Source organism: Hyaena hyaena, unplaced genomic scaffold, assembly GCF_003009895.1.
Source record: "Hyaena hyaena isolate Hyena2069 unplaced genomic scaffold, ASM300989v1 scaffold_526, whole genome shotgun sequence".
Classification (NCBI taxonomy): Eukaryota; Metazoa; Chordata; class Mammalia; order Carnivora; family Hyaenidae; genus Hyaena; species Hyaena hyaena.
In genome coordinates, this window is record NW_024081160.1 from 344,043 (window position 1) to 416,131 (window position 72,089).

Genomic DNA, 72,089 nt, shown 5'->3' on the forward strand with positions numbered 1-72,089 from the left:
TCTTCACAGGGGACTCTCAGGTTTGATAGGTCACAGGACACATAGCCTGTCATCTGTTAATCTTCCCTAACTGTATACAGAACCAGGATCACCAGTACTTTTAAGAAGGCAAATACCAATCAGGTTCGGATTAGTTTGAGCCGGGGCTGAAAACAATGGATATTTGGTGGGAGATGGAGAAGAAGTCTCCGTTTGTTAGTATAGGATCCTGGGAGGACTTCAAATGTCATTGCATCTTCTTGCCTTCTAGAACTTTCTTTCTTCCATTTCATCCCAGACTTTAAGGAAGCATCTGTTAGGTACCAGTGATTCCCCTTGTGTTTATATCAGTCTTTCTGGAGTCTTCCCTCTTGTGAGGCTGATTCACTGTTCTTCCAAAGACTGGGAAGCAACCTGTGTCCTGGAGAATTTTGTCTCTTTAGCAACAATACTTCCTACTTCTTTTTCACCTACACTTTCCCTCGGAGACCTGTTCACAGAGCTGCCCCTTTGTTTAGTAAAGTTTGTTCTTCCTGAAGGCATAGATTTGTCACCCCTGTCATGGTGCGACAGGCCAGAGAGAACTGTGACTTAGCACAGAGACACAGGCTGGCTGGGGCCAGAGCGTAGGCAGGGGTCCTCAGGGGCAGGCAGTGGAGGGACCCTGTTCAGCAGCGGGAGAAAGATGCCTCAGGCAAAGGAGAGAATGTGTCTCCATGTGCATTGTTTTCTGCATATAAGAAAGTGTTATTTTATGAGACCTTGACTCAGGAAGAAGGCAGGAGACTCCTCAATTTGGGCAAAAGGTGACATAAGTGACATCGAGCACCATGTTCTTTCTCCTCCTCAAAACACCTATATCATCAGATCTCCCCATCCCTATCCTGCTAATACAAGTCTTCCTTCTGGAATATTCTCTCCTACTTTACCAACTACTAACCTCTCTGAGATCTATCAGTGTCATCGAAGAGGGCACAATGATTTTCATATTCAGGGCTAAGCGATCACCTGTCATAAATCGCGCAGAGGAGACAGTGGTTCCGAGTTAAGACGACTGTAGCAAAAATGGCCCCAAGTTCTGTGTGAATTAAAACTTAGTTCTTTCAGTGGGAGCAGCAAAGATACAACACTGGCATTTGGTTACACGTGAAGTGTCAAAACCCAGCAGTTCGGGACGTGTTCCGTGACAAGCAGCGTGGCCAAGTACAGTCGATAAGATGGGGCCTCACAAGCGGTCAGCATGAGAGCTGCTGCCAGCGTCACTTCACCAGGGAATGTGCCCACCCTCCCTTTTGCCAGCCAAACGAGGGTATTGCAATACAAGCAGGTGACCTTCTCCCGCCTTCAAAGCTCTCCTGCTGTTGCGGACACCACCGCTCCCAGAAATGCCCGCACCAAGTAGAAAACGGTGAATTCCTATGAAAAGTACAGACGAGGTTGAAGTCAGGACGCATCAGCGCGCGGGGCGCACAGCCAGCGAAAGCTGCACTGTGTGCAATCAGGTTTAATTTAGAAACCTTTCTTCCGGTGTCCAAGGCACCTTCCTCCCTCAAGCCCCCTGGCTTTCACTCTCATCCGGGCATCTCTCCCCCAGCCGGCTCATCGTTCCTCTCCAAATGCGCCGGAAGAAACAAACAAGCAAAAACAAACAACGAAACATCTCGCTCCCATTCATTTTCGTGGTGTAAGCGGCTGAGAAGGTAGCGCACCCGAGGTCCTGCTTTCTGGAGAGTTCCTTCACGGCAGCCACGACAGATATATAAGTAAGAAAGAGCAGATGTTCTAGCATGCACTGCAGAGTCAGTTAAAATAACAAACATCAATGTATTTAACATTTCAAAACGTTAACGTTTCAAAGCCTTGGAGGCAAGGCCTTTGAACTTCCTGGAAAAAGAAACTATACTAACTTCCCAGGAACATGCATGTTGCACTTCGTCTTAGAAGGGATTGCACCCTTTCTTGTAAATTTGAAAAAAAAAACAAAAAACAAAAAAACCCAGAAATCATGTGCATTTATTTAGATGAGGGTGTATGATACTCTCCCACCACACACACAGACTGACATTCTTTAAAATGATCCATAAATGAGGTGAGATAAAGCCAAGGGTTAACTTCAGATTCAAATCTGAAGTTAGCTGAATTTTTCTCAAGCTGACTTTAGTGTTGATTTACTTAACAGTCCTATAATAATTTATTTCTGAAAGCGCGTTACTCACCAAGAGTTGCCGTACGTTACATGTAAAAAAAAAAAATAGGTCTGTATGATTTTGATCAAAAACAAATCTATAGAGCATTCTAAACAAAGTGTATGTTTTGTAGTACAAAACCCATATCTATTCAGTTTCTAACCGCTGAACTTGAAAAGAATAATGACGCATGTAATTTAAAAATTTCCCCTACGAGACTACAGCTCTTTCTGTAGATATAAAAGCTCCTTCTACTTTCTGTAGATTTTATAAAAAAAATATTACAGGTCACCTTCTTTTCTCCAGAATTCAGACATTTTACAATATTTTTGACAGAATTCTTTTCACAGATAAGGAGAAAAGAAAACAGGCATTGGGGAAATGATTACAGGAACTTTTATTTTGACAGAGGGAACTGAAGAAGAATATTGAACTGTATGCTTCTGCAAATCTTCAAGGTTTTTCAAAGGTGATGGCACCCTGAAAATACAGGGCATAGATTTGTCACCTGCTGCTGCTCAGAAGGTAAACATTATGTACAGTCATGCGGCAATGACTCTTCTTCTTTACTCTTTGTCTGTATTTAACGTAATCTTGTTGTGAAATCCGTAACGAAAGTGGTATTCAAATGGTTTAATGCACCCCACATTTTAAAAATCAGTCGTAAGATCCATTTCTTTAATGGGGTCTCCAAAATCCTCTCCTTCGTGTAAGCAGCAAAGGGACTGACGATAATTGCCAAAACCAACATTTTCAAATCCCTAAAAATGAAGCCAACTCTTTTAACATGGAAGGAGATTTATTCTAGAAAATAGCTGAATATTGGCATCAACAGTGATATTTGTAATGATCTAATTTACTGCATTCTCATCATCTTCTTCTTAGCTTCATGAAACTTCATGATAGCCTTGAAACTGGCGGTCTGGCAAGCACAGGAGCAATGAAAAGCAGCATTCTGGAAGCCACTCAAAGGGGCAGATCGAGTTTGGAGTTCCCCTTAAAACCCTATCCCATTGAATTGTTACTATTTGACCTGTGATTTCCCTGGACCCTTCCAACTTACAGACCTCCCCCTGACTGAGAGTTCCATTAGTATAAAGTTTTTCCTCAGAGATTTTCTGACAATAGTTGTTAAACATTGCAGCTGCCTACATTGGAGCAAACAAGAAATTGGCCAAAAATTTCAAAGGAACACTTGTGGAAGGAGACACCCGTAGAGACCGTGTAAAGGTCTCACATATTTCTAGGGAACTAGAAGTCCACATAGCTGGGAACAGCTGTCTACATGCGTACGGAAGACCCGAGAAGGCTCAGATCTCTTAACCTGTGGCCACTCTTGAGACCCTGCACAAGTCGGAATTAAAGGGCCAGACAGAGCTGGGAACTGCCTGTTGGAGCCATTGATGCAGCATGCCCGAGCAGGTGCATGGAGCTTTCCAGAAAAGGTGGGGGACTCATTGTTTCTAAGTACGTACGGAAATTTCTACTGGATAATTAGGTGACCACAAAGCTTACTAAGTAGAGACTTACATTGTTACACACAATAAAGAAGGGACCTTCTTGAATTAGTTCCGGGAAGTCAGTACACAAACAAAAATAGCAATAACGACAGTACCCCCAAACCCTTGGGAAGGGGAAGGATCTGATTTTCAGAGTTGCCACGTTGTATTATTCAAAACATCCAATTCTCAACAAAAATTATGCGATATGAAAAGAAACCAGAAATTGTCCCTGAGGAAGCCCAGATGTTGGACTTTCTAGGCCAAGACTTTTGATTTGCTATTTCGTGTTCAGAGAACAAGATGAAGCTATGTCTAAAGAACTTAAGGACGGTAAGAACTATGTCTTCCCAGATAGAGAATATAAATGAAAATAATAGAAATTGGGGTGAAGGATGGTAATTGAAAGATCAAATAGAATTCTGGAGTGGGAAGTATGTAAACTTAAGCTCAAAAAAAGTAGATTGAAGTAAATATAAAGAATGCAATAATAAGGCTCAAAATAGAAAGGAATGAACTAGAGAATGGAAAACAGGAAAAAAATTAATGTAAGCAAAAGTTCATTTTTTGCAAATATCAACAAAATGGACAAACCTTTTGCTAGCTTGATAAAGAAAAAAAGAGACCCAAATTTCTAAATTCAAGAGTAAACAAAGAGACTTTGCTTATGGTCATTCAATACTTTAAAAAGAGATTATCAGGAATTGCTCTGAATAACTGGATTCCAACAAATTGGATACCCGGGCTCAAATGGACAAATATCTTGACAGATACTATAGGATGCTAACTGCACCCAAAGATGGGTCTATATTCTAATCCCCACAATCCATGACTGACTGACTGCAAATGGGATGTCTTTAAGGGGAGATCAAGATGTTTAAGAAGTACTGAATCATTAGACTTTATTGAAATACTGTAAAATGGCGTTTCCCTGCCCCAAAACTTAAACTGGGGTGTGTACAACAGATGTTCTGGGAAGGGCTGGAAAGGTCTCCGGCACACGGAGACTGTTACCCCCCACCAACATCTGTTGAACTCCTACTCAAGAAAAACTACAAAACAAAAACAAGAATAAAACTCAAACTTCCTAATGGTGTTTTAAAAACTCCCAGGTGAGCATAAACAAATGTCTAGTAGAGTCTCTAAATAATGTTGTAGAGCACCGAAATGTGTGTGTGGGCAGGTGTGTGTCAGAGAGACGGAGAGAGAGAGGGAGAGGTACACGTGGGAAAGAGGAATTTTCCCCTGAAGTCTCAGAGTTGGAGATGGGGAACCCCCAAGCTGCCTGTGAAAGCTTTCTCGAGTTCTCCTTCATGATTCCTTCTTGCTGGCCAAGAGGAAAAAGAGAGCTAAGCAGCCAGAATAGACAGAGGAAACGGGGGCGGGGGGGGGGGGGGACACACTTAGAAGGGGGAGGAGGGTGGTGAGCTCCTGGCCTTGGGGCAGTTATAGATGGATGAGTCCCCTTCCCCTGCTTCCTACCTGCACACAGCCTAGGTGGGCATGGCCTGAGCTGGGACTCTTTTCTTTTCTTTTATCTTTTCTCCCCTCCCCTCCCCTCCCCTCCCCTTCCCTTCCCTCCCCTCCCCTTCCCTTCCCCTTTTCCTTCTCTTCACTTTCTCTTTCTCTTTCCCTTTCCCTTCCCTTTCCTTCTCTTCTTTCATTTCATTTCTTTTCATGTTTTCTTTCCTTTTAAAGTTTATTTATTTATTTTGAGAGAGAGAGAGAGAGTGTATGTGACTGGGGGAGGGGCAAGGGAAGAGAGGACAAATTGAGAATCCCAAGCAGGCTCCCCAATGGCTCAAACGCACTAACCATTGAGATATAACATGAGCCGAAGTGGCTTAACCAACTGAGCCACCCAGGCGTCCCCAGGACACTTTGCATTACTATTGCAATACAAATACTTGTATTTGTGCCCTCCAAGTTGGAGGCCTGGCTTCAGGAGTCCCACTCAGGCGGCCAGGAAGCACCCTCGACCCCCACGATGGTCCCTTGGAGATGTGCCAGTGCAGGACAGGCTCCAGGCCCCTGGCCCAGAACTAACGATCCCTGAGCGGCTGCTACCCCTGCTCTGGGTGGCCCCGGTCTGGGCACTGCTGGTCCAGAGACTGTGCACACAAGCCCGGCCCAGGCCGTCCCACCCCTGCAGGGTCCAGGACCTGGAGCCCCAGGCCTGGAGGGAGCCTGGGGCTCCTTCTGACTATGGACACCCTCACCAGAGCTGCCACCTTGCAGGAAGAGGGGGACACTGGGTACCAGAGTCCCAGGACACCTGAGCTCCATCCGAGGCCAGGGGGAGGGGAGGGCTGCGTGTGGGGGACTGTTCATTCTGCTGCGCCCCGGTCCCTCCTGTGGAGCCACCTGCCCCTCCCCCCTTCCCTGGCTCCCATCTCTGCTCCCGGCTCCAATAGGACCTCTCCCCTCATCAGCCTGCACCCCGAAGCCCCTGACTCCCATTTCTGCACGCAGCCCCCCACTAAGGGCTTGCTCCTGCGGACGCTTGGTCTTCCCTGGAGTGGCCCCGGCAGAGCTGAGGCTCAGGGACAGGTGTGCTGGCTGCGCTGTGGGAGCTGGAGGGACCCCCAGGAAGGCAGAGGCGCTCCGACCTCAGACCCCAAGTCCTCCAGGTCCTGGGCTCGCGAGTGCCGGACAACATCACGGGGGGGGTGGGGGGGCTGCAAGCACACCGTCCCGGACGCCTTTTTTGGGTCCTGCAGTCCCGAGCAATTCTGTGCACACAGAGCCTGCGACGCTCTTACAAAATCAGTAATTCAAATACAAAATAGACAAACAAAACAACCTAAGAAGGAGCTCCCTCTCTCCCCTAGCCTCCTGTGTCACTGATTTCAACTCCGTGGGTTCCCGGGGGGCGGGGCTAAAACGACAAAGTCTTTTATTCAGTGGGAGGAAGACACGGTTCAGATCCAAGATGACTGCTTACCTCCAAATCCCCTGTGTGTGTATGTGTGGCTCACTGCGGCCGGGAGCACTTATTTATTTTTTCCTGATTGATAACAACACCTCCAGGTTCTACAGTATTAAACTGCAGAACCTCCTGACGCTCATCTTCGCCACTCGGTGGAGGTTTAGCTGCCCAGATGCCCCATGTCACTCCAGGCGGCATCATGCGGGCGCGCGGATCTCCAGACGACCTTGAACCTAATTACACCGCCTTTAATACTGTTAACAGATAGCTAAATATTTACCATAAATAAGCCATAAGGTGACTGCCGTGTTTTCCCTATTTCTTTTTATGATAAGCACAGATAAGTTCCTGGCTGTTTTTCTGGCCAGAGAATTGTAGGTGACTTGGAAATGGGTGCCGAAACTCAATGTCTAATTCATGAAATGGACAGAGAAGGAGCAAAGCCCCTAGTAATTAAGTCCCCTATGAAGGCCATGAATGGAGGCCGTACACAGTATCCTCCCCTTTTTTTTTTTATTTTTTTTATTTTTTTTTTTTTTTTTTTATTTTTTTTATTTTTTTTTAATGTTTTATTTATTTCTAGGAGAGAGAGAGAGACAGCGTGAGCAGGGGAGGGTCAGAGAGAGAGGGAGACACAGACTCTGAAACAGGCTCCAGGCTCTGAGCTAGCTGTCAGCACAGAGCCCGACGCGGGGCTCGAACCCACGAACCGCGAGATCATGACCTAAGCGAAAGTCGGACGCTTAACCGACTAAGCCACCCAGGCGCCCCCATAGTATCCTCCCCTTATGGGCATCCCAGCTGCCTGCTGCGGCCGACACATCTGTCACTCCTCTGTGACACAGCGCTTCTGCTGCCCCTGGGTCTTTAATTGAAGAAACCCGGCACTCTGAATACCTAGTGCTCATTAGAGGCTGGGAGCCGTCAGTCACGCTTTCAGATTGTTTGGGTTTCTTCTAACCTTGTGCATGTAGGTGATTAGCTCACTTTTTATGTGTGTCAGTGCTTCTTTTTAAATTTTCCCTTTGGCGTTTGGAATCTGATTTCCTTAAAGGCAGAAAACAGGAAAATCCACTCAGACATAACTCAGGACAGCAGACTAGTTTAGTGCAGCCGCTGAGCGGATGGGCTCCATGTGGGGCTGACTGGCTTCAAAATAGGACCCTGGGCTTCCTAGCTGTGCAACCTTGAGAGAGTTACTTAATGTCTCTGTGACTGATGATTAATTTTAGGCATCACCTTGGCCAGGCTATGATGCCAAGTTGTATGGTTAGACATCATTCTAGACTTTGTAGTGAAGGTAATTTTTAGATGTGATTGACATTTAAGTCACTACATTGGATAGTGCAGATGACCCTCCCAATGTGGGTGGGCCTCATCTAATCAGTTGAAGTCCTTAAAAGCAAAGGCTGAGGTTTCCTGAGGACTAGGAGATTCTACCTCAATATTGCAACATAGAAGCCCTACCTTGATTTTCCTCCTTATTGCTCTGCAGCCTGCTGGCCTCAGATTTCAGACTCATTTGCCCCAAAATCACAGGAGCAATTCCTGAAAATCTCTCCCTCCTCCTCCTCCTCCTCCTCCTTCTTGTTTTTTTTCTCCCCCCCCCCACCCCTCTGGCAAAGGCATACAAAGGAGTTGAAATAATTTCTTTCCATTTTCAATTAAGAAATAAATTGGGAAGACCAATTTCCGGATGCTATGCTTGTGGACACCTGGACACAGACCCTGCTTTCTCTTCCAAATGGAGCTATTTGGTGACTCCAGAACGTCCCCATGTTTGCAGATCTCTTAAATGATGTACTTGGGTATTTTGCATAAGTTCCCCAGTGGGGATGGAAGCCCTGAATAAAGGCACCTGTGCTGCGGCAACAATGGGACTTCTCAGATGTTACCAGACCACCCCTGCTCCTACAGTACAGTGTCCCTCCTGAGCCCACCTCCATCTGGACCTCCATGACCAAGGAAAGATGCCCTGAAATGTAGGGTCTGTTCCTCCTCTACGCGGCCACCTCACTCCTGATGACATTCCTTATTCTTTGCTAAGTGAAAAGCAGACGTGAATTCCCTGGGAATATGGGAGGGAATGTCTCCTTCCCTCACTCTCCCCTCACCTCAAACCCCATCATTCCATCACAGAAGCAGTGTAATGATATGCTGCCCTCATTTTAAAAACTGTTCTTCTCATATTCTTTTATTTTTTTACATTGATTTATTTATATTGAAAGAGAGAGAGTGAGCTGGGCAGGGGCAGAGAGAGAGAGGGAGAGAGAGAACCCCAAACAGGCTCCACACTGCCAGCGTGGAGCCCAATGGGGAGCTTGAACTCACCAATCACAAGATCATGACCTTAGCTGAAATCTGGAATCAGTCACTTAATCGACTGAGCTGTCCAAGTGTTCGAAAAAACTGTCTTTGTTTATGTATGAAAACAAACATTTATAGGAACTCAGGATACAGATATTCAAGATCTAATGGAACAGGAATGATCATAATCCTATGTGTGAAACTTTGACATAGGGCTTAAGGATTTAATTCAGGCTATTGTGGTAGAAGAGCTGTATCCCCATTTCCTCTCCCACTGCCTGCAGATAAGTTGCGCTTTCTTGAGAACCGAATTGAAGAACACAGAAAATATAAATATGGAGTCTTCGGCGTGCCAGTGGGACCAGAAGACAGAGTGAGAGGGGGTAAGAAATGGAGTCTAGAACCTGAAGAGCTCCCAAGTGAAAAAGAGTCAGCCGAGGAAGCAGAAGGCAAGGAGATATGGCAAAGATACTGATCAGATCAAGGAAAAGGTTGTCACATGTCACCAGAATTAAAAACTGAAATGCACTTTTCGTTCTCATAATAAGCTGACACAACACAAATGAAGGAACATACTCAAGGGGGAAGAAATCGTATTAAATGTTCTGTTGCCACCGTTATAACAAAGATACTAGGTGAACAGGCGATGTCATCACCATGACCCTTCAGAGAATCCAAGGATGAAACAAACAAAGGATGAAATGATGTAGAAATCCCACAACTCAACTGTCTCTTCATTTTGTTGGTTTTAGTATAACTGTTTTGTGCAGGCAGATGTAAGCGGCCGGCATTGCTTTTATAAAAACTCCACACAGATACAGTAGCAGAACAGACTCTGATGGGTTTCATTATTTTTATATGTGTTTTGGCAAAAGTAAAGACTGTTTTCTGTAGGAAATGGTCAGAAAGGTAGTTCACACTAAAGCTGTAAAAATTAAAATGTGTTCAAGCCATCTTTAAAAAAGTGACAGCATTACCTTACAAGCCACAACTTTATTAAAGCATGACATTTACTTCAAGATACTTCAGCGGTATTAGTAATAATATGGTCATATGTTCAAAAATATACCATTTTATATCAAGTTCCCCCAGCTTTTTTGAGGCTAGGTATGAGCACACATATTATAAACTTTCTCAGGGAAACCCAGTACACAACTTTCTATCAAATATAACATTAGTGGAGTTCTTGTTGATATTTTCAAAAAGTGAATGTGATTAACACGGCAAATTCAAGATCTCTATGGTACTATGTTTAAATCTGAGAATAAATAGTAATAAAATTCAAACAAGAAATTTCTACGTAAGGATTAAAACAGGAAAAAATAGAATATTTTAAAACTTGGGCTATTTTAAAATATTGAGTAGTAAGAACCAAATATTTTAAAAATAATTTTATTAAGTTACTAGGAAGTCTAAAAATCTCTAACGTTGGGGATAACTTGCTGTCATATATTCTATACTTGACAGCTATTGTAAATTTGGTAGAAAGAAATTTGAATATATTTCGAATAAATTTTGACTATAATCTATAAAGTTGAAATTTTCATACCCAATGGCCCAATTATTACATCCATATTAAAATTTAGCTCATCTTACCAGGAGTTAAGAATATTCAAGAGGTTGTTCATAAGAGCAAACCAAACACATGGCAATGGGCTAATGGATTTACAGCAAGGAACATTAAACAGTCCTAAAAAGGAATTTATTGTAGCCACAAGCCATAGTGTGCATTAACTTTTGTCACAAGAGCGAGGAAAGAAAAAAAAACAAGTATAGAAAGACCACATATAGTACGTTAGCCTGGTAATGATATTGCACTAAATGATGACAAAACTAAGTGATATTCCTTTATGCAGATACACACGTGTGACCATAAAATGGAGTTTGTGAACTTTACTCTTGGAAGAAGAGAAGCATCTTTGGTACCCCAATTGGACCCCTCAGTCCAGCCTTGGTTGTAGCCAGATCTGTGTGAACTCAGCCAGTTGTCTTTCAGGAGGACAATAAAAGAAGCCTTCTGTATGCTCCTCCATAGATTCTCGTGTCATCAAGTCCCTGTGACCTATAGCTGTGAGCCTCAAAATCCACCCACTAACACTCAATTTGGGTGGGTCGGCATGGGTGAGGCATGGAAAGGAAAGCATTCTCTTGTAAAGGAATAGCCATTTAGATAGTGTAAGAAGAAGAAAACAGATCTGCAAGCAACAACCACCGAAAAAGTTTACAAAATTTCTAAAAGGAATCCCAGCAGAGAATGTTGAGACTTTTTTTTTTAAATATATATTAATCTATATAAAAGCCATCTATGCCATGACTATATGGAGAGGTGTGTACTCCTCCCGTTTGGGCAGACTTGAGAGTAAAAAAGTGATCCTGTGCTAATTATAATATAAAAATCGGCAAATTTGAGAAAAACTTTCTCAGGAGCACTTTAATTTATCTTGATAATCTGATTATAAATCCATCAAGAAAACATCCCCAAGAATAATCAAAGTTATGTAAAACAATAAGGACATTGGCCTTACCGAGTATCAAGACACATTATAAATCCAGAGTAATTAAAACATTTTAATAATGATGTAGAAATATATAGGGGCAACTGCGTGACTCAATTGGTTAAGCATCTGACTTTGGCTCAGGTCATGATCGCACTGTTCCCGAGTTCGAGCCCATCTGGTTCTGTGCTGACAGCTCAGAGCCTGTAGCCTGCTTCAGATTCTGTGTCTCCTCTCTCTCTGTCCCTCCCCCGATCATGCTCTGTCCTTCTCTCTCAAAATAAATAAATAAATAAATAAATAAATAAATAAATAAATAAATAAATTCTAAAAAAATTAAAAAGAAAGAAATATATAAGCCAATCATTGAGACACATAGATAATATTTAGAGATCATATAAATCGGAAACAATTTATCAGAAAGATGATATTTCAAATCACTGATGAATGAAGAAATCACAAAAATATATTTCAGAAACATCCAAATGATAAACACAAAATTATGTTGTAAGTGTATTATAGGAAAACTCTGTAAAAATATTGTTTTTAACATTGGGATAGGAAATAACCTTGCCAACAAATCACAAAATGAGAGTTTTTCCCTTCATGGCAAAAACCATCATGGAAACAAAGGTAAATATGACATCATGAAAATATGTTTGAGTGTGACAAAGTCATCGTAGAATTAAAATATAAGCCAAACACTTAAGAAGCATTTGCTGCATGCATAGCAATAAAAGATTTATATTAGGATTATATTTAAAAATCTATAAATACTTAAAAAACATAAAAAAGCAATAGATCAGGGTACCAAGGTTAGAGATAGGGAATTCAGGGAAGAGAAAATCTTAAGGATGTGTGAAAATCACACCGGGCTATAATTTTTCTCCCACAAGAATTTCAAGAGTGAAAAAATAAAAGAAGGGCACCACCCTGCATTTGTTGACAATGTAGGGCAGTAGCTACTGTCTTTTCCCTGGAGGATGGGTAGGTCCAGTCGTTAAAGGACAGCTTGTCAGTATTTACTGCCCTCAATGTGCTTCACTTAACACATTGTTACTTCCCAGGATCAAATCCTGAGATGTTTTTAAGTTTATTAATTTATTTTGAGAGAGAGCAGGGGAGGGGCAGAGAGAAAGGGAAAGAGAGAATCCCAAGCAGGCTCCACGCTGTCAGTGCAGAGCTCGACATGGGGCTCAAACTCACAATCTGTGACATCATGACCTGAGCCGACACCAAGAGTCAGATGCTTAACTGACTGAGCCACCCTCAGGATCAAATCTTAAAACATACTGCATGGGAATGAGGAACACAGTCACAGGGGTTTTCTTATGTACCTTTTTACTTATTAAAACAGAGGATGGGGTAGGAGAGGGAACACCCCGACATTCGTCTCTGGGGAATGTTTGCTCTGCATCCACACGGTGAAGCTACACTTAGCACATCCTCCCCATGGGCCAGCCTCTCTCCAGGGCCAGACTCCTCAAAGGTTACCCTGCTCAAGTGTGGTTTCTGTCTTTGAACTTTTCCAGTTTTTTCTTTGACAATGATATATGCATATATACAAATTTAAATGAGTCTACATAAGTGTTTACATGTAATCCCTTATATATATGTGTATATATATGTATACAAATGATTATATATACATAATACATTTGCTTTGTATATATTTTTCTAAACACAAGACATCTGCTAACTATATTGCTTAATAATTTGTATTTTTTACTTATTAATAGGTTGTGGAGGTATTCCCTTAATAACCCATACCATTTTTTAAATTATTTGTATTAATCTTGGTTTTAAAACTACTAATTGGCCTTAAGGAGACTAAATGACTACAGGAGATTGACGTTGTGTGTACATGTGTATGAGTGTGGGTGTGCCGATTCACACTGGTACATGCGCATGCATCTGTGTGTGTATGTGTGTGTGTTCGTGTGTGTATAGACAGACTATTTTTCAAATAATAAACCGAACTTGAATTCCCAAGGTGAAATCAAATTGGTCATGTTGTTATGCCGAGAGACACAGAGACCAACTGAGATTGCCGAAGCCGAATTAAGGAAGTCTTTATTACCGGCCAGACCACACAGAGTTAACACAGAACTCTAAATGTGCGGCCCCAAGTCCAAGGACTTAGGGCTTTTCATAATGAGCAAGCAGGCAAGCAGGCAGTACAGAAGCAGAGAGCGGTTATTGTAAAAAGATTACAAAGTGATAAAGAGAACAACCCTTATCCTGGTATGTAGGACAACATTTGTTATTTTGAAGGTAAGGTTTAGGGTTTGGGGGAGTTTTAACAGAATGCCATTATCTCAAGGACAAAGTATGCAAACTGTGTTATAAGTAAGTAACCATTAGCAGGGGATATTAACCTGTGTCTTCTTATTTGTTTTCTTCCTTGCACTTGAGGATAGTCACGTAGCCCCCGAGTGCAGGCCCGGAAGGTAAACTCTGGGTCAAGAAGGAAGGACTGAGGCGAAATTCATGTGCAACAATGTGCATTTTCCTTTTTGTTCCTTTTAACTCACTGACTCAGTTTGTTGATATTTTGTGTAAATTTTTGTAATCACCTTTAAGACAGAGAGGGACCTGTGACTGTCTTTTCTAGCACTGTTCTTCCCAGGATTAGCAGCAATATTGTAAAAGCCACCTTTTTGCATTTTCTTCACCATATAACAGCTTATGCTCATCTACTATTCAATATATTTGCTCCTGTTGCTTATTTGTGGCATCGTACTATTATTATTCATCATCGTTAGATTTCACCAATACTAATATTAGTATTAATACTGATATTGGTCCTGGAATCCTTAGTGTGTGGAGGTACGGTTATTCATGCAGCTTTAACCCTGAGCGCAAAATCTTTGCTCTTGTGAGCTCATTCCTTCTGTGCGGCTTTAATGAGCTCTGTGTTAATGTCACAGTCAAAACATCACACACTGCTTTGAACAATGGGGGCAAAGGTGGAAAATAATTACTATCTATTTTAGGCCGAGAGGTCTTTGGGTGATAATAGAAAGAGGAGAAGGCAAAACAGAGTAATGAGGGAAGGACTTCGCTCAGCAGGACTCTGGTTTAATTAATTTATCCCAGATTAACCTGGAAAGAGTTGAAATTGATTCAAGATGCTGATATTCACATGTATGTATAATTGGTAAGCTCCTCATTGGAAATTTGCTTTACCCCTGTAAATAACAAATATAGTTATTTTATAATGATATTTTAATGATTTTTTTATTTTTAAGAGAGAGAGATTGTGCACCCCATTGGGGAGGGGCAGAGAGGAAGACGGAGGATCCAAAGTGGGCTCTGTGCTGACAGCAGAGAGCCAATGTGGGGCTTCAGCTCAAGAATTTTGAGATCATGACCTGAGCTGAAGTCAGAAGTTTAACCAACTGAGCCACCTAGGTGTCCCTCAAATAAAAGTTATTTTACTTTATTTTATTTATTTTATTTTTTAAATGTTTTTAATGTTTATTCATTTTTGAAAGAGGGAAAGAGAGAGACAAAGTATTCATTAGTGGGGAAAAGCCAGAGAGAGAGGGAGACGCAGAATCTGAAGCAGGCTCCAGGCTCCCAGCTCTCAACACAGAGTTAAATGTGGGGCTCGAACTCATGAACCATGAGATCATGACCTGAACCAAAGTCGAATGTTCAACCCACTGAGCCACCCAGGTACCCCTCAAATATAGTTATTTTCATGAAGATGTCCTATAAACTTGCAGGCGAAGAAGAGAACAAAATTATTTACTCATTTTAATCCATTTACCCTTTTATTTAACCAAATGATAAATATTGATAATCAAGGCATAAACTAAGAGATAAAATGGAGGTGAAATAATTCTAAATTGGCATTGTTCCAGCAAAGACAATGTCACTTTCTTCTCCCTGCTTTGCCAAGATGCCTCCTATGTGGTTTTCAGTTATGCTTATTTTTTAAGTAGTATTTTTGTGACCCTTTCAGTGAGGACCCTGGAGAAGTAGTCCCTTTCAAAGGCCCATGTATGTTTCCAATACCCATGAGTGATCAGGAGAAATGTGAACAGTGCTTTACTAATTCCAAGGAAGGGAAAAATATTGAAACAATACATGAGCCCTGCAGAGAGATTTGTCATTGGGTTTGCAGATTTTTCTAGGAAACAATGTCCTGAATAGTTTACCACCCAAGACTGCATCAGAGTGAAGAGGTAAAGTAATTATCACAATGTCCCAATGGCAGAGGCTTTAGGAAATCAAAGTGTGCCTCCAGGTCTCTTTCCATCTGTGTTCCTGACCTGGACAACTTCTCTGCAGCACCTTCTTGGGTGCAGACCTCTTTATTGAAAATGCATGCACAGCACACACTTCAAGTAACACTTACAGGGCTGTATGATGGTAGAAGGAGAAGGGAAACAAGAGATGAGAGTCGCAGGTAATCCTGGAGTGGCTTTTCCCACAGCGTCCCTTCAGGAAGCCCTGGGACGTTCCTAGCATTGTTCTCCCGACAATGAGTAGGAATGATTCGTCTCACTGAATAGGATTTTTAGTCAAAAACACCTTATCTTAGAAAAGTTGGCACACTATGATAATATTCTTTCTTTTAAGTTTATTTGTTTATATTGAGAGAAAGAGAACACAAGTCGGGGAGGTGCAGGAAGAGAGAGGGAGAGAGAGAGAGAGAGAGAGAGAGAGAGAGAGAGAGAGATTGCCAAGCAGGCTCCACATTATTAGCACAGAGCCTGACGTGTGGCTTGAACCCACGAACCTCGAGATCATGACCTGAGCCGATGTTGGACACTTAGCTGACTGAGCCACCCAGGCGCACAACAATATGAATTTCAATGACAATACATCAAATACACCTAACTTAACATCTCACGTTGATGCTCCGATATGGTGGTTCCCAATCATGTCTTCTGAAGAACGGGTAATGGAACTTAAACTGCATAAATCTAGGGATCTGCAAATGTGCCTGGGGCTTCCTGTGGGTTGGGGTGTATTTGGGAAGGGGAGTGTACTGATCCTAACCCAGAAAAAAAACATCTCTACTTTCCTTCAACTACCGAGATGATTGTGGGCTCACGTGCTACTGTCACAAATGAGCATGGACTGGGGGCTTAAACAATAAATTATTTCTCACAGTTCTTGACTCTGAGAAGTCCAATAGCAAGGTGCCAGCAGATCCGGAATCTGGTCAAGTGTCTCTTCCTGGTTCAGAGACAGACATCTTCTTGCCGCGACCTCGCATGGCAGACAGAAGGAGAAAGAGCATGAGAACCATCTTGGTTTATGGCAGATAAACTTGGCCTATCTTCTTTATTTTCTTTTCACCTCCTGGACAGTGATAGCTACTGTGTAACTCTTTTGACATCTGAGTCCCAGATTTTGTAATGACTACTCTATGCATAGCATCACTTTTGGGCCAGGATGTGGCCATCTGCCTTCCTAAATGCCCTTACACGACATCTAAGCTGCCGATAACTGTCAGTCCTCACGGTCCCTGCCCCTGCAGAGAAGCACCTGTTTCCACATTATATGTGATGCCCAATCCTCAATGCCCACTGGGCTGACTTAGGAGAGACTTTTGTGTCAACTCATCCAGTCCTCCTTTGACTGTGCGAAAAGCTGCCTTCGGATGACAATTATTCTCGGCTGCAGCCATGGCCCCATTAAAGACAGGACTCTAGAGATGAAAAGTCCCAGATCCCATTATCAGCCCCTACTTCAAACATGAACTCTGGGTCTCAGAGGCTCTTCATGTGGCTTCCACAGCTTAATGACGCCATTAGCATCTCCTACCTGAAGGCAGCGCTAATTAAGGCACTAAGACTCACGGCCATATATTAGTTAATTGAGCTCATTTGCTGGCTTGCAAAGAAACACAATTAATAAAATAAGTTGTGTGTGTCACGTTTTTTTTTTTTTGTTTTTTTTTTTGGCAGGTCAGCTTTGAAGCAAGATCTGTTTGACTGATTTACTCTGAATAAAATGAGAAAAAAAATAGTTTGTGCTGAACTATTCATAGGCAGAGGTGATGAACATATGTTTCAAATTCTGAGCTAAGAGAAAAGCAAAAAATACACAAATTTAGTAAATCTTAGTTCTTGACAACCCCTCACAGGGTATTTCAGCTAAGAAATGAGCATATGGTTCAGGGAATAAAGAAACTGGCTGACGCGGTGTGGAAACGAGGCTTCTAGGCTCAGTTTCATGACCACCATGAGCTCATTCTTTCTGAGATGGGGGGAAGGTCTTAAATATTTTCTGTGGATTCTCCCGTCAGTAAACGAATGCTTCTTATCCATGCAGGTGAGTTGTGTGGGGGTAGAGTGAGCATCTCATTACCTTACATCACATGTCAGGGCAGATTATTTTCACAAGGAGACAATTAGGTCTCTTCGGACCTGCAGAATCTGGAAGTGATCAGGTGGTTAGAGTCGCTTCAGGTAAGTGTGATGGCAGAAGGGTGTGGATGACCGTCTGCCCTGTATGGAAGTTTCCGCTCAAAGCAGAAGAAGAGTTTGGCCACTATGCCGCTTTTTCAGTCAAAATTGTTTTACTCTAACAGTTAGACAATGGCCAGTTCGTTCCGTTTTTGGCACATCTGTGAATGTTTTTATACGTAAGCCTAAGCGCACACTAGTGGCTTTGCATTGTAATTTACAGAAAGAACATTGTTTTGAGAGTTTCGCTGATGACGGCATCAGACTCTGAGTTGCATGAGATCCTCAGGTGCCCTCTGTTCACAATAAAGTTTGGGCATCGCTGGCAACGAGGAGGGGTCACAGTAACAGCCCTGATGGTTCCAGTATCATCTGTTAAAGGGAAGCTGAGAGGGAGGGCTGGAGTGGAGGTCGTGCAGAGGAGTCGGGAGCCCATGTGGGTCATGACTCTTTGGCCTCAGCTAGCCCCTTGCTGGGTGACTCATTCTGTTAGGTGCTGTCTTACGTATCACCCTAGCGCTTACCAGCCTCCATAGGCCACAGTTCATCCAACTACACACACTTTCTTTCCAAGTAGCATCCTTTAAATGCCACCTCTCCTCCCAGCGGTGAGGGGCAGGTACTTTCTTTTTATTCTCTTCTAACATGCTAGCCCTTCTGAGACCCTGGGGACTTTTATGAAGCTGTCTAATGCTCCTCTGTAGCTTCAAGGGAACTCTTGCCTGAGGGTTGGCTTCTTCCCTGGACCACTCATTGGAACGTATCCCATGAGTTGGACACCACGTTGATGCAGGTTCTGCAGTGTCTTTGCAGGTGGCTGGAGCTAGACAAAGATCCCTGAAGGTCATATAGACCTGACGCTTGTCTTCTCCAAAGTTCTCTGTTTCTCTGCAGTTTTTCAGTCAAAATTGTTTTACTGGAATCTACAATTGCATCCAAGCAAGAGGAGTCCCATTTTGTCTGCCTGGATGCCCTCTCAGATCCTTCCGTCCCAGCCTGTGCAGACACTAACTTTGGCTGATTTCACTCCTGTTCTGGAGGTCAACTGCTATCTCCATCTCTCACCTGCGATGGGATGGTCATAGGGAAGAAGAAACAAATATGTGGGCTCTTTTCTTCTTTGTGGGGGGTGTTATTTTTTTCAAATTTGTTTCACCCATGAAGATTGGACTAGCTGATATGAGTGATTCTACCATCTACATGGTCAACTGTGCCAACCATGTTGTGTAGACTCTTGCCTAATAGCTCGGCATGTTTTGAGTTTTAAAGTAGCATTCCAAGATGCAGGATGAGTAACAGGTGAAAGGAAAGACAGACCAGACCAGAAGGCCAGTGGCTTTCTCCAAGGTCTGGATCTGCCCCATGTCCAACATAAGTGCCCTGCCTACATGAGAGGTGGCTGGTTAACATATGTGAGGCTAAGATGACTTCGTTTGAGATGACCTTCGGGCAGGGGGTTACTTGGTGGAGAGATTGCAATGTACAAGATACTTGACTTTGTATTGTTTGCCATCCTTGAAGTGAGGAGTGGTCTCCTCTCAGGCTTGTAGACAGGCTTCTTCTTGATGTTGTTCAGTGCACTTGCTGACTGGGAGTTCAGGCTGATTGTGCCCATGAGGGAGTGCCTAGCTCCGTAGGGGAGGCTGGTGTGCTCTGGTCCTGATGCAGACATGCAGATCCCTACTCATGGTTTACACAAGAGTTGAGACCTCACTCGTAAGCAACACTAGCCTCCTATTTCCCCAGAGCAGTGAGGAGAACTTTCTAGTTCTGTCTCCCAGCTCCCCACAAGGCAGTGAGAAAGATCCACTTCTCCTCATGCCTCCAATGGAAAAAAAAACACTGTAAGATGTGTTCATCTTCATCCTAACTAATACTCCGACTGAGCTTCCAAATAGATAAGGTGTGGAGGTTGACCTAGATAGCTTTTCATGAACACATTCTCTTGACTAAAACAGCCTGAAACCTGACTCCTGATCAGTGACGTGTGGGGCTTCATCTCACAAGTAGAACTGGAGTCGTTTGTGCCCTGCAACGGACCCCAGGCTGTGCTAGAGGATGCTCTCTCCGAAGACCCCGTCACCCCACAGCCACCCCTTGTTTTCTGTAGGTAATTTCTCATCTGCCCAGGGCACGCTTCACCTCTTCCCGCCTGGGCTATAAATCTCCTTTGTGTGAGACAGCCGAACTGCTGGCACAGTTTGCTGAGGAAAGTCCCCAGAAACCAAATTTTCTAGAATGACCTTCCCATCCATCAACCTGGTCCTACAGATCATCCACACTAAATGGCCTCGACAAACTTCTTTGGAATCTCTTACCATCCTCAAGGCATGCACCTTGAAACGAGAGAGACAGAGAACTTCTACAGGCTATTGGTATTTCAAGGGAATTAGATGCATGACTGTGTTTTTCATCCCTGTCCCCACCAATAAAACTGACTCGTGATCTGTCACCTCTGTTTCATAGACAAGAGACTGGTGTCTGTAGTGGTAAAATTAAGTGCTCAGCAGTTCATAAGAGTATAAAACAGTCTTGTGGGCTACTGCCGGAAAGAACCGGCACTCTTGAACTTGGTAAGAGTTGATGGCTGCCTAGCAGTCTTGAAGTACTTATCCTTATCCCTGGGAAACCAATCATGGCATAACTGAGCCACAAAGGTTGCTTTTAGGTCATTAAAAAAGCTGTCACCTCTTACCACACAATAAGACCAAAGCTTGTAGGAAAACACCTCTGCTTACAAAAATTCCTGGAGAGTCTAGATGTAAAAAATGAACTTCTACTTTGCATTTTGTATGGCAAAACTATATGCCTGGAAACAAATCATCCTTATGTAAGATAGGTACCTTGCCGCATAAGCTATCTGAAGTAGAAAAGTGACTTTTAATGTCTGCTTCCATATCTCTTCTACGGAAGATAGGTGAAGTTCTGAAGAATAATTCTGGATAAAGGCATAATTAGAAGGTCTCTGTGTGTCAGGAAATCTGGGGAAGAGCTAAATGCTCTTCCTTTAAGGTTGTCTTGATTTCAGCCAGTAAATCTGGGGAAGGGCTAAATGCTATTTAGGATTACACCTGTAAGTTACCTTTATTTCAAAACTTGTTCCCTTTTCTTTTGTTAGAATGATTGTATGAATAGCTTCATAGTGTGATAGTTTCAATAGAGCGCAATAATTGAGAGGTAGAAATAAACCTCAATGAAATACATCTGATGAAGAAGTTTATGTGAAGGATGATAACAGCAGGTCTGTAAAGGAAGTAAAAGGATCGGGGGGAAAAAGAGGTTTATTAGCAGCATTAAATCAGTTGATTTAGCACTTTACTCAGTGAAATGTAGTTGGGTTTCCACCATGTTGTGCTCACTGCTGGGTATAAAAATATGGACGCCACAATCTGTGCCCAGAAGGAGTGCTTAATTCAGTACTTCATTATTCAAACTCACCACTGGGGATATTTGGAGCCAGGTAATTCTCTGTTGTGGGGTATGTGCCCTATGCACTATAGGATGTTCCACATCATCCCTACCCTCCACCTTCTAGATGCCAGGAGAATCCTTTCTCACAGTTATGACAGCCAAACCTGTCTTCAGGTTTGCCAAATGTCCCCTGGGAGGTCAAATCGTGGTTGAGAAGCACTGTCTGGTAGGAGAGAGAACTTGTTAAGGTCCATGAGCTATGATAAATGCTGGGTGAGCATAGGGAGTCCAGTAGTCTCTGTGGACCGACCCCACACAAGTTCAAGGAGGCCAGAGTGGACTTGATGGCTTGTTTTGGCATTAATTCATTCAGTAAGAATAGGCTCATTTTTTTCTATATCTGGTAGAATATACTATACCTTTAAATCCTTATTCTCAGTGAAATGACAAGATAAATAACATTTTTACTATCAGCCAATTTCTCTATGTTTTGAGATTTGCAACTTGTTTATGATTTTCAGATGGGGAAGGATTTTTAAAAATATCGTACTATATTTTTTCACAAGTGTTCCACAGCTTTGCCATTTGTATTCATACAACATATTCTATCTGAAGGGTTTTCTAACAGCTTTAGATTGAGGGACTAATCTAATTTTATTTTCTTCATACGATGAGCAAGTTTTCTGAGCCTGGTGATCTTGATTCATGGTGTGTAGGCTCTAAACAACTGTGGTTCACAAGTGACACTTCTCCTCTCCTTTCATGTTGGCCTGTTTATCTATATCTTTGGGAGCACCCAACTCTGGCTTTATAATGTCTTCCATATAGAAGGATATGTCATCTTTGTCTTTTTCAGAATTGGTCTATAAATACAGAGAGATCTGTACTGTCATAAGTTTTGAAAATTGCTCATTCCCCCCCTCCTCTAAATTTTCTTATTTAGTTTGGGAAGGATGGGTATCTCAATGTTCGCCACTGCCCCTTGTATTTACTCTTTCATTTCACTAGTTGACTTAAAATATATTCTCTGAGGAGCCAATATACCACGGGTAATTTCTGGCCATGTGATAATCTAATGGTTGTGCAAATAGTATCTTTTTGCATTTTCTAATTATATTTTCTTCATCTTCATAGATTTTTGATCTTTACAGTCACCTTGTATTCATATATTATCATGAACCTTTTCATTGATTCTTCTGAGATTTATTTGTGTATTTAAGTATCCGGTGCAGATAATGACCACAGTGTTTGCCTTTTCTGGTCTCATCTTTACGTTATATGTTACTCCCTAATGGTATTAAGTAGAAATATCTAAAATGGAAATCTTTATAGATTCAGGTACATTATAACTGAAAAGCAATAGTATAATTAAAGATGAAAAAGAGGCAAATGATAAACCAGGAATTTATATGTGTTATACAACTGACCAATAACTGTTATATAAAATGTCTTAGAAGTTCCTAAAATCAACGGGATGGAGCAACATGATCCGGTAAATAAACTCTCAGTGAATCTGAAAGGATAACACACCACATGTTTTTAAAAATCTGATTTACTTGATAAATATGCTTATATGCTCATTAATGAGAAGATAAAAATAGCCCTTTATGTCTCCCAGTTGCTGACGTTGTAAAAAGTTAGATACATGGGACGCCTGGGTGGCTCAGTCAGTTAAGCGTCCGACTTCAGTTCAGGTCATGATCACATGGTCCGTGGGTTCGAGCCCCGCATCAAGCTCTGTGCTGACAGCTCAGAGCCTGGAGCCTGCTTCAGATTCTGTATCTCCTTCTCTCTCTGACCCTCCCCAGCTCACGTTGTCTCTCTCTCTCAGAAATAAATAAAACATTTAAAAAAATTTTTTTAAAAAGTTAGATACAAGCTTTACTGACAGTACAGAAAGCACAGTTTTAGGAGGAGCCTAGAGTCATGCAGCAATCTTCAAGCACGTGATCATCGGGGGTAAATGTTTAACTCAGAACCCAGTGGTTCTACCACCAAGGTGTGTATTCAAGAGGGGCTCTTGGTGAATAATTCATGTGCAGAGTGCAACGAAAAGAAGTGATAAGGAATATCTGGTCTAAGAGCGCCTGGGTGGCTCAGTCGGTTAAGCGTCTGACTTCGGCTCAGGTCATGATTTTGCGGTTTATGAGTTCTAGTCTCGTGTTGGACTCTGAGCTGACAGCTCATAGCCTGAAGGCTCCTTCAGATTCTGTGTCTTCCCCTCTCTCTGCCCCTCCCCTGCTCTGGTCTACAGCAGTATGACTCCCCCAGTCAAAGCTGGGCACCTCCCTGGTGACCTTCCCTGTGGAAATCTTACACAAGTTCAAAAATACTTCTAAAGAATGCTAATTTCATCATTGTATATAATGATGAAAAACAAAAAAAGTCTACATCTATCAATGTCATGAACAAATAAATTGTGGCATGTAAATTATCTTGAGATATCCTGGAACAGTCCAAAGCAGTATGTTATCTACGTATCAATATATATTTATCTCAGAAGCAAACTTAGAATGAAAAATTCTATGAGATTATATATTTATATAATATACATAAACAACAACACATTTTGCTCACTAGTTACATATACATTAGTATCTTAGTCTGCTTGGGTTGATCTAACAAAATACCATAGACGGGGGAATCTAAACCAACAGATACCTGTTTTCTCGCCATTCTGGAGGCTGCACATCTGAGATCAGGGTGCCTGCAAGGTGACATTCTGATGAGAGCTCTCTTCCTGGCTTGTGGACGGTTGCCGCCTTGCTGTGCGCTCCAATGGCCTTTCTCCAATGGACAAGTGTGAAGAAGGAAAGATCTTTCTTCTTCTTCTTACAAGGCCAAACCACTTGGGTTAGGATCCCACCATTACGACCTCATTTCACCCTGATTGCTTCATGAAAACCAATGATCACATTGAGAGTTGAGGCTAAACAGGAATTTGGGTGGGTGGGTGGACAAAAGTCAGTCCACAGTATGTAGTAAGTTAGATTTCAATTCACTTGTTTTTCTTGTATGAAGAGTTCTTATATAAACCTTTTATAGAAACACTAGTTGTTTATATATAAGTATATAGTAAATGGGAAGTAGATTAGGATTAAACATACTCAAGTTGCTATCCCTGTAGAAAGGATAATAAAATTAAAATGCAGGGGCGCCTGGGTGGCTCAGTCAGTTGAGTGTCTGACTCTTGATTCTGTCTCAGGTCATGATCCCAGGATCGTGAGATTGAGTCCCTGCTGTCAGTGATGACAGCATAGAGTCTGCTTAGGATTCTCTCCTTCTCTCTCTGCCCCTCCCCTGCATGCATACATTCTCTCTCTCTCTGAAGATAAATAAGCTTAAAAATTAAGTTGCAGATGAAGGGTGTAAAATAAGACTGTCCATGGATGGACTGACTGATAGGCGACAATGTGTCTTATCTTGAGGTTTATAATCGATAGTGTAAATTCAATTCTATACCAATGAAGACAAGCAGGTTGTGATATATGAAAATCTAACAGTATGTGAACCAGATCAAGTGCAAGACTATATGCAGAGGGGAGTATAAATGAGGGTAAGGATAACAGAAGCTATTTTGATTTAGCACGTTGGATTTATGAGCATGCAAACAAAATTGTACTCTAAATCGAAACAAGGTCATTTTAGACGTTAAGTGGCAGATGTAATGCCACTTGAAGGCTAGCACACATGCAAGATTTGGGTCCATTGAGATGAGGACAAATCCAGTAATACTTGTGACATTTGTGGCAATTAATGACTTGAAGATAAAATGTAGATGAAATGAGAACGGCAATTCAGACAGTGAGTGCCACGTGTAATCTTCCAGAGGCACACGCTTTCTTCCATGCAGGACAATCCTTATCAGCATTTCAAATGACCTCTGTATTTTCACAGTCCATGGTTGCTTTCCTATCTTCATCCTAAGATGTTTTTAACATAGAAGACTTCCTTCCTGAAATATTTTCTTCTCTTTCATTTCCACCACATAACACCTTCCTGGTGTGTGTGTGTGTGTGTGTGTGTGTGTGTGTGTGTGGTCCAACCCCACTTCCTTATCTGTGTCTTCCTGGTCTCACTTGCCGGGCTGTTTCCCTTCTTCCAAACCTGCCTGGAGCCTCCGTTCTCTCTTCTGTCTTCCCTTCTCTATCTGTTTGCTTTCTCAGTGCCGTGGTTTAAATCCATCAAATGCCATGGCTCACGAATCAGTGTCTACATCCCTAACTTTCTCTGGAGCCCTAGGGTTTCACAGACAACTGTCTGCCTGATATCTCTCCTGGGATGTCAGATAAGCACATCACATTTAACATTTCCCATATAGCACTCTTGCTATATCCATCTAAACCATTCAACTCAGTGGAAGTGCTCAGGCTCCAAGCTTGATTCCTCTTTCCTAACTCCTCCACTTCCAATCCATGGGTAGCCGGTCCCACCCATTGTGCCCCGAGTCATCCATCTCTCTGCCTTCCCCCTGCTCCCGCTCTCTCGTCAGTTCTCTCTAACTCAGACTCCTGACTGCGAGTCAGGCTTCCATACCTGCCTTCTCTGTTGTCTCTCCTTCATGCAGTGCCCAGAATGACCTTTAAAAATGATAATCACATTATATCATTCTCCAGTTTTGAAGCCCCCCAGGGCCTCCAGTCATACATAGAATGATCTACCAAGTCTCTACCATGAAAATTATGGACCTGCTTCTGTTGGCCACTGTCTGATGTCCTGACCTGTGTTCACTTGGGTTTCCGCCGACGTTAGGTTCCGGGCACACATAGCCCGTCAGTGCACGATTGGGTGGTGTCTGCTGCTCTATTCCTGCTGCCAGATAGCATCCTCCCTTCCAGCTCTGCACAGGGGACTCTGGCCCATCGTTCAGTCCCCCGGCTGATTATTGCCTTGAAGAGATGTCTTCTAAATAATCCAGTTGAGAGCAGGACTCTTACAACCACATCTCCACATCCAAGTTGCTGTTGCATTGCCTGAATATTTTATGTTTTCTTTTACTCTTCCTTCCTTCCTTCCTTCCTTCCTTCCTTCCTTCCTTCCTTCCTTCCTTCCTTCCTTCCTTCCTTCTTTCCTTCCTTTCACAATCAGAGTTATGTTGTTTGCTTTTAAAAAAGTATTTGTAGTCTTTCTAATCCACTAGAATTACATTTCACAGAGACAAGGACTGTCTTTTTGTTAATTAAACCCCATTGCTCAGAATGGGTCCTGTCACATGGGGACACAGAAAAGTGGATATATTTGAATGTTATTATGAACCAGACATGGATCAGAATGTTACATGCAATCACCCGCAGAGAAAGGAGCTAAGAGCAGACATGTCCCCTGGCTTGCTGTGGATATAGTATTGCTAATAACAAGCAGGGCTGGAATTTGAACCCAGTACATCTATATCCATGGTCCACAGTCTTCATAGTACATTCTTACTGTCCTTACATGTAAGGACCTATATTGAGTGAAGGAACAAATAGAAAATGTATTCATATTGTGGTATTATGTTACTTTAAGACTCAGCTCAGATTACCGAGTACCCTCAGTGTTAAATGTTGGAGATTCCCCAACAACTGGAGTTGGGAATGGTCAATATTATATACTCAGCTCAAACCACAAAATCCATTGATAAAGTACTATGTACACTAATTTTCCAATGAAAAATTAGAAACATTGGGTACAGTGTGTTTATGACCAAGATCCCAGAGCCCTGAGGTCCCTCTGCCTAGGTGTTTTAGGAATATTGTCCAGAGCCCAGATTTTCCTTGAACATAATTATGTTGTCTCTTGAGGAGTAGTCTTCAAAGCTTCAGTGGGTGACGGTGTCTTGGTTGGGTGATGAGCCAAGGTGTAACTTATTCCTCTTCCTTGCAGAAAATCAGCTCAGAACCCAAAATGGGGCACATGTTTATGTTTATCATGGTCACAAGTAATGTACCTTTCATAGTTACCAGTCATTATGAACAATCCCGACAGGTGGATCAGTGAATGTAAACTTGTGCCTTGTAGTTCATGGTTTATGCCTTGCACATGAAGATGCATACTGTGTGGATTGCCTGTGCAGATTCTGCTCTGCTTCGTGAGTTTCCTTCCCTATGTGCATCATGGTGCGGGAGTCAGACAAAATGGCATTCCTGCTGACCATTGAACTGTAACAAACCCCCTATATGGCTGCTTATATAGGCAAAAGTTTCCATTCTTTTTAGCCGCCAGTGAATAACACGTATCAGCACATTAAGACAATCGAGGTTTACAGAACCTATTTGAGACTGAGGCATAAGACTTCACCTTTACTGAAATAGCAATTTTCATCTTAAAGAATATTGGGAATATTGAAGTTTGAACACTCTCTTCAATGAGCTTTCATGATTGTACAAAAAGGGGATTCTATTAGGCATAAATCTATCTCTGCAGACTCGTTTGCTTTTACTGAGCCTTGTGTTATTTCAGAGTATGTATTATTAATCCTTAAGATGAGGTTTATGGTTCCTTCTCTGGGTTGGGCTGTTTATGCAGGATGTCCCTGAAATGAGATAAGGTTAATGAGAAAAAAAATATCACCTACAGCAGCTGAACCAGAGAAGGGACATAACCTCATGTCGATGATAATAACTTTTTTTTAAGTACGGCTAAGGAAAGAAAAACACTCTGGAGAAGAGCAGATAATACAGCACGGGTGTCTCTCATTTGTATCACGGATCTGTACTGTGAGTTTATTAATCCCTGCAGGGCCCACTAATAACTCAGACTTGGAAATAATCAAATTGAAGGCTTGTGATTAGCCTTTTCCTGTTCTGGGGAGAAAATGGGTGAAATTGAGGAAAGTGGACAAAGCTGCACTCCTCTGTCTGATTTCAGACTCCATAGCTCCACGGTGAATTGGGAAATGATCTGAAATATGAGGGTATGACTCATGAGCACACACACATCCACTCACAAGCACAGTACCATGTATGGCGATGATCCGAATCTAGGATATTTAACAAACTCAAGACCAAGGCCAGGTGATCTAAGTGATGAGGAGAGCACCACAGTGGGCTCCCTTATCTCCAGCACCCCAATCTCTCCCCAAGCTACATACATGTGCGCCGTAGATTGGGAAGAGTCATGAAGTCAGCATACTACCTTAAAAGAACCAGTAGGATCTAGTCCGCCCAGTTTCAATCATCATGAAGAAGATAGATTGCTGAAATTGCAAACGGAGCGCGTTGGAAAATGGACATTATGGAGACTAGGAGGGAACCACTTAGAAGCAAACTTAACTCAGAATGGAAGGCAAATGCTTGTAGTTGTTTCTGAATATCAAATTCAATAAAAATATGTATATTGAAAGGAACTTAAATAAGATAATAGGAAAATGAATTGCAAAGGGAGATTTCCAAGGAAAAAAATAAAATTAGATTTCAAACACTAGGATGATAGGCCAAATAATGGATGAGATCAAGGAACAGGATAGTGTTATGAAATATAAAATTACTCACCTAGAGGAAATATTTGAGATAATAAAATATATATGAAAACAAACTCAGAAAGTGAATAATAAGGAAGATCTAAGGTAATTGTTATTCCTAAATTATGAATCCTAGAAAATGAAACAGAGCTGTACTTAAAGATATATTAATTTTCTCTAGAAATTCTGAATACCTAATCAATAGGCCAGTTAATACCATTACGCTTCATGGTATCTTGATATAAAATGCTAAGCACTGGCACATATTCAAGATAAGGGATCAAAGTTCAAGGAAAAAACTCTTGATGCATCCAGGGAGACCATTAGGCTGGTCTTATTGTCTAGATTTAAATATTGGTCTAGGGGCAAAATCTGTAAAGTCCTGGGTGTGTGAGACTTGAGGACACTTTGCAGGCCAAGCCTGAAATAGTTCAGGAAACATTATTCTAGAAACCCTTGGAAAAACAAAACTAATGTAACAATGAAATCCATTCAGTTAGGGATAACACAATAAATGTTTCAGAGATGGAGAAATCACAAAAATGAATAATAAATTCATTTCAGGATGACATTAGGATATATTCACATGGTATCTTAAAAACCATAGACAATAAAATTAACATTAACAGTAAAATATATAAGATTTACCAAGCTAGAGACCTTATAGGTATGGTATGAGAATGTTCTACAATGATCACAGATCACTTCAATAATTGATTACCTTAAACAAAGAGAAATGGAAGCCAGTATGGCAAAAATATTCTAGATGTTGACAATATAAGTCTTTATGCTCATCTATTTAATTTCTAAAATAAAAACAGACAATTATTTCAGCAGGTAACTTAGCTTTACAAACTGATATTAACAGATTTCTTACAGCAAAAAGGATGGAATGGTTAATGACGATTTCACAGAAATTGGAAATCACAAATAGCCAGGTTATAGGAATAAATGGCCTTAAATATAGGCTTGGTCATGCAGATACGAATGATATGTATCTATGTAGAATATAGAGGTGAAAGCTACTTTTGACCAACTTTGCAACCAGCCAGCCTGATTAGCTTGGTAGTGATCCTTGTATCCTATGTCATTACAGGATTTCTATTGAGATCTTGTGTATTCCTTGTCAGGGTTATATGAAAATAACATATAGGGCCCTGAGTTTTCCAAAATGACTTTATCCTGTGGCCAAATATTGCCACTACTAGGGTCACCCATGGCCTGGTGGGTAAGAAAGAGAACAAGATTTCCAGAAGCCCACAATAAACTACCACTTCTTACGTATTACCCACATATTTACCTAAATCCATTATTTTATTAATAGAAACCCCTTTGTGAACCTGTTGAAATATTGAACTTGTTTTAAAACTTGGGTACCTCCATAGGAATGGCTTAAAACCAAATTAAGGGGCCATTAGTTAGATTGACCTCCATCAAGAACTAGATCTGAAACCATCAGCACCCAGGCCTATGGGTGGAAGACTGATGTTCTTCCCAGTGCTAGCCTCAACACTACTGCTCTCTTTAAGTTTTAAATGAATTTGTTTCAATTACATTGGATCTATCTATGTCCAAATATTTTGCAAACCCTCATTAATTTTCTGTTATAAAAAAAGATGGTGTTTTGTTTTCCCTTCCAAAATCCACTCTGGAAAATGAATGAATTCAGAGATAAATTTAAGGAATAGTGCTTCCCACCAATTTAGAAGAACTCTTACACAAAGTTGCCTACCTTCACGTATTACTGGGAGGGCTCAGTAGAGCTACTCCCAAGTTGTTCCGGGTAATTGTATGAGGCAACGATCCCATGCAGCTTTATTTTCTTGTCTTCCTATCTTTTTCTGGCTCTCTCCAGAGACCCTGTGTCCAGTCACCCAGCAGAAGTTGGGGTTGCTTCTTGGCCTTAACTGCCACCGCTCTTGAACCCCAAACCTGTCACCTGAAAATGGGCTCCCAACATTCTTCGTGAGTTAAAGCAAACACGAAACACTGAAGAGTCCCCCTCTTTTGAAAATCTTTTCATTTCACCCCATTTTGGTCCTCCCCCTTTTATAAATTTCTGGAGCATTTAGTTACCTAGTGCAACCTACTTCCAGGTCACATACCACTTTCCATTTTTTGCTGTTTCCTGTGGGTCATCTGTCTCAGTGGCGAGACCACATCTAGAAGAGGGGAGGACCAGGGACCCTGTGCTTCCTGAGTACCTGCATCCCTGAACACTGTCCCCTGGGTGCCAGCCAGTCTTCCCCACGTACATCACAGACAGGAAGGAGGACTCCAGGCTAACAGCTTCCACCTACCTGAGAATCTTACAAGGCTCTCGTCAAAATGGATGAGCTAAAATGTTAGAACCCAAACAAAGCCTGCAACTATATACACTTGCTTTAGGTAACATACGATTGGCTGTAGTCCTTATTCACAAATCTGCAGCTCAAAAGAATGACTCAACAAATTTAAATCAAGAAACCATTCTCATTTGAGAGATGTTGTATTACATTTTGAGGCAGGTGCATTGCACCCCCTGTAAAATCTGGTATTCAGCAAGGATGTGATTTTATATGTGTTTGTTTATGGATTCTGAGCATGGTTTATGAAGGAAGAGAGGGAAGGTGTCACAAAATATGAAGAATTCGCCCCTGGACTGGAAAAGCAAACAAAACAACTGGGGGCGGCGGGGGGGGGGGGGGGGGGGGGGGGGGGTAGGTGATACGCTGTATGTATCTGTCAGGTGTCCATAGTCTACAGTAAAAATGTTAAAATTCACAACGTTTGTAAATGATGAGTCTTTTCACTTATTAATCTCGATTTTCCTCCCTCGGGGAAATTTAATCTCACAGATTTCAATGGGAAACACATTTTGAAATAAAAAAAGACACCACTTTATCTTTCTCAGAAAAGCTGTCACTTGATTCTCTGCATGAGCAAAAACACTTACATTAGCACAGACTTGAGTTTGCGGGTGGCGAATGTTCACTTTTGAAAAAAACAAATGATTTTCAATTTTTCAATGTTATTCTAGAATGTTCTTAGGAAAAGACATGTTAGTTATCTGAAATAGCTTAGAAATTACAACATCCTAAAACCTTTAGAGGTTTTATTTCTGTGTTTTTCATCCATATCTGAGAGTCTGAGGAAACAACAGAACTTAATCCACAGCGTGATTTGTTAAGTACCTACTATGTGTCTACTGAAATGCTTCATGCTAGCGAACAGTACCTGTGAAGTCCCTGGGTGACACACAATGAAACCTGCAATTCTGTCACACAATGAAACTCCATCTTGTCGCAACGGGAGAGGCACAGGGGACGCGGGATGTAAGTAGAGCTGACAGCCTGGTCGGGGGTCAGAGGAGGGGCCCCTCATGCAAGGATGTTTAAGCTGAGACTTGAAGTAAAGGTGGAGGATGCAAATAGGGAAGACTGTTCAGGTGGAGGATGGAGCGAAGGCGAGAGAGAGAACACGCACCTTTGGGACAAATGAAGGAGGTCAGCACGTTCAAACCCTGGAGAGAAAGAACAGGAATGATGAGGGAGGAGGGCCCAAATCTGGACAACTTGAGAGCCAGGTGGGTTTTTTTGTTTGTTTGTATGTTTGCTTGTTTGTTTTGTTTTAATGTTTATTTTTGAGACAGAGAGAGAGAGGGAGGGAGAGAGAGCACATAAGCCAGTGGGGGAGGGGCAGAGAGAGACGGAGACACAGAATCTGAAGCAGGTTCCAGGCTCCCAGCTGTCAGCACAGAGCCCCATCAGGAGCTCGAACCCAGGAACTGTGATATCATGGCCTGTGCTGAAGTCAGATGCTTAACGACTGAGCCACCTAGCTGCCCCAAGAGCCAGGTGGTTTGTACATAATCTGCAATGGTGAGATGGCATTAAGGAGCCTAAATACCATAATTATGCCCATAAATTCCTTGTGGCTGCAGATTTTAGAGAGGCAGACCGGCAAGATAAGCCATAGTCAGGAAAAAGAGGATTGTAGGTCCTCGTAGGAGTTGGATGGGATGGGGAAAATGGATAGATGCAAGAGATATTCCAGAAGTAGAGCCAACCATATTTGGGGATTGTTTGATCGTCGACAGTGAGAGAGAAAGAGAAGACCAGCATCCCATGTATCACTGTGCAGGTTGTGCACCTAGAAACTCAGGGGCATCACTGCAGTCACATCTACAAGAAAGGCTCTTGAGGCACCTGGGTGGCTCAGTCAGTTTAGCATCCAAGTCTCTGTTTGTGCTCAGGTCATGATCCCAGGGTCATGGGATTAAGCCCCACATCAGGCTCTGCACTGAGTGTGGAGCCTGCTTGAGATTCTCTCTCTCTCTTCCTTTGCCCCTGTCCTCCACTAGTGTTCTCTCTATCCCTCTTCTCTCTCTCTCTCAAATTAAAAAAGAAAAAAAAGGGAAAATTAAAGGCTCTTGATGAAGTTGTGCAATACGGTAGACCGCGAGAGCCCAGTGATGAAAGAGTGTGTCTTCGTCTCTATCCTGGTGCCATTTATTATAAAATAGGAGGAAAATCAGGGTGTATGATGGGCCAGTGGGTCCTGACGGCAGCGGTGAGCAGAAATGAGGAGTTGAATGTAAGCAGTTTACCTTTGAATGAATGGACATTAGTCATGTGTGTCTGCTCTTTCGGGATAGTGGCGCGACAAGGTGTGTTTGAGAGATCCCACCTTCGGGTGATAATGAAAGCAAGAGGGTTTGCTGAGATTCAAGAGGGTGTCGGGTCTACAGGATCTGTGGGCTTTCGACATTTATTGCTAAGGGAGAAGCAAAGGATGAAGAGGTGGGGGTATAACCTGAGAGACCATGAGGGACTAGTGACACAGAATCCACAGAAAAGGAGAAAAGGACAAAGTAGTGGCTTTATCAGACTGGCTTCATGGAGAAGAGGGGCAGAATCTGGGCCATAATGACCTGAAGGTGGAGTAGAAAATGCCGAAGTAGAGACAGGAAGTGTAGACAACTCTTTCCTGCGGTTTTGTTGAGGCCATTAGGGCGAATAGGACAGTAGCAGAGGGAAAGCTAAGAGTAAAGGACAGTTTTAAAAATGAAACACAGGAGTGATATTCTTTTAGGAGGTTAAGCAAGCAAAAGTAAAGCAATTAGCTTCCCATCAAAGCAAATATATACTGTTCTATGTAATAAGAGCGTGTTCTCGCATTTCTGTTTCACTTGAGCTGGCTCAAGTCTAAAGGATGTGAACTGATACAGAAAGATATTCCAAGAAGAAATTTTTCAGGAAACATCTTGAAAATGTATGTGTTCCCTAATGCAATTACTATTTTATCACTTTCTAGAGAAAGTTCTCTTTCCCTTTTCAATTTACCTGTTCGGTGGCTTATAAAATTTTAATGTGAGTGGTACAGGAAAATCAAATAGTGATACATACATACAGTAGGAAAGGAATATCAATCCTACACCAAATTAGTTATAGAAAACTTGAAGCTGAATTTCGAAGCAGTCACTGGGTTCTCTGCTATCCGTCCCCAGCCTGGCAACTGGAAGTCCATGCTGAAAATATTTACAAGAGTATTTTAAAAATCCAAGTGTATGGCTCACTCTGAAATCTCTTAAGTTATATATAAATACCTGAGATTGATAACCTGTATTTTTCAGGATCGTTGCTGTAGCAAACTGCCAAGACATTCTTCACAGATAAATTAACCTTTCTGTTGTCTTAATTATTCAAGGTCTGAAAATCTCCTGTAGTCTCACTGAGGTTATGTATTTCTCACGTTTACACTTGATCTAAGGTGCGCATATTAGGTATCCCCTATTTTTTAAAAAATTTTTTTAATGTTTTTTTTTTTAATTTATTTTTAGGAGAGAGAGAGAGACAGCGTGAGAAGGGAAGGGTCAGAGAGAGACGGAGTCACAGACTCTGAAATAGGCTCCAGGCTCTGAGCTGGCAGTCAGCACAGAGCCCGACGCAGGGCTCGAACCCACGAACCATGAGATCATGACCTAAGTGAAAGTCGGACGCTTAACCGACTAAGCCACCCAGGCGCCCCTAGGTATCCCTTATTATGTTATTCTTTTCAAGGTATTCTAGATTTGCTTGAACGCATCATTATTACTGATTTAAATATATTTTTTTAAATTACTGTTGTGAACTGAATGGTATCCCTCCATTATTCCCAATTCATACATTTAATTTTGTGATGACATCTCGATATGGGGCTTTGGGGAAGTAATTAGGGTTAAATGAGGTCATCGGGGTAGGAACCCCATGGTCATATTCATGCCCCTATAGAGGAAGAGACACTGGAGAGCTTGTTCTCCTTTGCTAGAAGGCACCATCTGGAAGAGAGTTTTCACCAGAAACCAGCCATGCTGGTGCCCTGATAGGGGCTCCTATCAGGCTCCCAGAACTGTGAGAGAGTAAATAATCTGCTGTTTAAGCCACCCGGTCTATGGTATTTTGTTATGAGAGCTTGAACAGAGTGATAACAGTTGTGACTCATGTAGATAACCTGAATCCCAAATTAGGCTACAGAGATTTGTTACATCACTCTAGGTTGGAGGTTTGGGCACTATTGACATTTTGGATCAATACGTCTTTGTTAGGGGGGGTACATTACAGAGTATTTCACCATCCCTGGCTTCTACCAAGTAGATGAGAGTAGTATCCCCTTCCCCCCAGTTGGGACATCCTAAAGTATCTCTAGACTTTGTTAAAGATTCCCTGGAAGAAAATAGCCCCCTGTCTCCTGAACGAAGATGCATCTTCACTCCTGATGAAAATGACCTCACTGTGTAATGTTTAAAGTAAAGAAGTTCGTTTAGCTTAGTCTCAAATAATATTTTCTTCATATGTCTCTTGTCCAGTCTGTAAGCCCTGGTTAGTTTTAAACAATGAACACATTATTGTAGCTCAAAAACTGTTATGAAATGGAAAAATCATGAAATTTAGACATACTTATATGGGCCAAAGCACACTTTTATTAACAATTTTATTAAAGACTCTTTAAAAAGTAGACTTAGAAACACAAATATATTTGTATGTGTTAAGCACCTGCCAAATGGGGATAGCTTCCGGTGTTGAACTTTTATCGTGAAGTGGGCTTAAATTAGAGAATAAACTTCTTTGTCTTCATGATTGTTTTTGCGGCTTGGATTTTACAATTGTAATTATCCCCATTATCTCTGTATCGTACATTGAGAAAATCTAGATCACTCCATGAATCCCTGTCCAGATTCTCTTCGTGTACAAACCTATTCTCTAAAGATTTGGAGAATTAAAAGTATCTTGTGAGGAAATAAGAAAAAAATGCAAAGTATTTACAATGAGCATGTCAGCCTAAAAAACTCCTTAGAAAAGTTCCAGTTATACAATACGGGATTCTCAATCTTGGGTTCATGGAAAACTGAAAGGTGTTCATGAATGGACATTGAGGGGTCTAGGTTCAGTTCCACACAAAGCCGTGACATGGGTGTGTAAGCATTTTCCACTGAAGAGGAATAGTTTTAATCACATTCTCCAAAGGGTCCAACATGAAAACTGAGAACAAAAAAGAGATAGCAACTGAGTTTACTAGTAGTAAGAACTTATATATCTTAAATTTATCTTAAAGTTCTAGTCATAGAAACTTTTTCTGCTGTTTAATAGGAACTGTTTTTGGGCACCTGGGTGGCTCAGTTGGTTAAGCATCCGACTCTTGATTTTGTTTCAGGTCATGATTTCACAGTTCATGAGCTCAAACCCTATGTCATCTCTCTCTCTCTCTCTCTCTCTCTCTCTCTCTTTCTCTCTCTCAAAAATAAATAAATAAATAATCTCTAGAAAGAATAGAGATTGTTCTTAGTTGTCATACAGCATAACTAAGGAACATCATATTCTTGAGGAGATGAAATCTTAGCATACATATTCCTTCATCTTCTCAACATTGGCCAGAAGGCAATTGAAGCCATGACCATCAGAATGGATTTTCCTCATTCTGGGACAACAGATGGTAAATGTGCCAACACGTGGCAAACATCACCAATCACCCAGTCTTCACAGCCAGGAGGGTGCTGGATGTTCTTCATCACAGTGACATCAGGGAGGATGACATCTGCCTACCTGTCACAGCTAGTTTATCTCTCATTCCCGATGTCCTCCCAAACTCTTCTCTGCAGAGGATCAGAGATCCTAACATGCAAGCCTGATGATAATGTTCACCTGTTTAAACAGTTTCTGTCTACCTGAGGATAAATAAACACCCAAACCTGTGACCTGACTGGACACTTCTGCATGAGTCTCAACCATTTCCTCTCTATCTACCTGCATTTTAAGCAAGGACTGATTTCCCTAAATCCGTATCATCCTCTGTGTATACTTCTCACAGAGTATACTTCTAGCTTCCTTCTAGCTATAATTTTATGAGCACTGGAAAACAGATGTCAACTTTTTGGACAAATGGGCATGCTGAACGTCATAAATACTGAGGCAGTAACTCAGACGCATAGAAGGGAGTTTGCCAAGAGAGAGAAAAAAAAGTCACTATCAATGGTTCATATACTGTGTGGTTCTATTGATGCATCGCTTTTAAAATGACAAAATTACAAAGATGCGTGACAGTACAGTGGCCGTCAGGGGGTTTGAGTTTTAGGAAGTATGTTGTTGTTAAAGGATAATACAGTAAGTTTCTTTGAGGTGATGCACTAGGTCTCTCTGTCTCTGTCTGTCTCTGTCTCTCTCTCTCTTCTGGTGACCATTATTCAAATACATACATATGCCAAAATCTTGGAGCTATATATCCTTCATTTTTCCTTCCCACCTCACCTCCCCCAGAACCCAAGGGCATGTTAAAAAATGACTGGTAAAATCTCAGTAAAGTCTGCACAGGTTTTGATAGGATCATACCAATGTCATCGTTGTGGTTTTGACAATGGACCGTGGTTTTTTAAAAGATACTTTTGTGGAAAGCTGGGCAAAGGTATGCAGGCTCTCTCTGTACTCTTTTCGCAAACTTGCCTGAGTCTTAAATATTGCGAAAGAAAGTTTTTAAAAAGCTTCTTCAAAAGCTAGGTAATGTCATTGGGATTTTATGACATTTACTTAAGGGATTTTAGTTACTGAAATTCTTATAATATTTCAGGAAGCATCAAAAAATGAGTTATAAATAGAAATCAAACAACTTTATAATTAGAAACTACTATTGGAATATTTTGAATACTTATTTAGAAGAAGGGAACTTATAAATATTGTATTCATCCTCTCAAGAAATTAGCCAGGGGAAGAGGGGTTCCAAGGAAATAGTTGTATAAGCTTTACAGATTATTTTTATGAAAACAGTATGTACAATACTCTTGAAAAAAAAGTACGTTTGAATAACCTGTGATTTCTTCCGTTGAGATAATTTACAAGGAATTTCCACATCAGAGTTGATGAAACTGAATCTAATTTGTTATTTATCACAGGTCCTAAAGCAGTAATTCTGTATAATTAAACATTATGAGATTATATATTTGGTTTTTCAAGTTATTTTCTTTTTCCAGAAGATTTTTCAATAAATCTTTCTCTCTCAAACGTATGCCCCCATCATTTATCGCAAAGCTGCTGTATTAAATGAGCCCAGGAACTTGAGGGTCTTCTGGATGGTTCATTTTTCAGTGTCTGTGTTGGTACATCCATCTGAGGGTCCATTAGCTGGAAAGCAGCCAGCATATCTGTGTTTGGCATTTTAGTCACCTGAAGTGCCACCTGTCATGCAAATGGCTGGCATCTTTTCCTAACAATCAGGTGGCAAAGTCTTACTCTTCATTAGTCTGAGTTCACTGATTTCTCTTGAGATACTAAATTTCTTCAATTGGTGTTAAGACCCTTACAAAAGCACCTTAGTATATGACGGATGGAATAATAGAATCTGAAATTTCCTTCTGAGCCTTCAGAGATGCCACCTTGTCCAGTAAATTATTTTTATTTCATAGAAATTGGCCCATTCTGTTCTTTATTTTTCTCCTGCAGTGCCTATGAAATTTTGTTTTGATATATGAGTTGGCCAAGTCTGAAAGAAGTGAGACTATTTAATGCTAATGCATGGCAAAACTCATTGTAAATAATTAATAGATAAGGTGATGCACTTGTTATTGCCTAATTATTGGGAAAATTGCTCATTCCTTATTTTTACATTCTGGCTTTTTAATGTGGTTTTTTTTTTTTTTTTTTTTTTTTTTTGTAGGGCTACTCTCCAACTCCATGAAATGTCAGCATCATTACTGTGAAATTTTGCATATGAATGCGAAGCTTTTTCTCTCAGCCCTCATCACCTGACAGAGTCTGTTCATGGCTCTACACCCCGTAATAATTGCTTCTAATTGACAGGAAACAGTAGGATTTTATCTCTCCATAAAATTGAATCTCAGGTAATTTTTCATTCCCCGTGTTAGAAGTTTTTTGATATTCTCAACAAAAATCTACTCATATTTAAGTAGCAGAATCAAGGACACAAGATGTTTCTATATGTAATATATTTGACATAATATATATGTTACATTTATATACATATGATCCTAGATTTTTTTCTTAAATTAAGCAAGTGATATAATGTATAAAAGCCTCCTAAAACATATAATCAATGTCAGTCAAAGGCACATTATTCCTGCAGAGTGTCTCTTAGTTGAGAGGGACATATTCGTTCTCATAGTGTTTCAGACCATCTGGATGCCTTCACCAATCCAAATGTCTGCATTTATTCTCCAAATGCAAGTACTCCTGCAGTCAACAAAAGGCCAAAGCTGGTGTGGGGGGAGGGATGACAATCACTGGCCCCCGTCTCCTCTTTTACTAAAGGGAGGCTCTTACTGGCCATTCCTCTGCATTCTCTTACATTAGACAGGACTTTTGGTGAAGGCTTAGACTAAGGAAGAATGCACATACTCGTCAGACTAAAAATAACGTTCACATTTCTGTGGTAACACCATCTGAGACTTCGTGGGAAGGAACTAAGGAAGCAGAGGGACACTGTCTTCTCAAAAGCCCCAACGGGATTTCATGTGACTCACCAGAGGGTAGCGTGAGGGTCCAGAGCTCAGAGGGGATGGCACGAAGCAGGCACTCACTGAGAGAAGAGGTGCCAAGGACAAATTTGAACAGACTTTGCTGTGATAATTAGCACAGAAACTCAGGGCTTAGCGCAATGAAGACTCACCACTGGTCAGAACAACACCCCAGGGCATCTATTGACCCAACGATCCAGGCACTCTGCATCCCCATCCATCCAATCTTGTGATGCTACTACCTCAACATATGGCTTTGAAGAAGACAGTGTCACTCAGTAGGTCTTACGTGTTCAGGCTCAGAAGACAGATGGGTCATTGCTGCTTATGTTGCAATGGCCAGAATTAGTTGCATATTCATTTCTTTTTTATTATTATTATTATATGTATGTATGTATGTATGTATGTATGTATGTATGTATTGAAAGAGAGAGAGAGCACACAAGCAGAGGAGAGGCAGAGACAGAGAGGGAGACACAGAATCTGAAGCATGCTCCAGACTCCGAGCTGTCAGCACAGAGCCCGATGTGGGGCTCGAATTCCCAAACTGTGAGATCATGACCAAAGCTGAGATCAGTCGCTCAATGAACTGAGCCACCCAGGCACCCCTTAAACGTCCTTTTCATATACAGCTTCTTAAAAATTACTTACTACTTGTGACCTAGAAACTCCAATCAGATTCAAGACCTCCAAACCATGTGTCAGTATTGATCTTGTCTGGTTACTCTTGTAATGGTTCCTTCTGGACTATTCTCAGATATTATCTATATTCCCTACTCATTCTCAGTGGCCTATTTTTACCTTTCAACAAAGTATACCATCTTTGCCAACAAGTATACATGACTGGGCACAGGGGTGGACATAAGGCCAAATGATGTCATGACTTGTGTGCTTTTCCTACCAATGATGGTATGACCGATGCCAGGTATGACCTCAAATGACTCCTCCTGGAACAAGATCTGGCCACTTTATAGCCCAGTTTTTAGTTACTTACGCTGCTCATTCAGGAAATGAGTTTTTGAAGGGAAATTTGGCCTTCACACATGACCTGAATGAACAGGAATCATTCCTTATGAGTCCCACCTGGCTTTCCAGGTTGCGACTACTCCTTCTCACTGGACACACTCCTTTCTTCCTCCATTTCAAAGTGGGGGTCCAGTTATTTGGAACGGGACTTGATTCCCCTCTGATTCTTCTCTAATTCTGCTTCTTATACCAGTGCTGTGGTGGGATGGGGGAAGATTGGGGAATGAGCTGGTCAGGAGCCTTACACCTGGTGCATAGAGAAACCACATGTGTATTATCGACTCCACTGCTTTGTCTAATTTAGGGAGATAATTTGGTCAATCTTGTGGATTTTCTTGTGTGGAAGACTGGTTTCAGGATCTACCATTAATTTAATCAACGCTTGGTTGGGAGAAGAAATATACTACAAACAGCATATCAATTATAAGGTACCATCCTAATTAAAAAAAATTAAGTGCTTTTAGAAATTGTGTATTAGAATAAAGAACGTGCAATAGTGAAATTAGGACTCATTTTGATTCACAATACATATTATATCCAATACCTATCTACTACCTGATTTCTGGCATTTCAGAGAAAGGGTCTAAAAACATACTTGGGCAGGGCTGGCTTTATAATTTGTAGGACCAAGTATAAGATAAAAAAGCAGACTTCTTATTCAGAAAATGGAAAAATATGTAAAGCACTAAAATGTAGGTTTTTGGGGGGCCCCTGGGTGGCTCAGTCGGTTGAGCGACTGGCTTTGGATCAGGTCATGATCTCACGGTTTGTGGTTCGAGCCCCACGTTGGGCTCTGTGCTGACAGCTCAGAGCCTGGAGCCTGTCTTCGGATTCTGTGTCTCCTTCTCTCTCTGATCCTCCTCTGCTCACACTGTCTCTCTATCTCTCTCTCTCAAAAATAAATAAAACATTAAAAAGAAATAAAAATAGAATAAAAGGTAGTTTTTTAAAAATTTAATGTCATTCTAAGTAATGAAAATAAATTTATAAATTGTTAGGAATTTTACTATGCATTTTCCTGTTATGTAATTAAGCAAATATAACAGCATTTAATTCATTTGTAAAATCACCATGATAGAATTCACACTAGACAGCTCATACACTTACATGTTTTGTTCTTACAGAAGAGTAGAAACACTGCACAACCCTAAATCACCTGCCTTTTGCTTTTGTTTTTACTTCCTGTGTGTACATTTTACCACCATTCTCTTCTTTTGGCTCATTGAAGAATGAGGAAGGACTAAAATGAAGAACAACTACAATTTATTCTATTTTTCTTTCTTTGTCATCACTTTTAGCTTAAGTGGCTGACATGAGAAAGTAACATGGATTTTTAAAAAACTCTTGGGCACCTTGGGTGGCTCAGTTGGTTAAGCATCCCACTTCGGCTCAGGTCATAATGGCGCAATTGTTGAGTTAGAGCCCCAAATCGGACTCTATGCTGACAGCTAGAAGCCTGGAGTCTGCTTGGGATTCTGTGTCTCCCTTTCTCTCTGCCCTTTCCTGGTTTGTGCTCTGTCTCTCTCTCTCTCTCTCTCTCTCTGTCTCTGTCTCTCAAAAATAAATAGATATTTTAAAAAATTTTGGATCTGTATTTTACTTCCTATGTTTCTATTTCTGGAGACAATCATTGCTTGCTTCCCTGACTCTTTCCACCCTCGAAATAACTCTGTAGATTAGTCTCATTGTTTGTTTTTTTTTTTTTTTTGGTTTTTTTTTTTTTTTTTTTACAAATTGGGGAGGGACAGAGTGAAATAGAGAGAGAATCTTAAGCAGGCTCCATGCTCAGTGTAGAGCCCGATGCAGGGCTTGATCCCACNTTTTTTTTTTTTTTTTTTGGTTTGTTTTGTTTTGTTTTCACAAATTGGGGAGGGACAGAGTGAAATAGAGAGAGAATCTTAAGCAGGCTCCATGCTCAGTGTAGAGCCCGATGCAGGGCTTGATCCCACGACCCTGGGGTCATGACCTGAGCTGAAATCAAGAATTGGACGCTCAACTGAATGAACCACCCAGGCACCCTAGATTGGTCTAAGTCTTAAATTTAATCCATTTCTCTCTTTGCTACTTCTTTTCTATGATCTCAGCTTGGTCCTAATTTTCTCCCTGGTGTGATTGTAAGCATCTGCATCTGCGACCATCTGGCTCTAGTCTTACACCTAATAAGTTCTTCACATTTTTTCTAAAGTAATCCTTGGAAGCCACAGATATAATCATGGAGTCCCTCCCCACAGAACTTACCAGAATCTCCTCGAATGATGGTCTTCTGACACGTCTCAGGAGGTCCCTTCTCTCTAAACTTATTGCTTACGGAGTCTGTGCTCATCCCTATGATTCACCCACGGGTACCCATCCTGTCAAACTGCTCAGTTTAATTGCCTCAAGTCTCTGTGAAAAATCCTCCATCTCACAGGAACACCTTTCCCATGCAGCAGCAACTGAATTTCTAAAAATCCAAGAACGTCTTCCTCTACGAAGACTTCTTAGTGTCTCATTATCCCCGGGAAGGATGGACCATTTTTGGTGTGTTGTACATCCACGGCTAGCACTGCATCTTTCTGTGATAAGCCCTGTGTGTGTGTGTGTGTGTGCACCAGCGGGCATACATGCACACACATATCCTTTGTCCTAGGTAGACCAGATGCCTCAGATCGTGCTCATCCTGAGTCACTCAGGCCAGTCCAGCCACTGTCCTGGATTAGACACATAGTCATCACTGAAGACTGAATAATTGTCCTCACGCTCTTTATCATAAACAATTCATTAATACCCAGCAAAAAGAAACATGTCCGCTATTTTCAGCATAAATTAAAAACAAAATAACTTGGTGAAATAAAATATGTTTACTGTAGACAGGATGTTGTTTTCATTCTTTTTAATGTGTTTTTTAATGTTTATTTTTGAGAAAGAGAGAGAGACAGAGCATGAATTGGGAGGGGCAGAGAGAGGAGGAGAAACAGAATCCAAAGCAGGGTCCAGGCTCTGAGCTATTAGCACAGAGCCTAATGCAAGGCTTCAACCCACAGACCGTGAGATCATGACCTGAGCTGAAGTCGGATATTTAACTGACTGGGCCACCCAGACACCCCTTCTTTTTTGATATAGATATATCCAGGAAAATATTGTGGAGTTATTTTCAATAATCAGATAAATAAAAAATGATTCGTATTTAGCACAGATGAAGCCATCTATAATGTTTTTACATTTTTCATTGTTCAGAGCAGAATGCCAAAATATATACAATAATTTATTTCTGTGGTTGAACTGGAATACATCTACAACGTACTGAGAGTGATAAAAAATATAAGGACATGAATGAGCTGATGTTTTCACTTGTGTGATCTCATACACATTTCATAAGGTAAAGTAATATATTTTTAATTTAAAAAGAATAAGAAAGGGGCGCCTGGGTGGCTTAGTCGGTTAAGCGTCCGACTTTCGCTTGGGTCATGATCTCGCGGTTCGTGGGTTCGAGCCCCGCGTCGGGCTCTGTGCTGACTGCCAGCTCGGAGCCTGGAGCCTGTTTCAGTCTGTGACTCCCTCTCTCTCTGACCCTCCCCTGCTCACGCTGTCTCTCTCTGTCTCTCTCCTAGAAATAAATAAAAATATTAAAAAAAAAAAAGAATAAGAAGGTGCAATTTTGGATCAATAAAAAAATATATACCAGAAAAGACAAAGAGGCATTTTTGCCACAAAGATATGAAAAATGGAAATAAGAAAGAATTTAAAAATTTAGAACTGTGTTAAGTAAATATAAAAGGCTGAAACTTATATTCAATCTCCTGGCAAAAGAAAACTGGGTGAGTTGGTGAAACTGAACCTAATGTATGTGATTAGGTAGCATGTGAATTGTCCTCACTGAGTTCAATGTAGGTGAATGCAGGTAAATACAAGGGTTTGAAAAATCCATTGATCTAAAAGGATGTTTCACATTTTGAAAATAGAGTAAAATCTGACAGCTGTGGATGTCGGGAATGTGATAATATTCAACAAAACAATGCAATCTATAGGACCCACACAGTATTCTTTAACATATACAGAGTCCTTATGTTATGATTATTGAATTAACTTGCCGTCTGTGATCAGTGTTAGCAAAGTACCCTGACACCACAGATCTTTCCGCTAAAGCCCTGGAATGAGGCTTACCAACCAGTTTCTCCAGAGCATTCTTGATCCTGTGGGTTGGCTGGGCTGTCCTGACTGTGGTTGAGCAGGATTCTGTGGTTACATTCAGGATCAGAATGAGATTTACTTAACACTTAGAAATGAGGATGTGGAAGGGGCTGAAAACCGCTAAGAATGAAATATTTGCCATCTGTGTTCTAGGTCATTTCTGGTATCTTTTTACTTATTAGTCCAAAACTGTACTTTAAAAAAATTGCCTTATGAAACATGTATGAGATCACATAATATCAAGTGTAGCATATGAAACAAGGATTTGAACAGCAAACATCTGTAGAATAATGTATAAAATACTTTAAAAAATCAAAACTTATAGTGAGAGGGATTTTCTGGCTGTATTTAAGACCTCTGATAACCATGAAAGAAACTGGAGCTTACTGAACAAGGGATAATAGCCAGCTCATAATTCTACCCTAAGATTTTGACCAGGACAACTAGAGCATTTTGGTCTCAATATCTTAGATTGCCATGCATTTCAAAGAGTACAAAAAAAAAAAAAATAGGCAAGTCACTCTATAATAAATCAAGAAAAAAAGAATGTAAATTGGGTTGAATTTTCTTTATTTAATTGACACAACCGACAAGCATAATCTATTTAATAGAAATTTAAAATGAAACCATCATAGGATAATTTTTGGTAACATTCAGAATCACTATCATTTCTTAAATTGAGTATATATGTACATATTTAAAAGGCTAGAAAAAATGAGGTCAGAAAATACCGAGCATGAGCCAATTACATAGTATCTTGTAGCTAGGAATTTTGCTTTTAATTTAAGCAAAACTCAAAGATGTTTGGAAGGTTTTGAGCAGAGGACTTGTGTGATGTCATCACGTCCTTGGAAGATCACTCTGGCTACTGAGTTGACAGTAGACTCTAGCAGTTGGAAACAAAGACCATTATTATTGTTACATAGACTGTCTCAGTAATTCATCTATGTAGTATGGTGGCTTGACCTAGAATGAGAGCAGGGAATGTGCAGAGAAGTGGTCATCTTGTGGGTGTGTTTTGAAGATAGATTTGCCAAGGGGTATTTCTTGAAAGATCAGATGTGGAGTGCTACAGAAAGAGAGGGGTCAAAGATGGATATCAGAATTTTTTTCTTCATCAAGAGGATGGAGTCACCACCAACAGAAATTGGGAAGGCAGAGAAGATATGGGGTATGATTGAGTTCCGATTTATACACTTAAGGTTAAAATGTATATAAGATGTTCTGGTGAAAATGTGTGAGCAGGAAGTCAGTGATATGGCCCTGGGAGTGGAGAGGGATGTGACCTAGTATGTAGAGGCTATTTAAAGTCAGGAGAGTAGAGAAAATGTAGGGAGGGCCTATTGATAGAAAAACAAAGAGAACTAAAGATTGGAGCCTAGAGTTGCTCCAAATTACACATCAAGGAGAGGGATGCCTGGTTGGCTCAGTGGGTTGGGTCTTCGACTTCAGCTCAAGTTATGATCTTGTGGTTCATGGGTTCAAGCCCCATGTCGGGCTCTGTGCTGACCACTCAGAGCCTGGAGCCTGCCTCAGATTCTGTGTGTCCCCATCTCTCCCTGTGCCTCCCCCACTCATACTCTGTCTCTTTCTCAAAAATAAATAAAATATAAAAAAAAATCAAAGAGAAAAGGATAAAGCATTAAGAGATACTGAATGAGAAAACTAAAGGGTGTGATGCCCTTAATGTGATGCATTGAGGATGAAGGAGTTATAGCTAAGTCAAAAGATGCCAAATAGTGTGAGGACTGAGAATTGATCCTTGGATTTCACAAGATAGAGCTTATGGCAGATTTTGGAGCACAGCTCCATTCCGGGGGAGTGGTCAGGCAAAGCTTACTTGGAGGGCGTGAAAAAGACAATAAGAGCATAAGAATCCAAAGCAGTATGTATGGAAAATTCATTCGAGGTATTTTGTTATAGTGAGGATCAAGGAAAGGGGCAACTGTTGGTGGGGAAGCAGAGTAGAGAGAACATTCTTTAAGATGGGAGACAGGACACCATATTTGTATAATAATGTGAATGATCCAGCAGAAAGAGAAACTTTGATAACATAAACGGGCAGGGGGAGGGAGGCTAACTGAGTGGCTCAATAAGTTAAGTGTTCCAACTCTTGATTTTGGTTCAGGTCATGATCTCATGGTTCATGGGATCTAGATAGGAGCTGTACGGTTTATATTTGTCATAGGAGGCTGGAGTATGTGGCTGCAGACGATGATTGATGGGTGCAATTGCCAGTAGGTGTCTGTGAAGTTTCTCTTTTTATCAGCAAAGCATCACGGTCATCTGCTGAGTCAATGTGGGAAGGAAGTAGGACACTGGAGAAGAGGGCATAAGGCATGAAATGATCACGTGAGTGCGGGAAAGTAAGTGGAAAAGGACGTGTAATCTGATCACCAGGTAGCCCTTGAGGACTGAGCTCATGTTGATGATCATGAATTAGAGGGAACACCAGCCAGGTGTTCCTGCCTTTTTCTCCAGCCCTGATGCATTGCATGGGTGCAGTTGCAGAGCAGGGCAGGGAGGAAGTTGAAAACAGAGCAAAGCAAAAAAGGAGCACGAATGAGTAAGATGCATGATGCAATAAGAAGAGAATTCTACTGTCCTAGCTTATAATTATATGTTTAATTTCCTTCCTTGTTTTACTTCTTTCTCTTCAATCTTTTGGTCTTTTCAGAGCAACATATTCCCTCAGAGACACCAAGCAGCTCTAGGAAAGAGCCTGTCCTCTCAGAGAGTTTATTTTCAGAGATTTTATTCTGTGTTGGTCTTCAGTATTTTCTCAGAAAATTGTTTTTCCTCATTTTCTTCAGTTAACTTAAAACAAGTCATGGCATCTCTGACCGATCTTGGTAGGTATCATCAAAATGCACCTTGGACCTGTCCCTGATACATGGTTGATAGCTAGAGTCTCTTCAGTCTACAGAGAGACACATAGACTCCCATTCTTATTACCATTTTTTTCACATACATTAATGGTAGTAGTTGTTATGTCTAATAGTTACTGGGTTCTTTTGACATTACTTTTAAATTACTGTTCCTGTTTCCAGGTGTAAGAAGCGCCACTCAGAGGGGTTAAGCCTCACTCTTAGCTGGTCATAAGACTCCTGTATTACAGAAGGGATTTTCTTTTTGCCCTGTTGATAATCAGACTATCTCTACAACGATTCGATAATATTTTTGCCTATAATTACCTTCATAATACCGAACCTTTAAGTCAGTGCCATTCACCATGGCCTATGCTGACCACAGATCGCTGCTTTCGGGCCAACTTCTCAGCTCTCGACCAGAGATAATGCGCGTGGCAAGATGTTCTATTGCGGCTTTCATGGTCAGAAGTACTCTTGAATCCTCTTTTATCCTGACTTTCACTGAGTGAGCATATGCTCATTTATCATTCTTTCCCAAATACTGAATAATGTTTTCCTATCATATGGGATGCCACTGTTATTTTTCAACTTATGAATCATTCTTTTCAGCCTTATTGCCTTGAGTGAGAATATTTATTCTATTTTTTTGTTGTTGTTGCTGTTGCCAAATCAATGAGTTTTAGAATATAATGATAGCAATTATTTCTACCCAAGTCCTCTGGACATCTGATCATTTGGCTGGAGTGTGCATGGTGATTCATTGTGTAACATAATTTTGCAGTAAAATGAGGGTGTTTTTGGCAAGAGCATTACGGAAAAGCCAACAGGATTCTGAGACTGTGTAAGTACCTCTTGGTTCAGATTTTTGTCTAGTAATTTTAAATTTTGAGACTGAATGTTTAATTGGCGCATTATATCCAGACACAATGAACATAATGAAGCTATAATTAAAATTTAATTATAATTAAAACTCATTGCAATTAAAAGAGGAAAACAGCCTGCACATTTATTTCAATGTTCTGTTGCATAAAATTTTAAATAATTTTTAGTTTTCACTTGAAAGATAGACTTTCTAAAACATGAGTAAACTTGAAGATCATAGTGGACTTTAACTTTTAATTTTTTAATGTTTTTATTTACTTTTGAGAGTCAGAGAGAGACAGCACGAGTAGGGGAGGGTCAGAGAGAGAGGGAGACACAGAATCCGAAGGCAGCCTCCAGGCTCTGAGCTAGCTGTCAGCACAGAACCCGACGCAGGGCTCAAACCCACAAACCGTGAGATCATGACCTGAACCAAAGTCGGACGCTTAACGGACTGAGACACCCAGGTGCCTCTGGACTTTAACTTTTAAAACAAAATCTTTTTCTTTAATCTTTGTTGAGAGAGAGACAGAGCGTGAGCAGGGGAGGGACAGAGAGAGAAGGAGACACAGAATCTGAAGCAGGCTCCAGGCACTGAGCTGTCAGCACAGAGCCGGACGTGAGGCTCAAACTCACAGATGATGAGATCATGACCTGAGCTGAAGTTCCACACCCAGTCAACTGAGCCACCCAGGAGCCCTTGGACTTTAACTTTTTAAAAAGAAGTTTCAAATGTTTTTGTTTTGTTTTGATTTTGCTATTGTTGTTGCCTGTTTCTTAGCTCTTGCTTTGAAAAAAATTCCCCCTCCTTCTTTGTTACCTTTAGTTTCTGGGTTTATAACTTTGAGGTCAAGGGTTCTGACTCCCTTGAGCAGGAACATCTGACGTGAATACTAAACATGACCAAGACCTCAATACTCAAGAAGCTCAAGAAGCTGACTTCAAAGATTTAATCTTCATACGTTCAAATTAAGGCCACACAAATGAACATGAAGCAAAACGATATGCACTGTTCAAAATTGTACGGGATTTCTCAAATCTACCAAAACTAAACAATAAACGTGTGCGTTATAATGGTGTGATCACACACTTCTAGCCGGTTTCTCCAGTTATTTATGATAATAAAAGTTAGATCCAATTGGGTTTACTTGTTCTTCTCATTATCTTTCCTGCTTAAAAATTTCTCTGAATTTTGTGGCACAAAAGAACTCTTTTGTTATTCTCGGGGAGTCCATGGCCCAGAGATTCAGGGAGACCAGAGTAGGGAGGACAGTCTCTGTCCTGGATATCTGCGGGCTGGGGGCACAGCAGAGAAGACCCTGGTGGTTGGGAGAAAGGACACCTGAGGAGGAAGCCCACTTGCTCCCCCAGTCCTGATGCCTTGGACTAGCATGACCTGAAAGGTAACACAACTGAGGAATTTTATCTCAGTATACAACTGTAGCCTCTCTAGAGCACCTGACTAGCTCAGTTGGTAGAACAGGTGACCCTTGACTTCAGGGTCATGAGTTCAAGCCCCACACTGGGGATAGAATTCCCTTAAAAATAAAAAAGAAGCAAAGACAGCCTTTCCTCCTTACTTGGGCTTCTCCCAGCATACTAACTGGACTCTGGACTCTGGGAAAGAGCATGTTGAGGTGGGGCCTCAAGAAAGAGCTTCCAGTGGCACCACGCAGAGGTTCTATGTCTTTTTCTGAACTAGGCTCAGAATTCACAGGGTTGATTCCATCCATTGCACTCTCACAGTCACAGGAGACAGAAGCCCACTCCAGATTCAAGGGGAGAGGACATAACTCCACCTCCTGCTGTGAAAAATGACAAGGTCGCCAGGTACAAGAGGGCTTGGAGAGGCCAATAATGTTGCAGCCACTTGGAAAATACAATCTACAACACTCTCACATTATCACCATTGCTTTCACCTCCCAGTGTGCACGGTAACATGTATACAGAACATGCCGAAACACCACGTATAAAACCATGCCTATGAATACAGCACAAACGTACTGCACTCTGCCCTGAGCCTCCTTAGGCCACTACCTGGCACTTGACTTATACTTGGCATATCTTCTGAAGTATTTATAAGAAAACCCATAATTATGCCCTGACAACGCTTTTCTTGAGCAGGTTAACAGCACTTTTATTTCATTTTATATTTAATTTTATGTTTATTTATCTTTGGGAGAGAGAGACAGAGGACAAGTCAGGGAAGAGCAGAGAGAGAGGGAGATACAGAATCTGAAGCAGACTCCAGGCTCCGAGCTGTCAGCACAGAGCCTGACGTGGGGCTTGAACTCATGAATGGCAAGATCATGACCTGAGCTGCAGTCAGATGCTCAACCAGCTGAGCCACCCAGGCGCCCCAGTTAATAGCATATTTAGAGCAAAGTTGTACCACTGGAGATGAAATTCAGGGTCAAGGATCTTAGTCCAGACAAACAGTGGTGAATAGCTTTTAAAGTGAAATGGAACTAGCATGCTAGAATATATTTATGATATATGATATCATATATGATATATGTGATATAGCATATATATGTAATTGTATTATTAAGATATAAATCTCATATATATGTAATTAGATTATTGAGATGGAACTGGAGCAGATATGTGATATTTTTGTAATATTTTCTATATGCCCTGAATTAATGATATTTCTTTTTTAAAAAAAAAATTTTAATGTTTTATTTATTTCTAGGAGAGAGAGAGAGAGAGACAGCGTGAGCAGGGGAGGGTCAGAGAGAGAGGGAGTCACAGACTGAAATAGGCTCCAGGCTCTGAGCTGGTAGTCAGCACAGAGCCCGATGCGGGGCTCGAACCCACGAACCGCGAGATCATGACCCAAGCGAAAGTCAGACGCTTAACCGACTAAGCCACCCAGGCGCCCCTGAATTGATGATATTTCAAAAAATCTATTATAAGAAAAATATTCAACAGCCTGTTACAACACACATTTGCCAATTCCCATGTCCACATGCATGAAGAATTTGTGTACACATATGTGTCTGCTGAGAGCAATTCGCTTTGCTTAGCTTGTACTTTATAGTGTATTATATAGAATTTACCTCACACTGATCAGAGTGGCTCAAATGAACAAATCAGGAGACTCTAAATTCTGGTGAGGATGTGGTGAAACGGACACCCTCCTACACTGTTGGTGGGAATGCAAACTGGTGCAGCCCCTCTGGAAAACAGTGTGGAGGTTCCTCAAAAAATTAACAACAAAACTCCCCTAGCACCCAGCAATAGGACTGCTAGGAAGTTACCCAAGGGATACAGGAGTGCTGGTGCATGGGGCACATGTACCCCAATGTTCATAGCAGCACTCTCAACAATAGCCACAACATGAAAGAGCATAAATGTCCATCAACGGACGAATGGATCAAGAAGATGTGGTTTATATAAACGATGGAATACTCCATGGCAATGAGAAAGAATGAAATCTGGCCTGTGTAGCAACGTGGATGGAACTTGAGGGTGTTATCCTGAGTGAAATAAGTCAGGCAGAGAAGGACAGATACCATGTGTTTTCACTTATAAGTAGAACAGGAGAAACTTAACAGAGGACCATGGGGGAGAAGAAGGGGAAAAATAGTGGGGGAGAGGGAAGGAGGCAAACCATGAGAGACTCTTGAATCCTGAGAACAAACTGAGGGCTGATGGGTGTGGGGGGGAGGGAAAGGGGGATGATCGGCATGGAGGAGGGTACTTGTGGGGTGAGCACTGGGTGTTATATGGAAACCAACTTGACAATAAACTATGAAAGAAAAAATAAAAAAAAACCTCCCAAAAAAACAACAAAAAAAAAGAAAGAAAAGTTAATAAGTTCCAAGACTGAAATTATCAGATGACACAAACTAGACAGTAACAAGTGTGTATTAGTTATTTTGTAATTTATATTCAAAATTGGAGAGGTGATTTGCAAACACCTCATAATAAATCCTGAACTAAAAAAAATATATATGACATACATTGGATCTATGGAAACATACAGAAGACTACCAAGCTATATACTTTTTTTTTTTTTTTTTTTTTTTTTTTTTTTACCAAATAAAACTCCCTTCCTGTTTTGGAAAATTTTTGTAGCTCAAGCGAATATATGCATGTAATTAATTGGATCGCCGAAACCTGATTTATATGATAAAATTAACAAAATTATATTTACTGAGACTAAATTACCCTTTAGGATACTGAATAAAATAGTGGGATTGTACCTGCAATTGGCTTATTAAAATGTAAAGGGTAATCAGTAAACAACAACAAAACTATTATATTAGGTGCATTGATGGCATCTAAGCTTAGCTGAAAGTAATAAAATGTTTTTGGTGCAGGAAAGATTTCTCATTTTTGATATGACACCTTTACTGGAGATTAAAATTCATGCGGATATCAACATTGTCTAAAGAACATCTATCTTTTCGAAACTATTTTGCAAATCACCCAAATAAAATTCTGACACAGCATCGCCTTTTTTCGCCTGGGTGGAGTCAAAAGTTACTTGCTCTGATCTCTCTTCATCTCTATTTTATTACTGCGTATACCATATGCCGTGCTGTGTTAGTACGGTTCTTATATGTGTTATTGATTATTCATTGAGGATAAGATTCATTCCTTGAACATCATTTTGTCCCCAGTGTTTACCACTATGAATAACAATTTTCTATCAACAGGAACACTCACTCAAATATACTATTTGGTTGAATGAATACATGTTAATTCACTTTTGAATCTGCTACAGAAACTATCAGTTTCCTAAAAGGTTTTGTCTGGTAAACTTTATTTTATTAGGTGAATTCGCATCATCCAATGAAATAACTCAATAAAAGCCATGTTTCAGGCATTTTGTAACCCAGGCTTGTACTGGAAACCCAATGAGAATTGCTTTCTTGAGTCACAGTGCTTCAAAGGCTTTCAGAATGATGCAGTCCTTACCGTACCTAAATAAGTAAGACAAGCTGAACATGTATCTACTATATTCACATTTTCCTCTTAGATATTTAGCACTATCCCGTGGACTCTTTGTTCACCTTGCGTTTTCACACTAAATTCATACAGATGATCACTCCACAAGATGGGGAGTTGTTTTCAATCATTTCCGTGCCTTCTGAGTTCTCGGCTGGGAGATTATACTGCTGGTCGTGGTGACATGCACCTACTTCTCATAGTTCCTGCTATTATGAATAGCATTGCAATAAACAGCCTTATGTATACATCTTTAATTTTCAGCAAGTTTATCTTCAGAATAGATTCTCAACGAAAGGATTGGTTGCATTCTACATTGAGCTCTACTTCTCAGATTCCTTTGTGTGGATAAAGACTCAGAAGTGGGATTGCTGGATAATGCAAGTGCTGTGTGTTTAGGTTTTTGAGGACTCTTTTTACTGTTTTCTATAGTGGCTGCACCATCTTACGTTCCCTCCAACAGTGTATCGGGGTTTCAATTTCTCCACAATCTTCAATGTTTTTTTCTTTCTTTTTATAATGGCCATTTATAACAGGTTATAGTCCGTGCCCTGTGACAGTTGGGTGTTCTGGTGTGTAATGCGAGTGCCTGATCACTGAGCACCACTCCAGAGATGGCCGCCTTGAATAAACACGCTGTCAGCCACTGGCTAGATAGAGATCCAGGCCACTCCCCACTCAGGCTCCTTTGGTTAGAGACCTCGGTTGACATTGATAACTGAGCACTTGTGCCACTTGTTTTTTTTTCTCTTCCTGCACTTTGACTCCTGCTTTTCTGTTTTAAATTCACAAATAAACAGTGAGCTTGGAAACCCTGGACCCCTACCCTTGACCCGGGTGAAAACAGAACCCCAGGTCTGTGCTGCCTATGTCCCTGTATGGGGGAGGCCTCCCGGTGTGGCCCCAGGTGTGCTGTGTAATTTCCATACCCTGAAAAATAAGGCATATTCCTTATTTCCCCCAAAGTTTCTTGATGGTCATTGTAGAGGGCATCTAGTAGTTCTAAGAACCACCAGGGACAGACCATTGACTATGTGAGTTATTGATAGATAGGCTGAGATTAGCAGGATATATGGGTGTGAGATGTTATCTCATTGTGAGGTTGCATTTCCCGGATAATCAGTGGTATGCATAGTTTTCCTTGATAAAGTTGCTAAACTAGAAGTATATACAAGGTAAAAGCTGTATTGCCAGATTTTCAAAAGTACAGAATTTGGAAGGATTAAAGGCATGAATGAAATGGGTGGCCAGAACTAGGTCTTAACTGGCTCACCACCTGAGTTTCTTTGGCAGTGTCAAGACCAAACAGACAGAGTTTTCTCAGTGGAGGCAATGTTAGCAAGAGGTGTTCAGAGTCTAATGTGTGTTATATAAAAACCCCTCAGTTCCTGTTTTTGATCTTAGGTAGAGATTGTGATACTTTTCTTTTCTAATCTGTAAATAAAATTTCAACATGTATGTCTTGCCATGAAAGCCCTTTCTGGAGTTTTCTGTTCGTGAGTTTATTTAGAAATCTATTCGTAGCTGTATCTGCACTCTCAGAGCTAAATGGAAGTTATTGGTCAAGAAGTATGACCACCATCTTTCCAAATGAGAACCTGTTAAGCCTGGACGTTTTATAGCTTACTACGGTCAGAGACTATGGGTTTATGGGCTAGAAACACATCGCAGTTCAATATTTAAGTGAAACAGGGAGAGCCAGCTTCATGAAAGGGCATTTAAGAGACAGTAAGAGCTTATATGACATAGGTCCTAATGATGTGGGGAACACAGGTGTGAGAAACAAGCCCACTGAACCAATCAAAGGAGGATCATGAAGATTGGGGAGCACAGTGAAGTGAGGCTTTAATCAAGGGTCTTGCAAGAGCAGATCCCTGAGAGACAGGCACACTCAGGGCAGTTACAGCAGATCATTTATCTCCCACTGCGCAAAACCCTCCCCTGGTTCCTCATTGGCTGAGTACTGCAGAGGTTACAACCTTACCTGGAAGTCACCTATGCCCATCTAAGGCAAAAAGGAGTCTGATGGAACATTTCTTAGGTGATGAAGACTTCAGTTTTCCGGCGCCTGCTCATCGCAAAGCCCGCAAAAAATAAGCCCATGAAATTGAAGGGGAAGAAGAATCAGGAAGTGACGTGTCTAAGGGTTTGGGACTCCATTGTGGAGAAGAGGGTGTTCATACATGATTCCAGTAGGTTGTAAACCTATTGTTAACTAGACAGCACAGCTTTTATTTGGTATTTCTGAAAATGGATCATCTCACTTACTTCTCATAAGAGGCAAAAGGGAAATGGAGACAAAATTAAATGTCCTTATAACTCAGCCCATGGACTAACACTTGATGCCGACAGAGTATAACATTCCTCCAGGAGGAATGCTTTGCTTAACGTTAATGCTTTGCTACAGGGAAAAGCAACCTTAGCTTGACAATAACTCGACCTCCAGGTTCCAAAGAGTCTTTTTTAGCATGCAAAAGTCCTTTTGGAGACTTTCCCTTGCCTTCACCTCCCCCAGCTCCCAAGTATATAATCCATCACTGTTCACAATCCGGGGCAGCTCTTTTTGCCCATGAGTTCTGCCTCCTGCTTTAATAAAAACACCTTTTTGCACCAAAGGCATTTCAAGAATTGCTTTTCGACCATCGGCTTTGAACCCCAACATTTTCCACATCACTAACAATAACCCATGAACTAGTCAACCAATATTTGGCTCTATATGTTTTCAATTGCTTGGTCAATCCAGTTAGTGGCATTTCTTATCGCTTAGTGAAGAAGTTTACTAAATCCATTTATGGGATAATAAGAACCTTATATTTGAGCAGATCTTTTGCAGGAAAGAAACCAGTAGGCTTCTACATGCTTGAAACACAGCTCTGACACTGCTGTTTCCCACACTTTGTTTAACCTTTTTTCACTTTGTTAATCCTCATTTTCTCTGGAAACATATAAACAGATATAATTCGTTGCACATGCTACTATCGTGCTTTTTGCTCCAATGTTCACAAAAAGTTAAACAATCATCATGTTTTCAATTAAAGTCATAAATACCATTTTTTACCTTACTGGATCTGTAGATACTTCTATGACTTCATTTTCTAGAACTGATTGTATTCTGCCTGCCTCCAGTTATTGGACTTTTTGTTCTCCATCTCCGCCAAAAACAAAAACGAAAGCAAATACAAAATAACAAAAAACACATGTAAGAAGAAGCAAGCCTGTTGGAATTAATTTCAGTTTATGATTAATTATATACATATATATACTTGTTTTATAATGTTTCACCATTTGAAATAGTTTAATTTTTATTCATTATTTGAACATTGGATTCTTTCCTACAATAGATAAATAAAGTCAATATTCACAATATTAACAGCTCTGAATTGGCTAGCTTTCTATTTGTATCAGTCATGGCTGGGTAGTATTTATTCTCATAGTTAAGAAAACCATTACTTATAGGGGGTTCCTGGATGGCTCAGTCAGTTAAGCATCTGACTGTTGATCTCAGCTCAGGTCTTGATCTCAGGGTCCTGAGTTCATCTTCTGTGCTAGGCATGGAGCCTACTTAACAAAAAGGAAAAGAATATTGTTACTTATAGCCATTAATGACCTATTACCTTTTTTAATGGTGTTAGTCTTTGCTGTTGTTGTTCTGTGGTTGTGGCTATGGTTTCTATCAATTTTTCCAGATCATTGTGTCATTATGATCTGTGAACACTAGATAAACCATGAACATTCTTTCTCATTACATGACTTAATGGCTTTCATTTTTAATTTTATTTCCATTGGAATTTGGGAGTTTTTCGGTATGAGAAAGAAATGACCTTTCCATTACAACACCTCAAAGGGAAGCATACCAAAATCCAAGCCATAGCTAAGTTGCTGTAATTAGTGTACTAGTCTCTATCCATGCTCATAAGCGAAGTAAAATTGTGTTTTTCTGACATTTGACAAAGGTATAGGAGAGACCTTGTGTTGTTAGAATTAAATGTTTTGCTATGTGCCAATATATTCAGTGGCTATTCAGACAATTATGACTTTTTTATGACAACCCATTAATTGTATCCGAAAAAAATTATACCCTGAACTGATGTCAATATTCAACTGCAGACACAGAAGAGACCTGGAGATGCTAGCTCATTACCCCTATTACCATCATCATTATGAGATTCTTATTTAGAATATCTTTAATATCCAAATGAGCAGCAAAAGTTTGAATCTGTAACATCTGGCGCTTTTTTGCTGGTCACCCTGCTCATTGCTCTTCCCCAGGGAAGTCTCCTGTCTCAGAATTCCTGAGGTTCTTTCATTGTGATAACTTTAAACATGGCTGGAAAGTCTCCAAAGCTCCTTCCATAAATAGCAGAGTCTAATTTCTCTTCCCTTGAATGTGGACACTTGTAGTGAAAACAATGATGCAAAATTAAAATCGCATTACTTCTAACATTAGGTTAGAAAACAATTACCCTGCTTTTACATGGCACTCTCCCCTTCTTCAGATACGTGCTTATTAAGCCAACATGGAAGGAGCAGGCCTGCCCTAATGCCACCGTGCACGAGGGGCCACAGGGAAGGACGCATATGAAAGATGCCCCAGGAGCATTGCTTCCCAGCTGACTGTCTGAGCATCAACCCTTTTTAGCTCCTTCCGGACGGGATTCAAGGCTGCCGTAATTACTGCAACTTTAGCAGAAATTACACTAATCCTCTCTTCCCGGTCCAAATTCCGGATCCACAGAATCTGTAAACATAAAAGATGATTGCTATGTGCCAGTAAGTGTTAATTTGTTTTGCAGTCATAGAAATAGAAATTTCTCTAAGATAGGTTCTTAAAAACCTTATCAGCCCATGGATACCACAGGCCCCTTTGCCCACTCCTTCTCCTATATCTTATTTTAAATCAAGTTGCCGGGCACCTGGGTAGCTTATTTGGTTAAGTGGCCAACTCTTGGTTTCGGTTCAAATCATGATCTCATGGTTTCTGGGTTCGAGCCCTGCATCAGGCTCCATGCTGCTAATGAGGAGACTGTGATTCTCTCTCTCTCTCTCTCTCCCCCGCCTCTCTCTTCTGTAAATAAATAAATAAACCTTAAAAAAGCAAAATAAATCAATTTGCTAATCAATAATGGTATATTAAAGCACATATGTGAACATTAAACTAACTTCTATTGTAGAAGCTAAGTGTGAAGTTACTGATTTTTCCCTATGTTTTGAACATGTTTAATTCCAATAAAACATAACTTTTGTTTACATTTTTAAGATAATTATGCCTTTGTCTTTTCCTTTTTAGTCACTAATTGTGATGGGATAAAGCCCTTAAGTGTCATCTGAGATAAATTTTATAAGCACATCCTTCTTTCTAAGTTCATCCTTTACTCATTATCCAGAAAGGTGAGTGTTCAGCAATGAATACCAAGTGCCGTTGGATGTTTACAAAGATGAGGAATGACAGAGACTGCAGGCCATTTGACATGGCTGGTGGTAGCCTTGGTGAGGTGCCCTTAAATGGAATTTCCAGAGATCCAGTGGATTGAAGGATTTATAAGGTAGAAAAAATAAAGGGAGGGAGCAGAACTAAGTCAAAATTTTAGCTGTGAAACTGAGAAGTAAAGCCACAATTTTAGGCAAACATGGAACCAAAAGAAGGCATTGATTTTCATTTTGTTCTTTTTTAAGATGACGGATACTTGAGGACATTTACACTTTTTATTGTAGGACTCAGGGGAGACAGAGGTTGGCAATATAGGACTTAATAAAGACAGAAAAGAGATCAGGTCCCTTGATTCAGGGTAAATGAGCTTCCTACTGAAGGGTTTGGTTTAGGGACAAGAAAGGATGTCCCTTTCATTATAATAGGAAATGAGAGTAAATATTAAAAGGAAATAGAATATTACACTCAACTTGCTAAAAATATATGAATCTTAAAGTATTGACAAAATGAAAGGAAATAAAGAGTAGTCTAGAAAAAGTTTTCCAAAATGAAGGACTTGCGCTAGGATACTAAGGAATATGAGTTCTAGGAAGAAGACGGAAAAGCATTTCTATCTCGCTCTTCCAAGGGAAAACAAAAGCAATACAACTACGTAGGAAGACCCTCCTCCTCCATGGTTCATCAGGAGGTCTTGTTGCAGAAAAGTCCATCAGATGTCCTTCTTTCTTCTCTCCCACCGAAAGAAGTAAAAGGATGTTGGCATACCTTAATGAATTCAAAGCCCTCTATTCCAAGAATATAGTCATACTTTCTTGACAATGCCTCATATATCTTTGACACAGTGCAAATAGATAAATCTTCTTAATGAAGATCTACCAGTGCCTTTTTGTCAGGGCGTATATAATGATTGTCCACTTTACATAATCTGTTTTATAGCTACATAATGTACATTCTGTGCATGAACCCACAAATCTATGAATAAAAATCAAACCTAAATGTAATATTTTCACTTATGTTCCATTGCTTTGACACGTAAAGCTAATGGGTTAGTTTAACATTCCAAGAAAGTCTGTGGGGAGTGAAGAAGGACAATATTCCAGTGACCTTTCAAAGCTGTTTTTGCTGCGCATACGAATTCCTGAAGTATCTATTTTCCAGGTGGGTTTATCTCATCTCAAAAATATTATGGAATCCACGAGGTTCAGACCATCTCTTTACTGTCTTTGCTATTTGTAAAATTATTATCTTAGTTGATTAAAAGCTCCAACACTAACATAGAAGCCAAATCATGAAAATTTTACACTTGAGATATAAACATTTATGAAGCTTTGATTTGGAAATACTCAATTTTACTGACTTGCATTGTGCTATAGAAATAACTGCCCACCTCCACCAAATATCACCTGGACATTAGTTTCCAAAGAATTATTTGTTATCTAGATAGTCATCAGTTTTCAAGCATAAAGTAAATAACTTTAGTAATTTTTTTCTGGTAAACTTTATTACTATTATATTTTATTTCTTAATGTTATTCTGCATGAGTGACAGGAGTCTGCTAAAGATCTAGGTCATGGTCCATACCAAAATTCCCAAGTATCAGTATTTTGTGAAGTAGAACTGTAGTTCTCCGCATTTATCCTCACTCTCCCCATGTCCCCCCCTCCCGACACACACACTATTCAAGGAATAAAACAAAAATAAGGTGTAGAAAACTGTGAAGAAATGAACTCAAGTAAAAGGATGAGGGAATACGAGAAACTGAGTAGTCCCAGTGGATGCACACCGTCAGATAAAGGCGAGGTGGAAAAACGTCGGAACAAGTCTAATGGCTATTATTTGAGAGTTAAAGACTATAACCTGTGGGTGCAAAGGTAGCAAATCCGTCTACAGGGGGCAGTACTGACAAGGCTCACCTACTATGAAAAAGTGGCACCATTGGAAGAGCCACTGGCTTTTCAACTAATTAGTTGTTACAATCAACAATTCACTCAACTCTTTGAAGTTCAGTTTCTTTATCTACAGAATGCCAGGGATTGGTTAGATATTTTAGAAGCTTCTAATATATATAAACCTACTTACATATATATATATATATATATATATATATATATATATATATATTGGACTTACTAAAATTTTTAGAATATTTACCTCTGTTTATAAGGGATATTGGTCAGTGATTTTCTTTTCGTGCAATTTCTTTTTCTGGTTTAGGTATCAGAGTATTCAGCATCATAGAATGAATTGAGAAGCATTCCCTCCTTTTCAATTTTCTAGAATAGTTTGCATGTTAGGTGTTTCTTAGAATTTTCATTGAAGCCATCTGGACCTGGTGCTTATGGGAAGGATTTTAACTACAAATTCAATTCCTGTGATACATAACATTCCACTCAATTTTTATTTCTTCTCAAATATGTTTGGTTACTTATTTAAGTCATTGTTCAATTTGATCTAAGCTAACAAATTTCTTGTTAAAAAATTAATCTTATGATTTCCTTATTTTTCTTTTAATACTTAAAGATTTTATAGTGATATCTCTTTTTTGAATAAGTATTTTGATAATTCTTATCTTCTCTTCTCCCCTACACTGTCTAGCTAGGAGTTTATCAATTTTATTGATATTCTTAATGGACCAGATTTTATTTCATAGATGATTTCATTTGTTTTCCTGTTATCCAGTTCATTATTTCTTCTTTTTATCTTTATTATTTTTTTCTGCTTACTTAAGTTTGCTTTGCTTGATTTGATATTTTTCTAGTTTCTTAAGGTAAAAGCTGAAGTCATAGATTTTAGGCCTTTCTCTTTTTCAATAAAGAATTTATTAGTATAAAATTCCCTATATATACTGCTTTAGCTGTATCTCACAAATTCTGTATATTATGTTTTCATTTTCTTTCAATGAAAAATAATTTTTAATTTCCCTTTGCCCAATGGGTTATTCAGAAATGTGTTTCATTTCCAAATGTTTGAGGATATTTTTCTGCTACTCTTTTCTGTTAATATTTTACAATTTAATTTCATTTGAGTTCTAAAGCTTACTTTGTATCATTGAAATCCTCCAAAATTTACTGATGCTTGGTATTGGCAAGTATTCTGTGTTCACTAAGACTGTATTCTAATGTATGTAATGTTCCAGAAATGTCGATCAGTTCAAGTTTGTTGAGAGTTTGGCTTTTAGTCTTCTTGGTCCTTGAGGATTTTCAGCCTCCCTGGTCTATCAATTACTGTGAGATGGGTGTTGGAGTCTTTGACTATAATTGTGCATATGTCTCTCTCCTTTCTATGGCCTTGTGTATGGATGTATAAATTATTGTGTCATCTTGTTGATTAGACATCTGAAGGTAATCAGAAAAAGTGAACAAAAACCTATTATCTCAATTGCCCTTGGCTAAAGTTGAGCATATTTAAAAGGAAGGTGTTCTCTCTCTCTCTCTCTCTTTTTTTTTTTTTTTCCTGTTGAAGACATTGAGCTCATAGACACAAATTGATGATTTAAAAGATGGAAGATGGAGAAGCAATTTAAGTTAGTGGGGGAAGCCCTGAGGGCAAGTGGAGGAGTCAGAGTACTGGGGAGGACTCTCCTGAGACCCAGAGTTTGCCCAATAGCCTAACCAGAGGTGGCCAAAATGGGACATTGCAGAGCTGAAATATCAAACATTGAACGGGTGTTACTGTGGATGTATGGCATAAATATTTCCTAGAAGTGATTCATCAAATCTACATTAAAGTCTGCTTTTATTTTAACTCTCCCTGTTCAAATAGCATCTTTTTTGCGCAGTTCAGAAAAGTTTTGAGTTTCAAGTCTGAGTCACCCTGGTGATGCTGAGATATGGCCCAAATGCAAGACCACAGTCAGTGTCGGCCATCACAATGGGGGTGCCTGAGACTTAAGGTAATTTAGGAAGCTTTGGATTTCCCCAAACCATGGAATTTAGGGCTGGTGGCATTCACATCAGTCCTCACTGGGAGACAAAATTGAAGCAAAGAAAAAGATTTTTAATCATTAAGCACACTAGATTTGCTCTTTTCAGAAGTGGGTACAATTGGAAAGAAATTTAATTAATTGTTTTAATTTAAAGTAAAATTCCCGCAAAATATACTGCTTTCTACACTCACTATAGGTAATCCCAAAGATAAGGCATACCACTGGTGACAGTGAATAATTTTGCCATTGGTCTGGTCAGACATTTTCTGGTTATAATTTTGAGAACCACAATATATAGGTTTATACATTTATTACACTAAGATTTCCACACATATGACTACAATGACTCATACGGTCATTTGAAGGAAATTTGCATTTAGCTGAAGGAAGCTCTTAAAGCCTTTACTTACATGGTTTGAGTTTTGTTTACAGCTTTCCATATGCCCCGACTTCAACAATCTGTCACACAGATTTAAAAAAAAATCATTTGCAGTCACCCAAATTTGCTTCAGCATGGCAGATATCTACCCAGAAATGTTTGAAGAGAATTAAAATGAAAACCAGCACATTAGAGTACACTGAGTATGAATTAAAGTATGCTATCTTCTTTAAATGGAAATTTTCTGAGGAACAGATGGGCTCTTTTCTAAAATCAGTAGTATTCACTGAACTACAGGATCCTTGAGTCACTCAGGACAACAAAGGAGAGCTGCCATAGGAAAATGGGAAAGATACATTGCACGGAGTGAAATACTCCCTGAGATGGAATATCCTTAGAACAAAGGGTAAAATAAGTAAGAACTACTAATAACTTAGAGAAATCTTGAAAAACTCTTAACATTCAAAACCCATGCTCCATTCAACCTGGGGAATTGGAGCTAGTTATGGACCATGAAACTTTCCTGAATTTGAAATTTATAAATGAAGTTTAAAAACAGGACAGACAAGGGGCACCCGGGTGGCAAGTCTGTTAAGTGTCCAACTCTTTATCTCCACTCAGGTCATGATCTCTTGGTTGTGGGATTGAGCCCATGTGGGCTCTGTGCTAACAGCACAGAACCTGGTTAGAATTTTCTCTCTCCCTCTCTCTCTGCTCCTCCCCTCCTCTCTCTCTCTCTCTCTCTCTCTCTCAAAATAAAGAAATACACTTAAAAAAACCGGGGCAGACAAAATTTCCTAATTCCTGGGAACTGATTCATGGGAATGTTAAGGCACTGGATTCATGTCTGCTGTAACACAATTTGGTTATTAGGCCCATTGTTTCACTTCGCTGAGCATTGGTCCTTCAACTAGAGACAGAGATAATGAAGGTACCTCCAGATAAGGTTGCAATAAGACTAATGAAAGAACAAAACACAGGTGTGAAAATATTCAGAACTAGTCACTGCACAAAGTCAGTGTTCAAATAATGTTTGCTCATGCGATGAGCAAATTCCTGACCCAAGGAAGTACACCTAATACCTTCTCAACTGGCTATGTGTGTGTAAATGTACCCCTTCCTGCCAGCCCATGTGCAGTGGGGATCATCTAACAGTGCCTGGTTAGAATTGGACTTCACGGTCGGATGGAGCGTGCTTTTCTCCTGCGGAAGTATATGATAAACTATCACTGTCATGTGATGGTGCATTGTCAGTAAAATCTAAAGTTCATTTAACTCAGCTCTGGATTGATAGTCACACCCCCAAAGCTCCCTAGTTTTCAGAAAGGCACAGGAGCCGCCCATCCTTGCACCTCCTGGAAGGGCGACCCTGGTCTCAGTGGAGTAGAATAGTGCTCTGTGACTATGCCAGGGTTGACATGTTGGTGGTGGTTCTTGTCCTATGCCAGCCCAGGCGACCTCCTTCTGGGCGTGGCCTTAGGGTTTCCTGTGAGCCAAGGACAACTGGGGGTAAAAAGTCTGATTCCCAACTCTCATTTGTCTGCACAGTACAGATGCTTTACAGGAGGGCTGAGTGCCAGCCCGCACCTAGAAATGCTGCCCACGCAGAACAGGGGACAAGTTTCACACGGGTGCCATTTCTGTCATTCATAATTCTCCACCTGTACACGAGAAAGAAATAGAGAATAATGGGAAGAGGAATATTATTTGCAGCTTTTGGGATTTACAAACAAATAAATGAAGGAAGGGAGGAATAAGTGAATTTGTCTCTGATCCACTGACGTATTTCTGGCACTGAGGACAGTGTCTGGCACAGAAAACTAGCTCAAAACCACGAGGTGCCTGAAACACTGGATAAGTGAAGTGGTCTGAGCACAAGCCTAAGGGTAAGTGCAATGCCCGCAATGTCCTCCATTTCCCCATGACGACAGCGCTTTGAGGATCCAAGGGTGATTAAGACACGATCCCTGCCATCAAGCAATTAATTCTCCTGAATTATACTGCCCAAGCTATGGTTATAAACCACTTTCTTGAGTTGGAATTTACGTACCAAAATTCCACCCACTGAAAATGTACCATTCAATGAGTCTTAGAAACTTCAGGGAGTCATGCAATCTTTAGCAAAGCTAAGTTTTAGATTTTCTGTGTCTGTTTTTCAGTTTATCTCTATTGCCAACCAACCCCCTCGCCCAGAACCATGAATTTGGTGGCTGTCTCTGTAATTGTGCTGTTTTTAGAAATTTCATATTAATAGAATTATATAGTAGACAGTCTTTGTGACTGGCTTCTTTCCCTTAACATAATCTTCTTGAGGCTTTTCTGTGTTGTTGCACATATCAGCTGTTTATTCTGTTTTATTAATGAGTGATATTTCAATATATCGGTATACCTCATATTGTTTGTCCATTTATGGATGATTTTGACTGTCATGAATAATGCTGCTGTCAACTTCCACCTGCAAGTCTTTGTGTAAACATAGGTTTTCATTTCTTTTGATTTATACCTGGGATGGAATTGTTGGGTCACTTGATAAATGTATGTTTAATATATTTAATATTTTAAAAAGCTGTCAAACTGTCTTCCAAAGTGCCATTTTCCATTCTTAACAGCAATAAACAATAGGTCTAGTTTTTTTTTTTATAAGTCCTTGTTAGCACATCTTTTTTTTTTTTAATTACAGCCTTCCTCGTGTGTATAAGAGGTATCTCATTGACACTTCAACTTGCCTTTCCCAAGTGACTAATAATGGGGAACATATTTTCATGTGCTTATTAGTTATTCTCATGTCTCCCTTGGTGAAATTATTTCACTTATTTTTTAATTTGACAAATGTATTGAGTTACAATTGTTGAATTATAACAGTTCTTTATATATTTCGGCTATGAGTTCTTTACCAGATGAATTATTTGCAAATATTTTCTCCTAATTTGATGACGTGAAGCTATCAGTATTATTTTATAGATAATGCTGTAGTGCCCCATCTACGAAGTCCTTGCCTATTCTGAGATAAAATCAGTTTCCTCCTGTTTTATTGTAGAAGCAGGGAAGTTGTAATCAGGTAGGGCCTTGTAGCCATCAGTTGCCCCTTAAACTTTTGTCTTTTCTCTCATCTACCACTTTTGACTTGACAATTCTTTCTCACATTTTTTATAATTCAAGAATAACTGGGACCCCTATCCTTATTTTAAGTAGAGTGACCTATCTTTTGTTTTTGTTTACTTCCTTTCTCTGTTATGCTGAGAAATTTCCTTGATGCAATGGTAGCGCCAACCATGTATGACAGCCAGGGTCCCCCTGGGACCATAGACCACAAAGGCACTTGTCAAATTAATCTGTAAGAAACGCATGTGGTATAAATACCATGTGGTGAAAACACTGAAGATATATTTTTTTAGCAAATTTCAGGTGTACAATACAGTACGAACTATAGTCACCATGCAGTGGATATAATCTCTATAATTTATTCATTCCTCATAACCAAACCATTGGATCCTTTGGCCAACGTCTCCCCGTTTTCCCCACCCCTAACTTCTGGAAAGCATCATTTTATCTCTACTTTTATGAATTAAACTTTCTTATAGTTCACATATAAATGGAATCATGCAATATTTGTCCTTCTGTGTCTGGCTTATTTCACTTAGCTGAAAGTCCTCCAGGTTCAGATGTGGAAAGAAGGGCCCACTGATGGATAAATGATAAACATATGATCTATGTAATGAATTTAAAGCATGAAGTAAGAAGAAAGAGGAAAGAGAAGCAAAGGGGAAGAGAGTGGGATGCAGGCATGGTATTCGTAGTTCACCTGAGCTGAAAGAGAGAGAGAACCAAGCTGTCAGGTGTGGGAGCAACGGATTCAAGCAGGAAGCCCAACATGAATGAGGCAAGTCTTTTATCACTTACTGTCATGGTAAAGCAAATGCCTAAAACTAGAGAAAGTACTGACTCCCCATATTTCATTTCCCTGATGGGAAGGAACATCAGACCCTGTTCAGGTGGGTCAGTGAGACGTGGGGGTCATTTCACTTTTGAAAAATCCCAAACAAAAGGCTCCAAAAGCTTCACGGGCCCTGAGGCAGGAAAGGGCTCAGAACAGTACTAGGTACTGCCCCAGAGTGGAGATGTGACTTCTGGATTTCCTGTTCATTCTCTCCACAAGGAGATCTCAACAGAATCAGAAGCCTGACTCCTCACATGGGGCATGTGATGCTCCTGGGTTTTCTCTTTCGTTCTGGCACATCTATCTTTGTTGATGATGTCCTTGTTGGTCAAAGCGACTCAGCAGAAGGAGGGTGTCTGTACCAGCACTCCGTGCTCTACCCCAGAGACGCACAGGCAAAATAGCCCAGGCTCACCATAGCTTTTATCTGAGTGTCTCAGGCAGCATATACCTGGAGCCAGATGGATTTTACTGGAGGGTGACCAGTTTAAGAATGACAAAACTTTCAATCCAGAGGTGATACAATCAGTGCCTTATGCAGAGACACGGTTTACTTGGTTCATCCATTCTTCCCTATGGAAATCTAGCAAAGATCTAGCATATCTTACAAGCTACTTCTACATTTTAGCAAAATGGAATATTCCATCATTTTCAGATTTTGGAAGAAAAACTGCTGTTGCCCTCATGAATAACATTAACAAGATTTTGTCAAATTAGTCTGACAGTAGTTAAGAAGTACATCAGAATAAGCTTGGATTCTTATTAACTGTAAAAATAAAATTAAATGTATAAGAAGGTATGAGTAGAGACATCTGTCTGCATAAGCAATTCAAGGAGATTGGAGATGTGGAATGAAGAGAAAAATTCTAAAACTGCCTTCATGTGCACCTGCTAATTCGAAATTTTGCTTTGTTAAACACAAACAAAATGACATATGGTTTTTATTCAGGTAGAGAAAAGAACTCAGCAAGGAGAAATAAAAAAGAATTACTGAAACAAATGTCCAAAGGCAGTGGGAACATGTGGTATCTTCTGAAAGCATGTATTCATTTTAAAGTAAATCTTAAGTTTTCATAGCTGGAAGGGGAAATTACCATGTATATGGCAGGACCAGAGCCGCTGATTTATTTGGGCGGGTACAGACATTACTCTTGCTTCCACAGGAGAGCTGAGACAGAGTCTTCATAAGACCTTCAAAATTGGCACCTCTTTCTTCAAACTTGAATATCTTTCTCGGACTTTCTGGTGTACTTTTGAAGACACATATAATAAATTACTTTCCCCGAAGTATTACAGCCATGGGTATGGTAATTAGAGGGAAACAAATTGCAGTGGTCATTGAGTAAAATGATGAATCGGTCAGAACCAATGAGAGGCAGAAAACTCAACACAAAGACTGTGATGAACGACTAAACGATGTAAAGCTTTCTATGAGATGCGGCTCGAGAAGAACTCTACTTCCAGCCCCAGACAATAAACTCTTCAAGGTAGAAGTGGGGATGCACAGGAGAGGTAGGGAGAGATCTTTGTAAATTTTAATCTATCATGGCAGGTACTTCATTTTATGGCAAACAACAACAAAAAAAGAGCATCACTAGTCCCTCAACAAATTGCATATACGTCTTTAAAAATTGTATCCTTGGAGTGACTGGGTAGCTCAGTCAGTTAAGCTTCTGACTCTTGATCTTGGCTTAGATCATGATCTCACAGTTTGTGAGTTTGATCCCCACATCGGGGTCTGCACTGATAGCAAGGAGTCTGCTTGGGATTCTGTTTCTCTGTCTCTCTGCCCCTCCCCTGCATGTGCTCTGTCTCTCTCTCTCAAAATAGATAAATAAACAAAAAAAATTTTAATTGTATCTTTTATCTAATTTTTTTTCTGGGATATTACTTTTGACTTTTATTTTTTAAATACAGTTTCTTGTTTTATGCTATTTTTCTTTTTTCTTTTCTTTTTCTTTTTTTTTTTTTTTTTACAAATAGTTTATTGTCAAATTAGTTTCCACATAACACTCAGTGCTCATCCCCAAAGTGCCCTCCTCCATGCCCATCCCCCCTCCCCCCCACATCCATCAGTCCTCAGTTTTTGTCAGCATTCAAGAGTCTCTCATGGTTTGCCTCTCTCCCTTTCCCCCACCATTTCCGTCCTTCTTCTCCCCCTTGTTCCTCCGTCAAGTTCCTCCTAATCCTCCTATACGTGCAAACATATGATATTTGTCCTTCTCTGCCTGACTTATTTCGCTCAGCATAACACCCTCAAGGTCCATCCATGTTGCTACACATGGCCAGATTTCATTGTTTCTCATTGCCATGTAGTATTCCATGGTATAGATACACCACATCTTCTTGATCCATTCATCTGTTGATGGACACTTTGTTTTACGCTATTTTTCAATTAACATTATATTTAATATATCCATTTATTTAGCACTAAATGTTTTAGAATTGTATCAGAACTACCTCTAACTTGTTTATATTTAACAAATATGTCTATATAAATTCCTTTATCTTCTAATTTTATTCATTATTTTACTAAATGAATCACTTCTAATCAGTGAAAAGTTGAATTCTTAGAAATCCACTCTGTGTTTCTATTCTTTTAAGTTTTTGTTTGAATTCTAGTTAGTTAACATACAATATAATATTAGTTGTGGGTGTACAATGTAGTGATTCACAACTTCCATAGATCATCTGGTGCTCATCCTGACAAGTGCCTCCTTTATCCCCATCACTCATTTCACCCTCCCCTCCCTCGCCTCCCCACTGGGAACCATCAGTTTGTTCTCTATAGTTGTCTGTTTACATGGTTTTATAGTTTCCCTCCCTCTCTTTTTTCCCCATGTTCCCCTCTTTTGTTTCCTAAATTCCACATATGAGTGAAATCATATGGTACTTGTCTTTTCTGACGGACTTATTTCGCTTTGCATAATATACTCTAGTTCCATCCATGCACTTGCAAATGGCAAGTTTTTATTGTTTTTAATGGCTAGTGATATTCCATGTATATATGTATATGCTATATATATATAAAATAATGTATAATTATAATTATATAGCATAATTATACAGTTATATATTATATATTTATATATATTTTTATAATTATATATAGTATATATAATATATATTAGTATATAGTATATAATTATATACTAATCCAAAGGGGTACATGCACCCCAATGTTTATAACTGCAGTATCAACATTGGCCAAATTATGGAAAGAGTTGAATGGATAACCATTCATCAAATGATGGATATTTCAGCTCTTTCCATAATTAGGCCAACGTTGATACTGCTGTTATAAATATTGGGGTGCATGTACCCCTTTGGATTAGTATAGTTATATATAACCATTCATCAAATGATGGATATTTCAGCTCTTTCCATAATTAGGCCAATGTTGATACTGCTGTTATAAATATTGGGGTGCATGTACCCCTTTGGATTAGTATAGTTATATATAACCATTCATCAAATGATGGATATTTCAGCTCTTTCCATAATTTGGCCAATGTTCATACCGCTGCTATAAACATTGGGGTGCATGTACCCCTTTGGATTAGTATTTTTGTGTCCTTTTGAGAAATACCTTCTTCCTCCAAAAGTTAAAAATAGAATTACCCTACTTTTAAACTTTTAAACTTTTAAATTTTAAAGTAAAATGCCATTCCTTGGGTTCTTATTTCCTTCTCTACTATCTTTACAGTTTTAGAGTACATTAAATTCCTCCACATCTCAACACACAACTTTGTTAACTTTGTAGCACGGAATCACTTTTAATCTTATCCAATGGAAACTATATTAAGATTATTAAAGGAAATAAGATGACAGCACAAATTTCAAACATATCATGAATCTAAAAATTTGAGTAATAAATCTGATTGTTAAAAGGGCAAAAAACGCTATGTTTAGAGTATTAGTTAAAATCTCAAATTTTTTTCAATATTGACTATTTCGATATGCTATTGTTAAATGCATCAGAAAAATTAAATGTTTATTCCCAAAAGTCTAAGTAAAAATTTAGAACTTAGCCTGGAAGAAATCAAAGGCTTTAAGATACTGACATATTCTGTTTTTCTGTATTTTTATCTTCATTACTCTCTCTTACTACTCTCTCTTACTAGCTCTAGCCATATCAGTTCACTTCTGATTATCTCTCATAGTTTCCCTACCATATACCATAAAGCCCGTACCATACAGCCAGTAACCCTGTAGCACATGACTCAGTGATCAACTGACTTATATGTACATGTGTGTGTCGTAGTAAATCAGAAGTATCTATGGACCTTTCAACATGTGCAAATCATTATGAAAGACACAAAGAATAAGCACTACCCCAGGCCCCCACCTTAGAAAGGGAAGGGGTGGTGGTAGTATTTGATAGCAATGTTATAATTCAAGGTCAGTCTATGGCTGGGTTTTCCCAACCTTTTCTGAAAAGAGCTATATAGTAAATATTTTAGGCTTTGGGAGTCACATACAGTGTCATAGCAGCATGATAGCCCTTTTACATAATGTAGAAAAGGAGGGGTGTGGCTAGATTTGGCCCATAAGCCATAGATTGCCTACTCCTGCTCTAAGGCAATAACATAAAATTTGATGATATGTGGATAATAACTTAGTGTATTCTGTAGCCAGAATGTGATAAAAACAAGAGCAGATATGATCTCTGTCAGGATGATATCTGTAGGCTTCTTTAAAAAAAAAAAAAGAAAGAAAATAGTGTTATAATTACTGCCCTAGAGAAACTGCTAGGCTTTAATAGTAATTGGAGAAAATATAGTTCTTCTAGATAAGAAGCCTCACTTGTTTACCAAATATTTTCTGAACCTAGACTGAACCAGATAACGAGTCAGGGGCTAATAAACAAGGGTAATGTCTCTC